At 44.5% G+C, this 72,089-nt stretch overlaps 1 protein-coding gene across 1 annotated transcript; it reads left to right on the forward strand.

Moving 5' to 3' along the window:
* The first annotated feature begins 24,587 nt into the window (after positions 1-24,587).
* On the forward strand, positions 24,588-28,468 carry CYP7A1 (cytochrome P450 family 7 subfamily A member 1). Its single transcript, XM_075826212.1, has 6 exons — positions 24,588-24,784; positions 25,197-25,437; positions 26,132-26,736; positions 26,846-26,976; positions 27,070-27,248; positions 27,446-28,468. The coding sequence occupies exons 1-6, from the start codon at positions 24,705-24,707 to the stop codon at positions 27,743-27,745; spliced, it is 1,536 nt and encodes a 511-aa protein (XP_075682327.1). The 5' UTR covers positions 24,588-24,704; the 3' UTR covers positions 27,746-28,468.
* The last annotated feature ends 43,621 nt before the right edge of the window (positions 28,469-72,089 follow it).

Here is a 72,089-nt window from a genome sequence, read left to right on the forward strand (position 1 = left end):
ACAGCCCATTGTGGGTAGTGCCACACAGCCCCTTGTAGGTAGCGCCAGACAGCCCCTTGTAGGTAGCGCCACACAGCCCCTTGTGGGTAGCGCCACACAGCCCCCTTGTGGGTAGCACCACATAGCCCCTTGTGGGTAGCGCCAGACAGCAACCTTGTAGGTAGCGCCAGCCAGCCCCCTTGTAGGTAGCGCCAGACAGCCCCCTTGTAGGTAGCGCCACACAGCCTCCTTGTAGGTAGCACCACACAGCCCCCTTGTAGATAGCGCCACACAGCCCCCTTGTAGATAGCGCCACACAGCAAAGACCCCTGGTAGGGAGTGCCACACAGCCCACAGCCCCTGGTTGGTAGTACCCCACAGCCCCCTGGTTGGTAGTGCCCCACAGCCCCCTGGTTGGTAGTGCCCCACAGCCCCCTGGTTGGTAGTGCCCCACAGCCCCCTTACTGGTAGTGCCCCAAAGCCCCCTGGTTGGTAGTGCCACACAGCCCACAGCCCCCTGGTTGGTAGTGCCACACAGCCCACTGCCCCCTGGTTGGTAGTGCCACACAGCCCACTGCCCCCTGGTTGGTAGAGCCACACAGCCCTCTGGTAGGAAGTGCCACACAGCACCCTGGTTGGTAGTGCCACACAGCCCACAGCCCCCTGGTTGGTAGTGCCACACAGCCCACATGTAAAGGATCTGCCAGGCACAACTTCTGTGTATACCCCCATAGGTAATCAGTCTGCACCTGAGTCTATGTCTCTGAGACTGACTCCATCTTCCACCACTCAGGATGGCAGGCTTCGGAGTGGGAGAGCCTATCGCAGCCTGGCCGGATGGAGCTAGCTCCCGCCCTCTGTCTATTTATACCTGCCTTTCCTGTTCCTCCTTTGCTTGTGATTCTTCTCGTGTGGTTTCCTGGCCCAGCTACAGCTTCTAACTATTTGATCCTGCTCCATACTGACCCTGGCTTTCTGACTACTCTCCTGCTCTGAGTTTGGTACCTCGTTCACTCCTGGTTTGACTCGGCTCGTTCACCACTCTTGTTGCTCACGGTGTTGCCGTGGGCAACTGCCCCATTTCCCTTTGCTTTGTGTACCCTTGTCTGTTTGTCTCGTGCACTTACTGAGCGTAGGGACCGCCGCCCAGTTGTACCCCGTCGCCTAGGGCGGGTCGTTGCAAGTAGGCAGGGACAGAGTGGCGGGTAGATTAGGGCTCACTTGTCCGTTTCCCTACCCCCATCACTACACCACAGCTGCCTGGTTGGTAGTGCCACACAGCCCACAGCCCCCTGGTTGGTAGTAACACACAGCCCACAGCCCCTGGTTGGTAGTGCCACACAGCCCACAGCCCCCTGGTAGGTAGTGCCACACTGCCCACAGCCCCCTTGTGGGTAGAGCAAGGACTACGAAATGACCCTGATAGCTGGCGGGCAATAGACATTCAAAAAAGGACAATTGTGCAGGAGCACACAAAATACCCAGCTTTCCCAGCTACAGTGGCGCTAGTAGACAGAAGAGCAGGGAGATACCTCCCTGCTCTGCTATAGTGCCCCCTGTAGATAGCAACCCCACCCCCTTCCAGTATAGATAGCGCCACTGTAACTCCCTGAAGGAGCGGAATCCCCGTGTGGCCGGGGATTCCACTCCTGGATTCCACGCTAGAGCGCTGCTTGATGCCTCTGTCCATATATGGACAGAAACATCAAGCTGCTTGATGTTTCTGTCCATATATGGACAGTGACATCAAGCAGCGCTCCAGGAGCGGAATCCCCGGTCACACGGGGATTCCACTCCTTCAGGGAGCTACAATGGCACTAGTAGACAGCAGAGCAGGGAGATACCTCCCTGCTTTGCTATAGTACCCCCCTATAGATAGTGCTACTGTAGCTCCCTGAAGGAGCGGAATCCCCGTGTGGCCGGGGATTCCGCTCCTGGAGCGCTGCTTGATGTCACTGTCCATATATGGACAGAAACATCAAGCAGCGCTCCGGGAGCGGAATTCCCGGCCACACAGGGATTCCTCTCCTTCAGGGAGCTACAGTGGCGCTAGTAGACAGCAGAGCAGGGAGATATCTCCCTGCTCTGCTATAGTGCCGTCGCGGCTGCTAGCGGCGCCACCGCCCTCATGCTCGGTGTTACCGCTAGCAGCCGCTATGGCTGCTACAGCGGTAGCGACGGCCACTAAGTGAAGAAGCGCCCAGGTGGAAAGGCGACTGCAGTTAGTGTGTGTATCCCCGCTGGTAGTTGCAACGGCGCGGGGATACACACACCCGCTGGCGCCCCTCTTGCCGTGTGGCGGCTGGCGCCCTGTGCGACCGCACTGGTCGAACATAGCTAAGGCCGGCCATGTCCCTTACCCACAACATGACATCATCACTGGGGACATCATCAAGGTAGTAATCAGAGTCATCACCCACAATTGAGCCCTACGGCATGTATTATTCCTGTTCCTGTTGCTCAATTTATAGGATTGGCACCCACTGTAGGTCAGCACTATCACACTTCCACCTGTGACATTATCATGTGTGATATCACTATTCATTCTCGGGCTTTAAAGTGGATCTGTCAACTTTCCTTTACTTTGCTGTTTTACTTCTATTCCCATAAACTCCCCATTGTGATGTTCATCTGTTATTCTTCCTGAAAAAATAGAAATAAATTGATAGCTGGGCGCTCTCCTTGTCAATGGGTTATGTCCCGACATAGTCTGAAAATGTAAGCACTGATTAGTGTGAACATAGCCTAACATTGAAGGACGCAGGGACAAGTACATATTTTTTGCTATATATTTTTGACAGCTTGCTAAAATGCAAAAGGTCAAACATTGGCCCTATTAGCCCCCTCACCCTTCAATGTCGCCTGTACTGGTATAAAAAATAAAAGAGCTGTTACAAGAACAAATTGCGGACACAAATAAATAGGGGGGGGGGGGGCAGCAATGTGAATGGAGCCCCTTACAATTCAGTTCCTCAAAGCTAATTATGTCACATACTTGTCAATCAAGTCTAAATGGTCTGATATTGGATTGAGTATCAGTTCGCATCTTCTTAATTGTTCTGTGTTCCTAAATTCAATCCAAGATTTCTCCACCGTTAGTAAAGTTTACTATACATATTTACCTTTATTTTATTTGCGGCCTTGATTGATTATGTTGAAACCTACAAAATGTTCAGTTGCATAAATCCTTTGTATTTTGCTACCATAGTACTAATATTTTTTATTTTTTTTAAAATAAATAAAGAATTTATTATATCACATGAAATTCCTTCTGGTCTTGAAGTTCTTCAGCACTCTAAGGCCTCATGTACACTTCCGTTGGCCGTCGTACGGCCGCTAAAGACGCATCCGTGAAACACAGACCACACATGGATGGCTTCCGTGTGCAGTCTGTTTTTTCAACGGACCAAATTAATGAAATGACCGCGACTGTTTTGACAAAAACGGACAGGAGTAGTACCTGTCCAATTTTTGTCGAAACTGCCACACGGTTCAGTTAAAACAATGGAAGTGTGCATGGCCCCAGAGAAATTAATGTGTCAGTGTGGTATCCGTTAAAAAAACGAATAGTACACTGAAGAAAATAACTGAAGTGGGCATGGGGCCTAATAATGTCTAATGAGTGAGAGTTCTGCACCTGACCAGAAGATGGCAGTAGCAGCTGGGAGTAGGAAGCCATATATTTCTGCAACCAAGTACAGTTATAAAACATGCTGGATAAATATTTGCAATTAACTAGAACAGGTAATTAAAGGTGTTTTCTTGTCCTATATAACTTTCCCTAACTAAACCAAAACCCTGAAAATAACATCTGATAGGAACAATTAAGCAGCTGAACTTTTTACTAATATAGCAATATGCAGAATGGTAATTTTTAGGTTAGTATAAATTAACCATTTATTGATACTGCTGTGTCCGCTGACAGGGATTACATCTGTTCACATAACATTCTGTTTATTTCATTATGTAAACATGCACCATTGTATATGATAAACCACCTTATCTGGACCCCATTGTATATGATACAACTTTGTGTAATGCAAACATATTCTATTGTATGCTAATTCTCTTGGTGTACATGTTACACATACGTCCTATTGGCTATATAAATGGCTGTAATTAATAATGATGTCAGTTCTGAATAGGAATTCAGAGCTCTGTGTACACAATAAACCTAAGAAGCAGCATGTGAGATCCTATGGAGATTGAGAAGTTTTTTACACTGCAGTAACATTTGGTGTTTCTGCCCGACTCTTCGGGACGGGAGCCAGGGGTGGTGCTGACTGAGACAGTGGATTCATTCTTGGGCCCAAACAGGTGGGCACTTCTTGCCTGTGACTCCGCTTTGTCAGCCAGTATACACTGAGGCTGGGTTCACACGACCTATTTTCAGACGTAAACGAGGCGTATTATGCCTCGTTTTACGCCTGAAAATAGGGCTCCAATACGTCGACAAACATCTACCCATTCATTTGAATGGGTTTGCCGACGTACTGTGCAGACGACCTGTCATTTACGCGTCGTCGTTTGACAGCTGTCAAACGACGACGCGTAAATTGACTGCCCTGGCAAAGAAGTGCAGGACACTTCTTTGCAACGTAATTTGATCCGTTCTTCATTGAAATCAATGAAGAGCAGCTCAAGATTTTCAGACGTAAAAGACAGTTCACGTGTACACATACCCTTATTCTGTCTTTGAGTCGTCTGAAGGTACCATTTTATTTAATGATTTGTTGTCCAATCTCCATAGATTGTGAAATATGTGTAATATTGTTATGCTAACTGCATGTTTGCTGAATGAATAGGGCGGGATTCACACGACCGGGTCGTTCCCGAGCCCGAGTGCCGGCCGGTAAAATCGGCCATTCTGCCCGGCCGGTTTGTATAAAGTTATGCATCCGTGCCGGGCCGGGCAGATCCGGACAGTGACATCAGCGGCAGCTCCTGAACGGGAATCCCCATGAGTTCGGGGATTCCGCTTCAGGAGTTTCCCCTGATGTCACTGCCCAGATATGGACAGAGACATCAAGCGCTCTGTCCAGGAGCGGAATCCCCGAACACACGGGGATTCCGCTCCTTTAAGGAGCTTAAGTGCGGCTAGCACATAGCAGAGCGGGGAGATACCTCCCTGCTCTGCTATAGTGGCGTCGCTGCAGTAGTAGCAGCCGCAGCAGCAGCAGCTGCTGCTACTAGCGGCGCCATCGAAGGTGTCGCCGAGCCAGGGTGCTTTTAACAAGCAGGGGAAGGGAGCCAGCGCAGCGCTCCCTCCACCTGCTGTACACCCCGGCCCTGCAACACAGTGTACAGCGATGCCATTCGTCAGAATGGCATCAACTCCTCCTCCTCACATGCACTCTGCACTGTGAGGAGGAGGAGATAGAGCGCAAGCTCCGGAAAACCCGGCCATCACTCGGAACACATTCCGGTGATGGCCGTGTAATACCCGGCCCCATAGACTTCTATGGGAGCCGGGCGGCCGGGTGCCCGGGCAAAGATAGAGCATGTCCTATTTTTGACGGCCGGATTTCCCGGCCGTCAAAAAATCGGTCGTGTGAATAGCCCCATTAGGGGTCTATCATTCCTAATGCAGCCGGGTGCCGGCCGATTTATGAACGGCCGGCACCCGGCCGGGAAACCCTGCCGTGTGAATGAGGCCTTACAGAAGTACCTTGGAGGTGTATTTTGATGAACAAAAGGAGGGAATTTAAAGAGCAGGACAAACCGCCATTTTGTATTCATCAAAAAGAACATTTCTGTTTTTTGTAAATGGTTAAATTTTTCTTTACCTAGAACCACACCCATGCAGGTGAATGTAAAATCCTGTTTATGTGGCATAGATTAATCAGTAAACAAGTACCCACGCCCTTAGCAGTGAGCCGGCCTTTGTCTATATGTTAAAGGAAAGGTGTCATGAAATGTGACTTTTTTTTATCATATTGCTTTTAATATGATAATAACATAAATTTTATTTATTTGTGTTCTTGTGTTCTACTTTTTACTTTTTTCTTATTTTTACTTCTCTATGGGGGCTGCCATTTTTTTTCATCTCTGTATGTGTCGATTAACGACACATACAGACATGGAATACGGCACATACAACCCCATAGAGAATGCGAATGGGAGCCATTCCATTCTCTGCAGCGTACGCCGTCTGTGTGGGAACGGCGCATGCCGCGCATGCGCTTCTCCCACACAGACCAAAACGAAGCTCGTTCGCAGGGCGAAATCCGGTGCCATTTTCATGTGGACCGGAAGCCGCGGCCGGACAGTAAGATGACGACTTCCGGCCGCGGCTTCCGGCCATATGTTCAAGGAAGCGAAGGCGCAAGGACTAGGAGCCGAGGCGGTAGCGTAAGCAGGAGCAGGTAAGTTATGTTCGTGTATGTGATATGTGTATTATGTTCGTGTATGTTTGTGTTATACTGTCTGCTGAGCACTGTATCTAATCCTCCTACACTGTGCAGTCGCTCAGAAAATGGCGGCACACAGTGTAGGAGGTTTTGAAGATTCAAACCCCTCCTTCTACTGGCACTAGCCAGAATAAGGGAGGGGGGATTGTGTGAGGACACTAGAGAGATTGTGTCTACCCCAAATTTGCAGCATAAAGCAATGAGGTTGCTTTACCACAATGACCATGCTGCAATTTTGGGAACTGCTCCCTCTAGTGGCCAGCACATGGAAATGTTATAAATTAGAATCTAATTTATAATATTTCCTGACTTGTGAAAAAATTAAAACAATGTGTAATCACTTAAATAATAATTGTTTAACTAAAAAAAAATAAAAATATTTCTAGCGACACATTCCCTTTAAAGATGAGTTATACTCCTGTTATTGGATGAGAGAGCACATGTGACCATATAAGGTATATACCATTTACTTCCTTGTTCTAAGGCTTTATAAACCCTGAATGCGGAGACAATAAAGCAGAACCAGCTTGATTTACATACATAGACTTGTGTCTGATTCTCTCAAGAGCTCTTGATAATTAGGACTTTATACGAGGACTAGGCCCGATAGCCGTTGCCTATCAACCCAAAAAGATGAATTAAGGAAATTACTCTCACATCTTTGGACCTGTACTTCTTTTTTTTCTTCTTTCCCCCGCTCTGCCAGTCGGTAACGTGACGCCCATCTTTGCACTTTCAGTGCTTCCCCTGATGTGACGACACACTCATTATTCCCTTCTGGTCCCAGTGGACGCCTACGTCACTTCTGATGTGCGCTCCACAGCCATGATGGTGGGCTGGGCCTCCTCCTTCTCTGGCGCTGTACTTCCGGCGCCGCTTGATTTTGGACGGGCCTCACAATTCTGACTGGATGGGCCCTGATCTCTTTGGGGCAGGCAGTGTACGGTGACGTCATTTGTGACGTCTGATATACTGCCGGACTGTGGGCAGGGCTAAAAACTCCTGGCTGTTCCGTAGCAGGCGTGGTTGTAAGGCTGGGTTCACACAACCTATTTTCAGACGTAAACGAGGCGTATTATGCCTCGTTTTACGTCTGAAAATAGGGCTACAATACGTCGGCAAACATCTGCCCATTCATTTGAATGGGTTTGCCGACGTACTGTGCAGACAACCTGTCATTTACGCGTCGTCGTTTGACAGCTGTCAATCGACGACGCGTAAAAATACAGCCTCGTCAAAAGAAGTGCAGGACACTTCTTTGGACGTTTTTGGAGCCGTTTTCTCATAGACTCCAATGAAAACAGCTCCAAAAACGGACGTAAAAAACGCTGCGAAAACGGCGCGAAAAACGCAGCGAAAAACGCGAGTTGCTCAAAAAACGTCTGAAAATCAGGGGCTGTTTTCCCTTGAAAACAGCTCTGTATTTTCAGAAGTTTTCGGTCACTACGTGTGCACATACCCTAAGGGCACTAAGATTATACCACGCATGCTTAGCGCTCAGCCTCCGATGCAGCACAGAAAGTGCTGTTTACAAGAAGTGCTGGATGTAAACAATGCCCCAGGCTGCCTGCAGAGCCAACAGAAGGACAAAAAGCGGAAAAAGATTCTTGTGGGATATTAGGGTAACCAAGGAAAGTGGTTAGGATGTTTTTTAAAAATTTACTTTGGCACCAGAAAACTCATTTAAATTGTAATTCTTCAAGGCATCATGCCAGTAAGCCAATGACTATATATATATATATATATATATATATATATATATATATATATAATCCAAAAATGGTGACAGCACTCTGCGAACACTAGTGCCTCCTAAACACTATAAATAAATAAATATGCATTGATGCTAAATCTACTTACAATAGTGAGTTTCTTAGTTCACATTTTGATCAAATTGTGTGAGCCCACCTGCCACGATAAGGTGACCTCTATAAGGTGGGTACCAACACTGCTCATACACCCAGAACTGGGACTCAGCCTACACATACCTAGGGATGGTAGGAACCAGCATTAAATAATTAAAATCGCCCAGGGCAGAATGGGAGGTGTGCAAGATCAATAATGGAGGCAGTCACTAACCCCACATATATGCAATACATAAGATACAACAAAATTTGATCAGCACATTCCAACAAAATGAAACAATACGTGTATACAGGTACAAGAACTCCTGTGACTGCAAAACAATACAATATCCAAAAATGGCGACTGCGCTATTGATTCCGTCAAAACAATGGAATCCTGTCACAACGGTGACAAATGGAAACCATTAGCAAAGTTTCCGTCACCATTGAGTGATGCAAACAGAAGCTAAGGTTTCCGTTTGCCTTTCTGTTGAGGGGTTCCCCCGACGGAAACTTCAGATGGAACCCCTCAACGGAAGGACAACGCTGATGTGAACAAGCCTTAGCCCTGGTCTTAGTTCTCTAACAGGATCCTATATTCTAATTTTGTCCAAGGAGCAGGTGTTCTGAGTCTCACCAGTAGATGGCAGTAGACGCTGCGAGTAGGAGGCAGGAGTCACTGCATATTTTCTGTACCAGGAGCACTTATTATAGGGGCTAGGTAAATATTGTGCCAAATTACCACAAGCCCAAAAATTACTCTTCTTCAAGGCATTTTACCAGTGAACCAATGACTGGTGTTAGACCCACTTCACATCACATTTGTTATATCCATTGAAGTCGTGTACGTCAGGAAAAGCTCCTGAAGTACACACTAGATGTGTCCATAGGGTGACACTAGCCTGACAGAGGCTAAACGAGTGTACTTTTGGCCTCCGTCTGGCCTGTATGCATCAGTACACCACCAAAAAAAAGTATGTAATAGTGTAGTAGACTATAAAAAACGGGTACGTTTAACTGAAGCTGTGACGACTGTCATATGTTGTGTAGCTCCAGTGACATAACTGTCCATCAGGGCCTGTTCACATCACCGTTCATTTCCGTTCCGGGGTTCCGTCGGGTGAACCCCGCAACAGAAAGTAAAAGTTAAACCACAGCTTCCATTTCAGTCACCATTGATATCAATGGTGACAGAAACATCGCTAATGGTTTCCGTTCGTCACCATTCCGGCAGGTTTCCGGTTTTCCGACGGAATCAATAGCGGAGTCGACTACGGAACGGAAATGAACGGTGATGTGAACAGGCCCTAAGACTGTTTGGACCCCTCGGACACCAGGGCCTGGGCGGCTTCTACCTCTGCCCTCCGCTGTAGCTACGCTTCTAGTGAGACGCTCTACATGTGTCAACAATCACATAATACATGTCTACTTCAATGATAAACTTGTAGCTAATATTTACATATCTTATTACTCCAGACATAAAGGGTATATCTGACCGTTATTGACTTCCAGAATGGTATTAGGAGTGAACATTCCCACAAAGTGGGGAGTAATGTTTGGATTTGTTCACGTCTCTGGCATATTTATACAGGGACCATACTTTTTATATAAAAAATAAATTGCATTATTTGGTTCAGACAACCCCACGTAAGATCTTTTAGAACTCATAGAAAGGGTCCCCCGATTGTGACCCAGGCTCACGACGTCACCTCTTTTCCATAGAACTCGTTACTCTCACAGGTACTTGGCTGGCGACGGGACATGTGATAGCTTTTAACTCAATAAACCAGCATAATATTTCAATAAGAGAGGCGGATAAGTGGCTACTAGACACCTCTGGTGCTGCTTATGTCAGAGAAGTTGAAATTCAACTTGTCAGATCCTTGTCTCTCATGGTGGGACACATCAGGGGACCAGCATTAAGCTCCTATACGTTAGGCTTTCAGCCAGGGCAATTATTCCGTTTTGTGCCCCTAACCCACGAAGCAATACACGCAAATACCTGTTGACATATATCTGGGTTTGTAGACATCGGCCTGCCTTGCTCTGATACTGCTTCGTGTTGGGCCTGCTCTCCGCCAAATCGAATTTTCTCCCAGAATGGTTTGTATTCTCATTCTTATTACATTTTTATTATTAAATCTTTACAGAGAGAACTAATTAGCAATGAGCAGGCAGTTCAGAAAGTTTAGTCAGGCAATCTGGGTCAGCAATAGAGAAAGTATAGCAAAATATCAGACGAGGATGTTCACATGTCAGGCACAAGTTCAGCAGCAGAGGTCAGTACAGACGTTCGCAGAGCAGGCAAATGGGTTGTGAAGGTCAAGGCTGGACTACAACAACGAGGCAACTACTAAACAGAGATGGCAAAAGAATAGTCCAATAATCAAATCACCATCAAAACGCAAGGAGCAAGTGTTCGCAATAAAAGCTCTTAGGCGGGATTCACACGACAGGGTTTCCCGGCCGGGTGCCGGCCGTTCATAAATTGGCCGGTACCCGGCTGCATTAGGAATAATAGACCCCTAATGGGGCTATTCACACGACCGATTTTTTGACGGGCCGGGAAAACCGGCCGTCAAAAAATGGGACATGCCCTATTTTCGGCCATGTACCCGGCCGCCCGGCTCCCATAGAAGTCTATGGGGCCGGGCAATACACGGCCATCACCGGAATGTGTCCCGAGTGATGGCCGGGTCTACCGTCGCTCGTGCACTCTCTCCTCCTCCTCACAGCGCAGAGTGCATGTGTGGAGGAGGAATTGATGCCATTCGGACGAATGGCTACGCTGGTGATACTGTGTGGCAGGGCCGGGGTTTACAGCAGGTGGAAGGGAGAGCTGCGCTGGCTCCCTTCCCCTGCTTGTTACGGTTCCCGACCGCTGGCTGTGTTTTTACGGCCAGCGGTCAGGGACGGGTCCTTAAAACCCGAGCCATAGACTTTTTACGGCTCTGGTTTTAACTTGCTGCCCGCGCGATAGGGCAGCAGAATGTCGGGTCTCCGGCTGTCAGTGACTGCCGGGGACCCTGAGGAGAGGATAGAAGCAGCTTTCGCTGCTTCTGTCTTCTCCGATGTCTTTTTACACGCTGTGTATAGCGTGTCTCTATTCCTCCGGCGATCATGTGACTGGTCACATGATCGCCAGGTGCCGTTAGTGACAGACTGCTGCTGGGTCTTACTAGACCCAGCACAGCCCTATTAGTGACAATCGTCACTATGAGAGGGCTGATTTCCCCTGTTACAGGGGAAAAGCCTGGTGTAAAAGAAAGAGAAAAAATATTAAAAGTTCCAAAAAGGTATTTTTTGACCTTTGAGGGACAGACCATAATAATAAAAAAATAAGTAAAGTGCAAAAAATTCATCCGATTAAAAAACGGTCAGGGAAAAAACCGAATGCAAATCGGGTCCAAATCGGCCGGTAAAAACGGCAACACGGCCCGGAAGAGATGCAAACCGGCCGGGAAAATCGGCCAAAAACGGCCGATTTTCCTGGCCGACACTCGGACCCTGTCGTGTGAATGAGGCCTTACAGGTACAATAGCAGCTCTGCTAATAAACCTCAGTGTAGGGTAAACCAGAACATATGTTTTAACATCTTTAGGACGCAGCCATTTTTGGCCTTGAGGATGCAGCTACGGTATTTTTGGCCGAGAGGACGTGGCTATTTTTTGGTTTTCTCATCCCTGCTTTCCGAGAGTTTACATTTTTCTGACGTAGCCAGGGCTTGTTTTTTGCGGAACGAGTTGTATTTTTTAATGTTCTCGTTGTGGGGTATATATGAGTCCAAAAACTTTTATGTGCTTTTTTTCTTGGGGGGTGGAATGAAAAAAAAAAAACAACTCTGCTATTTTTTGGGTTTTGTTTTTACAGAGTTCACTCAGCTGTAAATATGACATGTTAGCTTTATTCTGTGGGTTGTTAGGATTACAGCGATACCAAACTTATAAAGTTTTTTTTTATGTTATGCTATTTTTGCAAATTAAGGGCACGTTCAGACGTGGCAGAGTTTTTCCGCTGCAAATGTTGGTGCAGATTTGGGGCAATTACGCAACGAATCTGCACCAACATTTGCATATTTGACAGGTAATTCAGGCGTTGCAGATATCACAGCGGACTTGCCACAGATTTCAGTTTTTGCATTGCAAAGGCTGAAATCCGCAGTGAAATTCCGCTTCTTCTCCGCAAACAGACAGTGCATGCTGCGGAGGGAAAATTCTGCACCGCAGCCTATGGTCCGCAGCGGAGTTTTATCGAAGTAGTGTCAACCGCTGACTCTCTGACGTGTCTTTTTTTATATTTTACTACTTTTGCCCAATAATAGCACATTTAATGGAAAAATAATTGTTTTCATGTCACTGCATTTCAAGAGCCATAACTTTTTAGCTTTTACATCAATGTAGCTGTATGTGGGCTTGTTTTTTGCAGAACAGGCAATATTTTTAAATAGAAGCATTTTTGGTTACATATAATTTATTTATTAATTTTTATGACTTTTTTTAGGGAGGGTGGAAAAAAATGCAATTCCGCTGTTGCCTGTTCATTGTGTGGTTTAAATAATGTATTAACTTTATTATACGAGTCGTTACAATTGCGGCGATACCCTATATGTGTAATTATTTTTTTTTTTTTAGATTGGGACAACCACCTTTTAACGAATGTTAAGCTTATATGGGGGTTACACGGACTAGGGATCCTCCATTCATATTAGCTAGAGCTGAGAGGCGCAACCAGAATGACTCTTGACAAAATTGGTGTCTACAGAAAGCAATGGAGGTCTATAGATTTTAGTGGACATTAGGTCCTTCTCTATTACACAATGAGCAATTACACTGACCCTACACCACAATAACACCTGATCGAGATGACAACCTTCTCCCCACTACTCTAATCACCTCCACACATTCTCACATATGACACTTCTCTTATACCTCTCTGCTCCCTCTCTCATTCCATCTGACACTTTGCATCCCTCCAAACCTTTAGGCCCTGTTTGCGCACAGTGATCTAATATTATGTCATGGGAATAACCGCCATTCCGCCCCCCTCCCGTCACATCTATGAGCTGTGACAACTGCTGTCATGTACAACAGTTGTCACCGCTCCTTCCCCAGGGACCAATCGCGGTGGTCCCCACCAATTAACCCCTTAGAAGCCGCATTTTATAGCGATCGCGGCTTCTAAGGGGTTAGAACACGATCGACGACCCCGCGACGTGATCACGGGCTGCCGATGATTGCCATGGCAGCCTAACAATGGCCTCCAGGTCTGCTATCTACGGAAGTCTAGTAGGTCCTGCCAAAGGCAAGACCCACTAGGCTTGCTGTCAGTGAGTAACGGACAACTCTAATACACTGCACTATGCATTTAGTGCAGTGTATTAGTATAGCGATCAGAGATTAATGCCTTCAAGTCCTCTAGTGGGGAAAAAAAAAAAATTATTAAAAAAAAAAAGTTTTAAAGTAATACACGTAAAAATCTGCCTTTTTCCCTTATCAAGTCCTTTTATTATTAAATAAATGAATAAAAAAAAAGTCTACCCAAGAATGGTACTAATCAAAACTACAGTTCGTTTTCACACGGTGTTGGTGTTTTTTTTCTCCTTTATGACTTGTTTTGACGGTTGTATTTTTTTGGAGTATTTCCTTTGTTAAGGCACCACAAGACCTCTTCAAACATAACGGTACCTAAAATATATTGTAATAAAAAGGGGGCCCAAAAATCCTCTAGGTGCTCCTTTGGATCTGAGGTCTGTGTTTCAGTCCATTAGCACACTAGAGCCACATGTGGGATATTTATCTGGGCAATAAATATTGAGTTGCGTTTCTCCGGTAAAACCTTCTGTGTTACAAAAAAAAAAATGGAATAAAAGGGATTTTCTGCAAAAAAAATTACATTTGTAAATTTCACCTCCACTTTGCTTTAATTCCTGTGAAACGCCTAAAGGGTAAAGAAAGCCCCCTAGTGGGACTAAAAAAATAAGTAAGTAATGTGAAATAAAAATTATTAACAAAGATTACAGTAAAAAAAATAAAAAATAGAAACATTTTTTTTTCATAAAAAGTGGTTTTATTTAGTAAAAGTGTAAAAAATAAAAAAAAGTACATATATATGGTATTGCCGCATCCGTAATGACTCAAACAATAAAGTTAATATGTAATTTAAACCGCAAGGTGAACACCGTCAAAAAACAGCAAAAAAACAATGGTGAAATTGCTATTTTTTTCTATTGCCCCCCAAAAAAGTCATAATAAAAGTTAATCAATAAGTTCCATGTACCCCAAAGCTATACCAATCAAAACTACGTCTCGTCCCGCAAAAAACAAGCCCAAAAAAACACTATATTGACGGAAAAATAAAAAATTACGGCTCTTGGAAAGCGACGATGCAAAAACAAATAATTTTAGTTCAAAAGAGTTTTTATTGTGCAAAAGTCGTAAAAAAACATAAAAAACCTCTACATATGTGGTATCGCCGTAATCGTACCGACCCATACAATAAAGGTAACGTGTTATTTAAAAACACATAGAAAAATGGTGGAATTTTAAGGTTTTTTTCTATTGCCCCCAAAAAAAGTTAATAAAAAAATGATATGTACCCCAAAATGGTGTACTAATTATTATTTTTATTTATATAGCACCATTAATGGTGCTATATAAATAAAAAAAAATAATCTTAGCTAGGGCTGCCCAAACTCGAATCCTTTTAGTGTGAATGGCAATTATTTGAATTTTATTAATATGTAATGTGTACTTTGCAATCTTTCATTCTATTTCAATGTTCAACTATGTAACAGAATTCCATGGTTTGTTACAGTTTGTCATTCTTCCACGTGTATCTTTTTATGGCCAGTCATATTCATTTTAGAGCTACACATTCTGCATCTTTATCACATCAGATAACAGGTACAACTATGACCAGAGGCAACTGGAAGCCAATTCTCAGCTCTGACCTGTTCCTTTACAGTATTTCCTATTATAAGACATCTGGACAACCCCTCCTGAAATCAAAGCAGTTCCACAAACAGCAGATTGCAGTACATCCGGCTGCGGAAGCCCCAACAATCAGCTGATACTGCCTGGAAAAGCTGCAGTAGTCACACATTTTCACATATATAAAAAAGTTTGTCCCATTTAACAGTTTTATTTTTTACTCATTATCTCCTAATGCCAACAAATTCTTCTGAGTTGTACAAAGTGCGCACTCTTAGCGGAATCTGTCTCCAATATGGGTTACAATCTGATTTCCTGGTTTGAAGCTTGCACGCAAACTAGATATTATTGAAAGCCATGCGGGAGTTAACCAGAGTACCCAGAAAAAACCCAGGCAAAGATGGGAAAAAATTACAAACCTCACGCAGATGTTACTTGGTCGGATTTAAATCAATGATCCTAGTCCCGCTAGGCAGCTGTGCTAACCAATGCCACATATCATAGATAATTAGATACGGTATCCCTTTAAGGATATTTGTCATATAAAGTCCTTATGCCCCTTTAGCAATAAGCAACAGTCAGCATAAACTTTTTGCATTTTATTCTAAATGTGGCCATACACATTAGACTAACCTTAGCCAAGCCGAGCGTGCATGTGTGCGGGGAGGATGGGAGGAATAGCTGTCGGTCAAACGAGCGTTCATCTGACAGCTAATAAAGGTGTATGGCGCCTTAATGCTGGCCGTGGACATAAGATAATCAATGGGAAACACTTGTTCAGCTGACTGCTTTTTGTCAGGGCTCCCCCATACCTATTCAGCTTAGATGAATGGGTATATTATTTCTTTGGAGGGAGATAAGCAGCTGCCAGACATCTTCTTTTTGGGGAGAGCCCACTTCGCATTGCACTTTTGGAAGACCCCCTTTATGCTTACAGAAATGCCTACATTTGTGGTTTTATATGTTTGCTACTTTACGCTGTTTGAAAAATTGTTCTTTCTTTACTCTTAAAATAAATACATTTTTGAATTAAAAAAAACAAACAAAAAAACCATCTTGGCTGTCCCAAAGAACAAAGAAACATTTTTCTATTGCAGTACAAAGACAACCTGAACAGGTGCTTGAATTCAGGGGTCGTAGCTTGAAGCTCCTGGGCCACAATGCAAAAGATGTAATGGGGCCCCCCACCTGCCATTTAAAATACTGCTTACTTAGGTGGCAGAGAGAGATTTGGGCCCTCTTCGGCACTTGGGCCTGTGTGCGACTGCTACCTCTGCAGCCCATAAAGCTACGGTACGCCCCTGCTTGAATTGTTACAACGGGCACTGCACGATATGCATCATAGAAGTCCAGCATTTCTCTGTTGCAGCCCAGCAGGTCTATTTAATTGCAGCAGAGAATAATGCTTATCTATCGGAAGAACAGAGACCCGACTATTACCAAAGTGTTTTACAGGGTCGATAGGGCTTTCCCTAGCCTGCAAAATGAGGGTCTAATTTGTCTTACTTTTGGGTTTTGTAAATAATGATCCTTCTTCCACAATAACAGCAGCATTAGCAATCAAGTGAGGTGGAAAGTGCCAGAGGGTAATGCCACCCTTGTCTCTGACAAATAACCCGAACATGGTGGGTGAAGGATCAATATCCAGTAAGTTATTATTTCCCGGGACATTGGGATGGAATGGAATGAAGTAGCAGGGTGGCACATTTTAATTTTTACTATGGGGTTCCTTCTCTTCTGTTTTCCCCTGCTCTCCTAGATACTTAACCCGTTAGTGACCGGCCCATCGTGTTTCTACGTCGGTCACTAACGGGCCTTATTCCGATGCCATAGACTTTTTACGTCGCGGCATCGGAATAAGTAAACAGAGCAGGGAGCTGTCAATTCTCCCTGCTCTCAGCTGCCAGAGGCAGCTGAGGGCTAGGAGCGTCCCTGCTCTGCCGGGTGAGATCGATATTAGTATCGATCTCACCCGTTTAACCCCTCAGATGCGGTGCTCAATAGCGAGCACCGCATCTGAGTGGTTTTGGAGAGTGGGAGGGAGCTCCAATCTCCCCCACCGACACCCGGCGATACGATCGCCGAGTGTCTGTGTCTCCAATGGCAGCCGGGGGCCTAATAAAGGCCCCCAGGTCTGCCTGGAGCGAATGCCTGCTAGATCATGCCGGAGGCATGACCTAGCAGATGCCTGTCCGTTTTAAACGGACAGGCATAATACACTGCAATACAGAAGTATTGCAGTGTATTATAATAGCGATCGCAGAATCGCATATTATAGTCCCCTAGTGGGACTAGTAAAAAAGTAAAAAAAAAAAGTTTAAGAAAGTTAATAAAAAAAAAATGTGAAAAAAAAAATGAAAAACCCACTTTTTCCCCTTACAAACTGCTTTACTATTAAAAAACCAAAATAAAGTAAAAAAGTTACACATATTTGGTATCGCCGCGTCCATAACGACCCCAACTATAAAGCTATTACATTACTTAACCCGCACGGTGAACGCTGTAAAAAATTAAATAAAAAAACGACAGAAAAATTGCTGTTTTCTGTGAATCCTGACTTTAAAAAAATGTGATTAAAAAGTGATGAAAAAGTCGCATCTACTCCAAAATGGTACCGATAAAAACTACAAGTCGTCCCGCAAAAAAAAAGCCCTCAGACAACTGCATCGGCGAAAAAATAAAAACGTTACGGCTCTTCAAATATGGAGACACAAAAACAAATAATTTAGAAAAAAAGCGTTTTTACTGTGTAAAAGTAGTAAAACATACAAAAACTATACAAATTTGGTATCGTTGCAATCGTAACAACCCGCTGAATAAAGTTATTGTGTTATTTATACCACACGGTAAACGGCGTAGATTTAAGACGCAAAAAATTGTGGCGAAATTTCAGATTTTTTTCTATTCCCCCCAAAAAAAAGTTAATAAAAGTTAATCAATAAATAATATGTCCCCCAAAATGGTGCTATTAAAAAATACAACTTGTCCCGCAAAAAACAAGACCTTATACAGCTATGTCGACGCAAAAATAAAAGGGTTATAGCTCTTGGAATGCGACGATTGAAAACCGTAAAAAATAGCCTGGTCATTAAGGTCTAAAATAGGCTGGTCATTAAGGTCCAAAATAGGCTGGTCATTAAGGGGTTAAAGTGAACTTGTCATATTGAAAATGCTGTTTAATCCATTCTTGGCTAAAGCTGGTCATACACATCATACACATAGAACTTTGATGAAATGCAGATGATCAATCGTCCATGGGGTCATTCGCATTAACAATTGGATCTGTAACATAACTGTCACGTTGGGTGCGTGGACCCTCTGGGCCGTACAGCCTTAACGGTTTGGCAGATGGCCAAACAGGACACATGTCAAAGTCTATAGTTCAAATAGGTGTACCTGTGGCAACTTCGGACAGCAGCAAGACAGGCTTGGATGAGACTTTGGCAGCAGGCAGACACCAGGCATGGTGTAACAGGACAGGCGTAGTACTTAGCGCAGCTCGACTCCAACTCAATACGGCACTTGGTTCTGGATAGCACGGGACACAGGATACAGGTTGCAGGAATGGGGACACTGGGAACTAGGAAACACTAAGGGATCATTTGCAGAGACAAACATAGGTAAACGACAACAACCATCAGGCAATGCAGGAAGGGGCTGGGCCCCTCTTATAGTACACGGTGCTCATGGGCTAATTGGGTCTTTAATTCAGGTACACGCGCTTGCCCTTTAAGTGCGGGCACAAGCGAGTGAAGTGGAAGTGAGCACTGGTCTTTACTGAGGAGGTGATGGGGACCAGCGCTCACTGACCCATGGCTGCGGCCGTCAGGAAGTAATAAACCTGGAGGCCCGCGGCCATGGGCATTACAATAACAGAGTGAACTGCATGATCAGGGAATCCGTTTTTTTTTTAAAAAAAAACTGATTCTCTAAGGCCAGTGCAAAGTGGCAGATGATCTGCCATTTGTGCCATATACAGGTAATTTTGGCTGACAGTTCTTGTGCCCGCAACTTTCGGGAAGGCAAATTAAACGTACACATATCCAAATATGTGAAGGGGTTAAGAAGGGCAGTTAATTTGCTGAAAGCTACTTTGAATTTTAATCAGCAAGTGTTCCTGAATACGGAAATACAACATATGTGTGTGCTCTGTCCAATTCAATGTCACATTCTAAATGTGTCCCAGCAAGTCTACATTAGGACATGGCAGACAAAGAACCTGTTTGCTAAAAATGTTGTCCAGGAGTTAAAGAGGCTCTGTCACCACATTATATAGTTACATAGTTACATAGTTACATAGTTACATAGTTAGTACGGCTGAAAAAAGACACATGTCCATCAAGTTCAACCAAGGGAAGGGAAAAGGGAAGGAAAAATTTCTACACATAGGAGCTAATATTTTTTTGTTCTAGGAAATTATCTAACCCTTTTTTAAAGCCATCTACTGTCCCTGCTGCGACCAGCTCCTGCGGTAGGCTATTTCATAGATTCACAGTTCTCACGGTAAAGAAGGCTTGTCGCCTCTGCAGCTTGAACCTTTTTTTCTCCAGACGGAGTGAGTGCCCCCTTGTTTTTTGAGCGGGTTTTACAAGGAACAGGATTTCACCATATTTTTTGTATGTGCCATTAATATATTTATATAAGTTAATCATGTCCCCCCTTAGTCGTCTTTTTTCAAGGCTAAATAGGTTTAAGGCCTGATGCACACGACCGTGTTCGGTCCGTGATATACGGTCCGCATGTCGGCCGCTTGTCCCGGACCGTACAAAGTACAGGGAGCCGGGCTCCTAGCATCATACTTATCTATGACGCTAGGTGTCACTGCCTATCCACGTAACTACTGTCACACACTAAAACATGATTACAGTACGGGACAGTAGTTCCGCGGACAGGCAGTGACCCCTATCGTCATAGATAAGTGTGATGCTAGGAGCCCGACTCCCTGCACTGTGTTCGGTCCGGGACATGCAGCCGACATGCGGACCGTATATCACGGACCGAACACGGTCGTGTGCATCAGGCCTAATTCTTTCAATCTTTCCTCATAACTTAAATTCTCCATGCCCCTAATTAGCTTCGTTGCTCTTCTTTGTATTTTTTCCAACTCCAGGGCATCCTTTCTATGAACTGGAGCCCAGAACTGAACTGCATATTCTAGATGTGCCCTATCTCCTACATAAGGAGATGGGCGCTGTAATGTAGGTGACAGTAATGCTTTTTATTTAAAAAACCGATCGTTTTTCACAACGTTAGGAGCGATTTTAGTTTATGCTAATGAGCTTTCTTAATGCCCAACTGGGCGTACTTTTACTTTCGACCAAGTGGGCGTTGTACAGAGGAGTGCATGACGCTGACCAATCTGCATCATGCACTCCTCTCCATTCATTTACACTGCACTAGCGATATAGTTATATCGCTATATGCAGCCTCATACACAAGCCCTAACATTACTACAGTGTCCTGATAATGAATACACATGAAATCCAGCCTGGACGTCATGTGTATTCAGAATCCTGACACTTCTGACTCTTTTCTGTGAGATTTACAGCAACGGATACGAAATCTCGTTTACCTCATAATCTCGCGAGATTTCGTATCCGTTGCTGGAATCTCACAGAAAAGAGTCAGAAGTGTCAGGATTCTGAGTACACATGACGTCCAGGCTGGATGGTCATGTGTATTCATTATCAGGACACTGTAGTAATGTTAGGGTTTGTGTATGTGGCTGCACATAGTGATATAACTATATCGCTAGTGCAGTGTAAATGAATGGAGAGGAGTGCATGATGCCGATTGGTCACTGATTGGTCAGCGTCATACACTCCTCTGTACAACGCCCACTTGGTCGAAAGTAAAAATACGCCCACTTGGACATTAAGAAAGATCATTAGCATAAACTAAAATCGCTCCTAACGTTGTGAAAAAAAGATCGTTTTTTTAAATAAAAAGCATTACTGTCACCTACATTACAGCGCCGATCTCCTTATGTAGGAGATAGGGCCCTTATAATGTGGTGACAGAGCCTCTTTAAAAGAAAAATAAATCTGCCTGCAGAATGTTTAAAAATGGCAAAACAGACAATAGTCCCCTATTAAACCTCCCGTGTCAATGCTTCTGTGGTCCCCCTCCGGTCCGGTGTCTTTTTACATGGCAGCAGTAACGATGCACTGTACGCGCACGTGACCACTTTCGTTTTTTATTTATTTTCTGTATATTATTATGTCTCAATAAGGTCTTAGAGGTGAAACATAATAGAAAACGTTATCAAACTTTCCTAAGAGATCCCAGGGCGGTGCAAAGAAAAGAGAACACTCAGAAGAATATGGACACATTGGAGCAAACTGGCCTGGTAAAAAAAATATGGTAGTAACTGGTTGTAGCAAACAGTAATGTTTTTTTTTATATAAGCTACCACAATTTGTTTGCAGAATTTATTATTCAACATGGGTCATCTTTGTAAATTTGGTGATTATTTTGTCAAAATTCATGCCTCTCTCTGTGTCATTTTTACCACATTATTGATTGCTGTACTAGGTGGTTGGATATCCTGCAAGGGAGTTTGGTATAAAGATGTTGTCTGTTGTTAAATAAGGATATTTCCTTTAGTGGGACAGTATTGGCTTCATGACGAAACAGTAATTTTGGCAACAGACATAGATGTCCTTTTTTAGATTAGAGAATAAATGGATGATTTTTGGCTCTCCTCGGAGAGAAGAGCAGAGCAGTCTATAGGCTATATAAAGTACGAGTAAGCTGAAAAATGTTGATGGGAGTTTAAAGAGGATCTGTCACCACATTCTCAAATCCCTATCTCCTATTGCATGCGATCGGCGCTGCAATGTAGATAACAGTAACGTTTTTTGTTTTTTTTTTAACTTTCATTTTTGGCCAAGTTATGAGCTATTTTATATATATGCAAATGAGCTTTGAAATGGACAATTGGGCGTTTTTTTTTTCGTGATGTCCAACTGGGCGTGTATTGTGTTTTTAACTGGGCGTGTTTACGTGTATGACGCTGACCAATCAGTGACCAGTCAGCGTCATACACTCTTCTCCATTCATTTACACAGCAGCGATGTGCAGCCACATACACAGAGATTAACGTTAAAAACACAATACACGCCCACTTGGACATAACGAAAAAAAAAAAAAACGCCCAATTGTCCATTTCAAAGCTCATTTGCATATATAAAATAGCTCATAACTTGGCCAAAAATGAACGTTTTTAAAAAAAACAAAAAACACGTTACTGTTATCTACATTGCAGCGCCGATCACATGCAATAGGAGATAAGGATTTGAGAATCTGGTGACAGAGCCTCTTTAAGAGTCACAGTGCTCTAAGGAGCACTTCTGCCTCATTCATTCTAACAATTGGTGGGGTCTCAGCAATCAGTCCAATTCACATATAAACATTTGACATGTCATATTAAGCAAGTAAGACTACATTGGCATGCATGTTACCTTTGTATCCCACAGGGATGGTAATACCTTCACTGAGGTCGCATTATCCAGGTCGGTCAGCAGAGGGTGGTAGCACACTGTTCAAAAGTGCTGGAGAAGCAGAGAAGACCCGAGTAGGAAGTGGTGTGCACCGTTAGTTCCTTGGTTCGGGAGAATTAAAAGGAAGTCTGGCAGAAAGAGTGGGTTCTTGTTATAAAGTATTGAAAGAGAAAAATATGGCTGTGTTCTACATCGTTGAACGGTGCTCGTTTGCTCATGTCACACTGAGCTATGGGTGTTGACGAACGGTCGTTACTCCGATCGCTCTTCCCCATCCATTACCATTATGTCGTCAGCGGGTCTCCCTGTTTACACACCAAGATGTGCTGCCGACAACAATAATATTTTACTTTTTAAGATGATATGACCAGCAGATAATCCAGCATTTGCTCGTTCATCTGCTGTCCGCTGCCCTGTTTACACAGGGCAATTATGAGCAATGAGCATTCTAAGAACACTGGTCTGCCCGATAGTTGCCCAGTGTAAAACCCCCTATAGTGCCTCTCATGGAGCCCCCTGTATATAGTGCTCCCCGTAGTATCCTCTGTAGATAGTGCTCGCCGTGGTGCCCTCTGTAGATAGTAGCGTTCCCTGTAGATAGGGCCCCCTGTGGCATTATTATTATTATAATTGTTCCCTATAGATAATGCCCCCTGTGGCATCCTCTGTAGATAGGGCCTCACTGTGGCGTCCCCTGAAGTTAGTGCCCCCTATATAATCCTCCCCTGTAGTTAGTGCCCCCTATATAGTCCACCCCTGTAGTTAGTGCCCCCTATATAGTGCTCTCCTGTAGTTATTGTCCCCTATATAGTCCAACCGTGTAGTTAGTGACACCTATTCAGTCCTCCCCTTTTAGTTTGTGCCCCCTATATAGTCCTCCCCTGTAGTTAGTGTCCCCTATATAGTCCTCCCCTGCCGTTATTGTGCTCTATATAGTCCTCCGCTGTAGTTATTGTCCTCTATAGTTAAGGCCCCCAACACTGCCCACAATAAAAGGAAAAAAACATTATACGCTTACCAGTCCCGTTGCCGCTCCATCCTCCAGCGTCACAGTCCTCCTCCAGTGAAACGACGCACCAGCGCGATGACATCATTGCGCTGACTGCATCGTCACTAAAGTGCCCAATGGGAAGCGCTAGTGAACGCAATTGTATCTGCGTCCTAAGGACGCGAATACAATTGAGTGCAGGGGACCAGTTCCGGTTTCCCGCTTCACCCTGGTTCTGTGAACCGGCTGTAATTCTAACAACCAGTTTGATGGAACTGGGGCAAACCGGCCGGATCCCACCCCTGCCAGTGTGGGATGGAAACGCTGTATTAAGTAAGCTGAAATACATAAGATGGCATTTTCCACTTATTCTGGAAGTGCTGCAAGAATTTCTTTCTACTACCGTATGTATGTATATATATATATATATATATATATATACTTACATATATATACATACACATATATATCTATATGTGTATATATATATATATACACACACACACACACATACACACGAACGAACGAACGAACGAACGAACGAACGAACGAACGAACGAACGTGGACACTTAACCACTCAGACACACACACAGAAAAAAAAACACAATAGACATGCATGCCTTTAAATTTGATCTACAGTAACCACTAGACTTGAACTATAGTCAGCATCTAGTAAACTTGCATGAGAGTTTAAGCACACACCCCAAAGACCTTCAGATTATCTACTATTACAACTCTTTGCTTACACTGGAACCTCATCTCATACCTATGGACTACGGTCAAGGCCATTTCTGCAATGGTCTAGGTTGATTTTTTTTTTTTTTTTCATTTCATTTTTACAGATACCTGTAAGGGCTAAAAAAGCAAGCTACCCATTGGCCGAGAGGTTAATTAATACCTTTTCATGGCTACTAGAGTTTATTAGTTAAACAGCCGCCTTTAGTTCTAGGTGTATATAAGTGGTGGCCACTTTCCTGAGGCAGTAGTGCTCTTGGCTATTTGCTTAAGAGTGCTCCATATACCAGTCCCTTTCAAGGCTACACCTGAAAAGATGCTGACTATTTCGCTGATATGGGGATTGGTTGTGGCTTTGTGCTGTTTCTTTTGGCTTATCGTTGGCATTAGAAGGCGGTAAGAATCATATTTTTGTTTATTATTATTATTAATACATTTTATTTTTATTTCTAATATTATATACCTATAGCTGGTGATTAAATGTGTTTTACCAGATGCATGGATATAAAATGCCACTACTGCCATCTGTGTGTTTCAAAATGCAAAACAAATAAAAAAAAATAATTATTTTAAAGTTTTGAAAACATAGTAAAAAAAAAAGTAATTAAATGTGCCAAAAACTGTCCCAAGCCACCTTTATCAAATATTTGACTTCAGTTGTTTATTTGACCTGCTATGTAATGGTCAGTACAGCATGTATTTGGCAAAAAAAGGAACATGTAACCCAGCAATATGAACATATTCTATAGGGCAACAATGTAACATTGAGCTAATATATGCACCTGTATATTTGCTTCTACCATTTTAGGCAGCCAGGAGAGCCACCTCTGACAAATGGCCTCATTCCCTATCTTGGATGTGCCTTGCAGTTTGGTGCCAATCCTCTAGAGTTTCTCAGATCAAGGCAGAAAAAATATGGAGATGTCTTCACCTGCAAAATTGCTGGACAATTTGTCCATTTCGTCACAGATCCATTTTCATTTAATGCAGTAATGCGTCATGGGCGACACTTCGATTGGCAGAAATTCCACTTTGCAACATCTGCCAAGGTAAAGCATAAGATAATCACTTATTTTACAGTGGAATTCTCCAGTAGTCTTTCAATATTATCTTAATGGGCCGTGTAGTTAGATTGTAAAACTACATTGGTTGTAAATACTAAACTTTCGTGTAGTTATAGAGATTAGAATAATTTATCAGTTATAAATAAATATTTGATTATTTACTAAATGCATTAGTTAATAAATAAGTCTGAATATTCGTCTGAACTGGAGTCTGTAGTTCTAAAGTTCTATTCAAAAATGTTTTCAATAGTAGATTGTTGACATTTCTGCAACTTCTTCGTAGTCTGCTTAGGGCTCATGCACACTGTCTTATTACAGATCTGTGTTGTATGGATCTATAATATTATGCTCGTAGACTGCCATTGGCCCATTCTGTACCTCTGGGTGCCTCTTATTGATACAGCTATCCTCCCAAAGAAGCATTTCTTCTAAGGTAGAGTAAAATATTTCATGGAGGCACCAAATGGGGAGCACAGAGGGCCGACAGGTAAGCAGACTCATAGGGACTCTGGCATGAGCCCTTATTGTAAGTCATTAGTGACCTTATATTGTGCCTATAGATTTTCTTTTAAATATAATACATATTGTAGGATGGTTTCTGAGTTTTTTTTTTTGCTTTGTTTCTATAGTCATCCTTGTTTTATATTAATTAGAATAAATTGTGTTGTTTTTTGGTCAGGCATTTGGACACAGCAGCATGAATCCTAATGATGGCAGAACCACCGAAAATATACATGAAACATTTAACAAGACAATGCAGGGAGACGCACTGGACCCTCTCATCACTGCTATGATGGAGAACCTTCAACACACAATGTTGCAGCCCATTGCATCCAAAGCAAATGAATGGATAAATGATGGTCTCTATGCCTTCTGCTACCGAGTGATGTTTGAGTCTGGTTACTTGACTCTTTTTGGCAAAGAGTTGAACGCTAAAAATGACCAGAGTTTAGCTAGACAGGAAGCACAACGAGCACTCATCTTTAACGCCATTGAAAACTTCAAGGAATTTGACAAGATTTTCCCCGCACTAGTAGCAGGTCTACCAATACATGTCTTCAAATCCGCTCATAGTGCCAGGGAGAACCTTGCGAAGGATCTGCTGCATGAGAAACTCAGGGAAAGAATTAACCTCTCAGATATTGTCAGTCTCAGGATGTTCTTGAATGACACTATTTCCACTCTAAATGATACAGACAAGGCAAAGACCCACTTGGCACTCCTTTGGGCATCTCAAGCGAACACCCTGCCTGCAACGTTTTGGAGTGTCTACTACCTCCTTAGGTATGACAAAACTTCTATAACTCTTCAGCTTACCTTGTTCTATCCATGTAATTTATAATATATGACTCATTTATGAATAAAATAATCATGTTGAATTATAATTGAACAGATGCCCAAAAGCAATGAAGGCAGCCACTGAGGAAATCAACCAGATTTTGGAAAATGCTTCTCAGAAAGTGACCTATGATGACAAGTATATTTTTCTGAATCGCCATCACCTGGATGATATGCCAGTTTTAGGTATGTCTTTCAAAGTGATAGGTAATCCATATTTGCTCAGTTTGTGCGATCACAATCCCTAAATGATATTTGTTCTGGTCTTTTATTTCACAGATAGCATCATTAAAGAGGCAATGAGGCTATCCAGTGCATCTCTCAACATTAGAGTGGCCAAGGAGAATTTTACTTTAAAACTTGAAGAAAAAGGGGCATTTGCCATCCGTAAAGATGACATTGTCGCCCTCTATCCCCAGACCATTCATCTGGATCCTGAAGTTTATGAGGACCCTTTGGTGAGTATTACATTGCGTTTTCCAAGACCTTGATGTGCCCAGTTTACCATGAAACTCACAATTTACCATTGAATATCTGTAGCAAATACAGTCATCTTTGGCCTTTGTTCTACGTAGAAAGTATAAAGACGAATTACGTCACTATTTATGAATATCAGATCTGTACTTATGTGTCTGTATCTTTCTTTATTTTTCAGGCATTCAAATATGATCGGTACCTGGATGAGAATTGCAAAGAAAAGACAGATTTTTACCTTAAAGGGAAGAAACTAAAATATTACTACATGCCATTTGGGTCTGGGAAGACCAAGTGTCCTGGACGTCAGTTTGCAGTGCATGAGATCAAACTGTTACTTACTTTGTTGATTTCTTACTTTGAGATGGAACTTGTTGATAAAAATGCTAAATCCCCACCCCTAGATCAGTCCCGTGCAGGCCTAGGCATTTTGCAGCCAACATATGATGTTGATTTCAGGTACAGACTAAAAGCCCATTAAATAAAACTACCCAAAGTAGTTATATTATACAGTATACACCAAGGTGCCAATTCACTGCCATTCCTGCTCAAGACTATTCACTGCAGATACATCCCATGTATCTTCCAAAATAATGGTACTCAGGGTTTTACCAATTCATTCTCATAAATTAAATAGGTATGTACTGAACATGTTTCCCATATATGATGTGCATTGTATAGACACACCGTGTTGAGATTGAGATAATATAAAATTGTATGTTCATCATAAAATGAAGGGTTGAGTTAAATTGGAACATAAGAAATACTCGCAGAGGAGCTGTAAAAGGTTCTGTTCACATTACCATCTTGGCTTCCGCCTTTATTGGGGTCATGACATAGATGACGGATCCGTTTTCAAACAGGTCCTGACTGAACCCATCGACTTACAATGGGTCTGTCAGGTTTCAGTGTTTTATGGCATGAATAGCACCGCAGATTATGCCATTCTTGCGATAAAAAAACCAGAAACCTGACAGAACAGAGAAGATGGCAATGTGGACAGAGCCTTACAGAGTTATTAGAAATGTTGTATATTTTGTAGTTATTTTGACAATTGTGTATTGTAGGACATGATATCTAGTAAACATTTATAGTGTTTTAACTATAAATCACTTTGTAAATATTATTTGTTGATTACTTATATCATAGACCCCGAAAGTGTTAACCTTCTACAAGGAGTTTAATTAAAGTATATAAATGATTACATCTGTTGTATTATACTGTATGTTTGCTGCATTTCAATGACCATTACACAACACTGTATTATAAAGAATTAACATTTGTATATAAAACATGTCTGTTATTTACAACTTTTCCATAAGAGAACCTTAAACGTTGGATGTGTGTCTGTTCTGTAAGACAAATACTTGTAAATAAACTAATTGTTGTTTTTCATACGTGCATTTTTAATTGGAATTGTTGTATATTAGTTGAGCTACGAGCTGCATCTTACATGAAAATAAAAACTGAACACTTCATAAAGTGCATACTGCATAATGCATACCGATAAAAAGATATTCCTTTTATTATAAGACCTGAATCAGGGGTCTAGATATAGGAGATGCAGAGATAGCAGTAGCCCCCTGGCTCTGGAGCCTAAGAGAGCCCAAAGGCCACTCTGCCACATAAGTGTATTATAAATGACACATAGTAAGTGAGAGACCCTGCTACAGATTTTGCATTAGGGTTCAATTCTCTGCAAGATGTAGCTGCTATCATACCAGTCTTCTGACATGGGTGTCGCTATAGGGGGCACAATGGTAGTAGTTGTTCCTGGGCCCTGGTGCCTGGGAGGGCCAAAGTCACATGGTAGGTGTTCTTTGTTTTTTTTGGAACCTGGAATATAGTTAGAGTTCAAACGTGCCCAAATAACGGTGTCATACAGTCTCCCAAAGAACACTATAAAGTACCCAAAATCATACTTCTGTACAATACCCAAGTAACAGTACCATAAAGTGCCCAAATAGTGCCAACCAGTTCCTAAATAGAATTGCCATACATTCTTCATATGATACCATCATACAGTTCCCAAATAACTGCCTGCATTATTGCACTATATTGTGGCCAAATATTTTGCCATACAGAGCACAAATAATACTGTAATATGTCATATAATACTACTAGCTATATTTACATTCATAAATAGTAGAGCATACCATATAAATGTACAAGTATTAGTGCCAGCCATATCAATTCCAATATAATATTGACTGCCATAATGCCAATGCAGTGAATGTCACGGTGTCCATATAATACTACCTCCTATAGTAAGTATCTCTCAGTAAAGAGAGATGTCAGCACATTTAAACAATTGAAGCCTAATAGGGTGTGAATGTTCTGTCATTAGATGTGTTGACCTTCAAATCCAAGATGTCAGACATATTCAAATGTCTGAGCCACAGAGACCTTTGAGTATTCAGTTGTTAATGAGGTATCTTCAGTAAGGTCAGTAAAGTGGCACTGCATAAAAATAAAATTGGCGCTGTGCTGCCCAAAGTTGGAGGGCATGATAAAAGGGCTGAACAAGCTTTTCTTTTCCTGATAAACCAACTCCATCACCTTTTTTTTACATATTTTATTACAATGAAAATATATGAACAGTGATGTCTGGGGCTTTCAACTACAGAGTCCCTAGCCAGAGCATCAGTAGCGCTCTGGCCCGGGGAGTTCGGGTGATGTATTCAAATGTATGCCTATAAAGTGAAGCATGTCACTATTTTCCATCGGTGGACTCCTTCCAACGTATATCTCCCACGGTAGACAAAAACGAGATGTCAACAGGCCCTTAATGCAAATTATAGAAGCTTTAAACAAATAACATTGTTTATGACAAATGTCACAGTTTCGTGTATAATGATGTGGAATACTTTCTGAAAGAAACATTTGTAACTTACCATTCTTTGTAGTAACATCCAAGCCCAAGAATATGTGTAAGAAGAATGGCTTCTCTGTTGTTCAAAAGATTCTGAAGTTCATTCTTGGGCTGACTATTGGACAGAAGACACCCCTGAGGTCAAAAACACTTCACTTTAAAGGACTCTGGAAGTTTATTTCAGTTATAACACTTCAAGAGAAATTTGTAACACGCACAGGCATTCCTGCATCCTCCAAAATGTCAAAATGTTAGGTCCATTTGAAAATTTTCATAAATATTTTACTGGCTTGGACATCATTACATTAAATTACTGTATACTTTCAGTAATAGGTGAAAGTGAAGTCACAGAAAGGTTACTTAAAGGGGTTGTCTAAAAATGATAAACCAGGGCCGTAACTAGAGAGTGCTTGGCCTTATGCCACCATTTTGAATGCCCCCCCCAGCATGGACCCCCTACTGCATGGCTTTCCCCAGCCTGGAACCCGCAACATGGACCTCCCAGTACAAACCCAGTGATCAGCTGACATTGCCGGGGAATGATGTGGCCGTTGCCCATGGTCAACCATGGCAACTCTATAATACATGGCCAAGGCAAGTCCACTAGAACGGGAAGCATGCTTCTTTAGCAACTACCAGCTCTGGCTACTACGGTCCCTCTCTATAACCTCTATATGCCCCAATAGCCCCAACTGTCTTGTTCAGACAACCCCTGTAAGCTATGTAGTTGTATGTATGTATGTATGTATATATGTATATATATATATATATATATATATATATATATATATATATATATATATATATATAATTAGCCCTTCCTTTCTACAATATAGGATCACAGGCTTCCTGTTGTTTGCGCTGTACGTAAAGTAAAAACTGCAGGAATGGTGACAGAGCACACACGTGGGAGCTTTACTTTATGGCTCATATTATAAAAATGTATTTATTAAATCGGTAAGGAATTCCAAACTCCTTATTTTATTTTTATTTTTTTTCAGGACAATGAGGTGAAAATTACAAACAGCTACGTTTTAAGGACAAATTGAACCCTTTAAGGATCAGCCTATTTAGGATTTCAGAACGGGGAAATCACCGTCTCCGTTTACTCTGTCAAACATTTTATCCATCACTGGTCATTAAATAAACAAAAATCAAAAATAAACCGAAGAAATAATATATTTCATTTACAAGACAAAATACTAACAGAAGCAGCGTTTACCGTGAACTGTAATATGATTATCACAATAACCGCACACCATCACAATAATAAGTTCTTTATTGCTAGAGATTTTCCATGAAATTATGGACTGTTGGCAAACCTGGTGGCAAAGGGTGCTGTACTGAACTACCTACTAAAATGAAGACATTAAGAAAATAAAAGATAAACTGCTGAAAGTCACTTATTATTTGTTCTTCATGGACATGCCTAGGGGGAGTGTAGGGGGTCATTGTTTATTTACACAAATCATATGCTTCAGTTTGTTGCCAACGGACACTTTGTTTTGCTAGCAAAAGTCACATTTGTAGTAAATAAACTACACGAAACGCAATGAACAAATGTAACCTCTAGAAATAGACACTGATGGTAACCTCAGGTTTATGTCCAAATAGAAAGGTAACTTTAGTACATTTGTAGCAGGGAAATGCTTTCTTTACTGTCTTTATTGTTTTTTGTTTTTTTTATTCTAAAATTGTGCCCATTTCATTTCCTTATACAAATGTGCTCATTTTATCCGCTTATGCAATTTTACAAAGTTCAATCTCATATACAACTATGGCCATTTCCTTCCCTTAAACAAATGTGCCCATTTCATTCCCTTATACAGCTGTGCAAATTTCATTCCCTTATACAATCGTTCCCATTTTATTCTCTTATGCATTCCTTTGTACATGAATATGAATTAGTTTGCTGCGAATTAGCTTTATTTGTCACTGGACCCCCATTTGTACTGTGCTTGTATAAGGAAAGGTTGTGAAGTAGACTAAATTCTGTACAGAGTCCCACAAGAGTGAGGAGCAATGACGCCATACAACGAAGAGTTTTTTTTTTATATAAGTAGCGGAGGACTTACAGACCTCTGGTTTTGTGGGCAAAGTAACTAAGCAGAGGCGTAGCTAGGTTCCCCAGCACCCAGGGCAAAGATTCAGTTTGCCACCCCCCCCCAACCTCTTTCCTGACATTTCCTTCCTCCTCGCCATGTTTGTTTTCTGCACCAATCAATCAGGTGTCATTTTTTTTTCTCATTACATATATACAGCACCAGAACAAGCTCACTACATATATACAGCACCAGAACAAAGCTCAGTACATATTTACAGCACCAGTATAAAGCTCAATATATATACAGCACCAGAACCAAGCTCAATATGTATATACTGCACCAGAACCAAGCTCAATATATATATATATATATATATACAGCACCAGAACAAAGCTCAATATATACAGCACCAGAACCAAGCTCAATATATATACAGCACTAGAACCAAGCTAAATATATATATACAGCACCAGAACAAAGCTCAATATATATATATACAGCACCAGAACAAAGCTCAATATATGTATCTACTGCACTAGAGCCAAGCTCAATATATATACAGCACCAGAACCATGCTCCATATATATTCAGCACCAGAACAAAGCTCAATATATATACAGCACCAGAACCAAGCTCATACATATATACAGCACCAGAACAAAGCTAAATATATATATATTTATGGCATGTGGTGGAACGGGTGGACAAATTGCTGGGAGGGGCTGGTGATGATCCAGCTGTCATGGTCCATGTCGGTACCAACGACAGAATAAATGGTAGGTGGAGGAGCCTTAAGAATAATTTTAAAGAACTAGGCTACAAGCTGAAGGGAAGGACCTCCAAGGTTGTATTCTCAGGAATACTGCCTGTGCCATGCGCATCACAGGAAAGACAGCGGGAGCTCAGGGAGTTAAATGCATGGCTTAAGTCTTGGTGTAGAGGAGAAGGATTTGGGTTCCTAGAGCACTGGGCTGACTTTTCATTGGGGTACAAACTGTATTCTGCAGATGATTTGCACCTAAATGGAAGGGGGTCCGCTGTGCTGGGGGAGAGAATTCTAGCTGGGGTGGCGGAGTATTTAAACTAGGGCTGAGGAGGGAGGTCAATGTAGAAAAAAAAGGGGTAGCCAGGTTAGAGAGGGGTCAGACTATATTGGTGGGGGGAGAAACAGAATGTGGGGAGAGGACTAGACAACAAGATAAGGAGATCCTTTCGTTACAAAACATCAGTGTAAATAAAAAGGCCCGATTAATGTCAAATCACATTTCTGATAATAAAAGTGAAAAACTGACAGGCAAGTTAAAGTGTATGTTCACAAATGCCAGAAGTCTAGCAAGCAAAATGGGGGAGCTGGAGGCCTTGATACTGGAAGAAAATATAGATATAGTTGGTGTTGCTGAAACATGGCTGGACTCTTCACATGACTGGGCTGTCAAAGACAAAGATCCCGTAGAGACGGATCGAAACGTTGCCTGCCTGGGGTGAATAAACACACCACTTTTTTTCACCAATTTCCTTGGAGTGCTGCCTCTTCATTTTTTTGGAATTTCATTAACAAGGGTTCCTAGCCTCAACCTAGGAGGCCTGCACCCACTGCTGTTGCTGTGCTGCTTTACTCTTTTTCTCATTATATATACACACACCACCGTTCAAAAGTTTGGGGTCACCCAGACAATTTTGTGTTATCCATGAAAACTCACACTTATATTTATCAAATGAGTTGCAAAATGACTAGAAAATATATTCAAGACATTGACAAGGTTAGAAATAATGATTTTTATTTCAAATAATAATTTTCTACTTCAAGCTTTGCTTTCGTCAAAGAATGCTCCATTTGCAGCAATTACAGCATTGCAGACCTTTTGCATTCTAGCTGTTAATTTGCTGAGGTAATCGGGAGAAATTTCACCCCATGCTTCCAGAAGCCCCTCCCACAAGTTGGATTGGGTTGATGGGCACTTCTTGCGTACCATACGGTCAAGCTGCTCCCACAACAGCTCTATGGGGTTGAGATCTGGTGACTGCGCTGGCCACTCCATTACAGATAGAATACAGCTGCCTGCTTCTTCCCTAAATAGTTCTTGCATAATTTGAAGGTGTGCTTTGGGTGATTGTCCTGTTGTAGGATGAAATTGGCTCCAATCAAGCGCTGTCCACAGGGTATAGCATGGCGTTGAAAAATGGAGTGATAGCCGCCTTCCTTATTCAAAATCCCTTTTACCTTGTACAAATCTCCCACTTTACCAGCACCAAAGCAACCCCAGACCATCACATTACCTCCACCATGCTTGACAGATGGTGTCAGGCACTCTTCCAGCATTTTTCAGTTGTTCTGCGTCTCACAAATGTTCTTCTGTGTGATCCAAACACCTCAAACTGCGATTCGTCTGTCCATAACACTTTTTTCCAATCTTCCTCTGTCCAATGTCTGTGTGCTTTTGCCCATATTAATCTTTTCCTTTTGTTAGCCAGTCTCAGATATGGCTTTTTCTTTGCCACTCTGCCCTGAAGGCCAGCATCCCGGAGTTGCCTCTTCACTGTAGACGTTGACACTGGCGTTTTGCGGGTACTATTTAATGAAGCTGCCAGTTGAGGACCTGTGAGGCGTCTATTTCTCAAACTAGAGACTGTAATGTGCTTGTATTGTTGCTCAGTTGTGCAGCGGGGCCTCCCACTTCTCTCTCTACTCTGGTTAGAGTCTGTTTGTGCTGTCCTCTGAAGGGAGTAGTACACACCGTTGTAGGAAATCTTCAGTTTCTTGGCAATTTCTCGCTTGGAATAGCCTTCATTTCTAAGAACAAGAATAGACTGTCGAGTTTCACATGAAAGCTCTCTTTTTCTAGCCATTTTGAGAGTTTAATCGAACCCACAAATGTAATGCTCCAGATTCTCTACTAGCTCAAAGGAAGGTCAGTTTTATAGCTCCTCTAAACACAAAACTGTTTACAGTGGTGCTAACATAATTGCACAAGGGTTTTCAAGTGTTTTCTAATCATCCATTAGCCTTCTAACACAGTTAGCAAACACAATGTACCATTAGAACTCTGGAGTGATGGTTGCTGGAAATGGGCCTCTATACACCTATGTAGATATTGCATTAAAAACCAGACGTTTGCAGCTAGAATAGTCATTTACCACATTAACAATGTATAGAGTGTATTTCTGATTAATTTAATGTTATCTTCATTGAAAAAAACTGTGCTTTTCTTGCAAAAATAAGGAAATTTCTAAGTGACCCTAAACTTTTGAACGGTAGTGTATGTTTTTTTTCAGATGCAGCAAAATCTTTAAAATCAACTTTTAAAACGGCACACACTATATGCTAATTACTCATTAAAGGGTCATGGGGCGGTGCCGCTATGCTGAAGAGTCACATAGTCCTGCCTCCAAACCCACCTTTCCATGTTTGATTGACATCCCCCTGGTTAATATTTTCTTGGATGCGCAATTGCATTGTACTACTTGGGGGCACAATATACATGGGGGGGGGGCTGTGTGGCACTATACAGAAAGGGGGCTATGTGGCACTATACACAAGGAGGAGCTTCGTGGCACTATACACATGGGGAGCTGTGTGGCACTATATACAAGGGGCTGTGTTGCACTACTAAGAAGGGGCTGTATGGCACTATCTACTAGGGGGGCTGTATGGCACTATTCAAAACGGGGAGGGCTGTGGCTCAATCTACACAGGGCTGTGTGTGGCGCAATCTACAGGGATCTGTGTGTGCCACTATCTAGTAAGGGGAGGATGTGTGGCACTATGTACTAAGGGGGGCTGTGTGGCTCTATATACAAGGGAGGGGGGCTGTGTGGCACTATATAAAGTGGGAGCTGCATAGCGCTATATATAGGGGGGCTTTATGGCGATATTTACAGGGGGCTGTATGGCACTATCTACAAGTGGGAGGTGGGGGGCGCTATCTGCAAGTGGGGTGTCACTGTCTACAGACGGGGCTGTATAGCACTGTCTACAGGGGGGCTGTATGGCACAATCTACAGGGGGCACTATCTATAACGGGGCTGCGTGTGGCACCTGGGGGGCCAGTCAAGAGTTTGCTATGGGGCCCAGACTTTCCTAGTTACGCTCCTGGGTGGTGCCGATGGTTGTCATGGCAGCCTGAGATTCTGCCATGGCCCCTGGTTCTGCCATGTACGGAAGCCTATCAGGACTAGCCTCCGGCTTGTCGTGATAGGCTTCCTGTTAGAGTGACTGTCAGCGTCACAATGACAGTTGTAATACATTACACTACATAGGTAGTGTAATGTATTATAGCAGCGATCAGTGCTGCAGGTCTTCAAGTCCCTTAGTGGGACAAAAAAAAAGGAAAAAAGTTTTCTAAAAGTGTAAAACTAAAAGTTATAGGTTAAAACAAAAAAAACTGCTTTTTTTCCTATAAGGCTTTTATTATAGGAAAATAATTAAAACGTTAAAAAAAGTACACATATTTGGTATCACCGAGTTTGTAACGATCCAAACGATAAAGCTATAATGTTATTTTTCCCACATGGTGAACCCTGAAAAATAAATAAATAAATAAGAAACTATGACAGAATCACAATTTTTTGGTCACCACCCCAGCCAAAATATAGAATAAAAAGTGGTCAAAAAGTCACATGTACGCCAAAATAGTACCAATAAAAAGTACAACCTGTCCCTTATAAAAAAAACAAGCCCTTACACAGCTATGACTGAAAAATAAAATAATTATAAAAAAATAAATATTTTTTTTTAAAAAGTTATTATATTGTGCAATCACTGCAAAACATGAGAAGCTATATAGATTTGGTATCGCCATAATTGTATCGAACCGCAGAATAAAGTAAAATGTAATTTATAGTGAAACCCGTAAAACATAAAGAATTTAAACGCCAAAATCGCTGTCTTTTGGTAACCTTAGCTCTCAAATAAATGTAATAAAAAGTTATAAAAAAGTTGTATGTACCAAAAAATTTTACCAATAAAAACCACAGCTTGTCCCGCCAAAAATAAAGCAAAATGGGGTCACTTTTGGGGGGTTTCTACTGTTTTGGTCCCTCCAGAGCGTTGCAAACACGACATGGCACCGAAAACCATTCCAGCAAAATCTGTGCTTCAAAATCCAAATGGTGCTCCTCCTGTCCCTGCCGTGGGTCCAAACAGCAGGTTTTTTTTTTACCACATATGAGGTATTGCCGTAATCGGGAGAAATTGCGTTGGGGTGTTTTTCCTGCTTTATTCCTAGTAAAAATTTTACATTTCTACGTTTTTTTTCCGAAAAAAAGTTTCATTTTCACAGACTAATTCCAATACATTTGGCAAAAAACCCATTGGGTCAAAATGTTCACTATACCCCACAAAACTTCTTCAAACCGGACATGGTGCCTAAAAAAACAGAGGCCCCAAAATCCACTAGGTGCTCCTTTGCTTCGGAGGCCGGTGCTTCAGTCCATTACCACACTAGGGCCACATGTGTGATATTTCTAAAACCTTCAGAATCTGGGCAATAAAATATTGAGTTGCGTTTCTCGGGTAAAACCTTCTGTGTTACAGAAAAAAAAATTTATTACAAATGAATTTCGGCAAAAAGAATGAAATTTGTCAATTTCAACCGTACATTGCTTTAATTCCTGTGAAACGCCTAAAGGGTTATTAAACTTTCTGAATGCTGTTTTTAATACTTTGTGCAGTGCAGTTTATAAAATGGGGTGATTTATGGGGGCTTTCTAATATATACGGCCCTCAAAGCCACTTCAGAAACGAACTGGTCCATGAAAAAATTGCCTTTTGAAATTCTCTTGAAAATGTGAGAAATTGCTGCTAAAGTTCTAAGTCACAAGGGCAAAACAGGCTGCGTCATCAAGGGGTTAAGGAATTCTTCTAGAGGTGTAGTGAACGCTTTTTTTTTTTTTAAATCAATACTATTTTATTGAAAACGTTTTCTTTCAAAAATACAAAAAGCACTGTGTGACACGGTAGAAAGAGAGATTTATGGTATAAAATACAGAATACAAAATACAAAGAAGCATGGTAGCACATACTGGAGTAAGATAAAGGTAATAGAAGCCATAAATGCCCTTCTTGTGGATTGGTCGGCTGTGTGCAATCATCTAGCAACATAAACGTTATTAAAGTAGAAGCATGCGACCATCAACCTATGCAAATCTAGGGACTCGGAGGGTGCGACCTGCCAAAGGCCCAGTACATCGGTTCAGGATAAACACCATCTATCTATCTATCTATCTATCTATCTATCTATCTATCTATCTATCTATCTATCTATCTATCTATCTATCTATCTATCTATCTATCTATCTATCTATCTATCTATCTATCTATCATCTATCTATCTAGTTACCAGCAAGAAAACTCTGCTAAAGGAAACAAGGTAAATGACAAGTGCTAGATGAGAGTGTAAGCCGAGGTATTGGTAAGGCAGGGAGGTCTTGTTCACACAGATGACGACCCAGATACAATGCAGATAATGGTTCTTTTACTAGGCCAGTTGTCTCCCACACTCGGCCACAAGGGGGTGTAAACAACTTCTCAGGCTGAGAGACACAGTCTCTTTGAATGTTACACAAATACACCTGCAGCAATTAAGCCTGTGGAGTCAGAGATGGTGTCGTGGAATTGGGGGTTAGTTTTGGGTGGAGTCGCAGTCAGTAGAAATGTACCGACTCCAACTCCAGATTCAAAATATTAAATATTATATGTTATCACTGCTGCACTATGCATCTTTATTTATATGCATAGCTTGTTGCATATTCACTTTCATAGAAATTTAGGAAAGTTTAGATATTTTAATTATATAAATACATGTTATGTTCGAGAAATCGAAGGCCCCTATTTAAAAAACCCCAGTGATAACTAAGATGTTCTAGCGGCGAAACAAAATCAGTTATCATCTCTCTATTGTTGTCTCCTTTCCCTTAGATTACGTATCTTCATACTGCTGCTCCAAGGCCCTTAATTAAAATGTCTCAATCTGTGCTGCACATGCTCAGTAGTGAAGTTACTTCTCTGATAACCAGGGGGGAAGGAAGTTCACTACTTGGCGTAGGGCCGTTTTACAGCTTAGGTGGGCCCCATTGCTAAAGTCTCATGAGTGGGCCCCCCTTCTGACCAGACTGGAGTGCTGAGGGTTAATATTGTCTTTGTTCTCATTTATTGGGCTGCATTGAGGGCTGTCAGTACCATTGTAGTGTCCTGCACTTATCACGACGTCTCCTGCTTTGCTGCGCATCCCTCCTCCCTGATCCTATATCCCCTCTCTTCTAGGCACCCAGCCAATTCCCTAAGCTGGAAGTGGTGACACTAAGCCACGTCAGCGGTGGGCTCAGAACGAGCTGGCACTGCGCTCCTACCTCATAGTCTGGCCAATGGGGAGACTTTGTCTCCCTGACAACCAGAGTGTTCAGTGGCGCTGCAGCACAGCGGATATTGAGGATGGGATTAATAGCACTATTTCTATATTTGCAGATGACGCCAAGCTATGTAGTATTGTTCAGTCTATAAAAGATGTTCATACATTGCAAGCTGATTTGGACACACTAAGTGTTTGGGCGTCCACTTGGCAAATGAGGTTTAATGTAGATAAATATAAAGTTATGCATCTAGGCAGGGCCGGCCCTAGGATAGATGGTGCCCTGTGCGAAATGATCTTTCGGCGCCCCACCCCATTATTAAAAAAAAAAGGCCCATAAAAAAATTATAATGCCCCTTTAGTGCCCCCATACAGTATAATAATAATATAAATATAAAAAATAATATATTACAACCCCTTCAAGGACACAGTATTTTGTCCTCTAATTGTGCCCACAGTATTATGCCATCTATAGTACCCCTACACAGTATAATGTCCGCTTAGTGGCCCCCACACAGTATAGTGCCCCCCTGTAGATTTTGGCATATAGCCTCCCTGTAGACAGTGTCATAATTCCCCACCTCCTTTTTGTAGATCGTGCCATACAGTCCCCCACCTCCCCCTTGTAGACAGTGCCATACAGTCCCCCACCTCCCCCTTGTAGATAGTGCCATGCAGTCCCTGCACCTCCCCTTTGTAGACAGTGCCCCCGAACAAAAACAAAAATTTTACTCACCTAGGCCCCATTCCCATGACGAACTGAGCTGCTCCATGACGGGACCCCGTAGCCTAGTACAGAATTTCCCAACCTTTTCGGACTCGAGGCAGCACTGGAAAACAAAATTTCCTTAGGGCCCCCCTACCAAAAATTGTTTTGAGAAAGACAGAAAATGGCTAAGAACAAGCACTACACTCGTAGGGTATGTTCACACAAGTTTTTTGTAAGGCAAAAAAAATGTGCCTCAAAATTCCTTCAGCAACTGACAGCGTTGTGTGACATTTTTTTTGTGTTTTTTCTTAAGCTGTTGAAGCAAATGCAAAAGACGCAGGGAAAAAAAAGCTCCAAACGGGCGCCGCAGGTATTTTCTGCCTCCTATTAATTTCAATTGGAGGTCAGAGGTGGAAACCACTTGAAGACCATCAGCCCCCCCCCACCCACAGTAAAATGACCATCAGCCCACCACTCACAGTAAAATGACCATCAGCCCCCCTCACAGATTCCCCTGTAGGTAGCGCCACACAGCCCCTTGTAGGTAGCGCCACACAGCCAATTGTGGGTAGCACCACACAGCCCCTTGTAGGTAGCGCCAGACAGTCCCCTTGTAGGTAGCGCCACACAGCCCCTTGTGGGTAGCGCCACACAGCCACCTTGTGGGTAGCACCACATAGCCCCTTGTAGATAGCACCATACAGCTCCCTTGTGGGTAGCGACAGACAGCCCCCTTGTAGGTAGCGCCACACAGCCCCCTTGTAGGTAGCGCCACACAGCCCCCTTGTAAATAGCGCCACACAGCCCCCCTGTAGATAGCGCCACACAGCCCCCTTGTAGATAGCGCCACACAGCCCCCTGTTGGGAGGGCCACACAGCCCCCTGTAGGGAGTGCCGCACAGCCCCCTGGTAGGAAGTGATGCAAAGACCCCTAGTAGGGAGTGCCACACAGCCCACAGCCCCTGGTAGGGAGTGCCACACAGCCCCCTTGTTGGTAGTGCCCCACTTCCCCCTGGTTGGTAGTGCCCCACAGCCCCCTGGTTGGTATTGCCACACAGCCCCCTGGTTGGTAGTGCCACACAGCCCACTGGTTGGTAGTGCCCCACAGCCCCCTTATTGGTAGTGCCCCAAAGCCCCCTTGTTGGTAGTGCCACACAGACCACAGCCCCCTGGTTGGTAGTGCCACACAGCCCACAGCCCCCTGGTTGGTAGTGCCACACAGCCCCCTGGTTGGTAGAGCCACACAGCCCCCTGGTAGGTAGTGCCACACAGCCCCCTGGTTGGTAGTGCCACACAGCCCACAGCCCCCTGGTTGGTAGTGCCACACAGGCCACAGCCCCCTGGTTGGTAGTGCCACACAGCCCACAGCCCCATGGTAGGTAGTGCCACACTGCCGACAGCCCCCTTGTAGGTAGTGCAAGGACTACGAAATTACCCTGAGAGCTGGCGGGCAATAGACATTCAAAAAAGGACAACTGTGCAGGAGCACGCAAAACACCCAGATTTCCCCAGCTATCAAATAAATGTGTGGAAATAAACTAAGATATAACTTTTATTTAGTCTGAGTAAAGGATTAATCCTTTTAGCTAGATTAAATAAAAGTTATATCTTAGTTTATTTCCACACTTTTTTTTTTGATACCGGGAAAGCTGGGTATTTTGTGTGCTCCTGCACAGTTGTCCTTTGTAGGTAGTGCCACACAGCCCACAGCCCCCCTGTAGATAGCAACTCCCCTCCCCTTCCAGTAAAGATAGTGCCACTGTAGCTCCCTGAAGGAGCGGAATCCCTGTGTGGCCGGGGATTCCGCTCCTGGAGCGCTGCTTGATGCCTCTGTCCATATATGAACAGTGACATCAGGGAAAACTCCTGAGGCGGAATCCCCGTCCACAGCGTTGCAGACGCTATGACCGTCGATTCCACTCCGGGAGAAGCTCCTGTCGTCTGTGTCCATGACGTCATTGGCTTCTCCTGGAGTGGAATCCCCGGTCATAGAGTCTGCAAGGTTGTGACCGGGGATTCCGCTTCTGGAGTTTCCCCTGATGTCACTGTCCATATATGGACAAAGACATCAAGCTTCCGCTCCTTCAGGGAGCTACAGTGGCGCTAGTAGACAGCAGAGCAGGGAGATATCTCCCTGCTCTGCTATAGTGCCGTCGCTACCGCTATAGCAGCCGCAGCGGCTGCTAGCGGCGCCACCGCCCTCATGCCCAGTGTCACCGCTAGCAGCCGCTATGGCTGCTACAGCGGTAGCGACGGCCACTAAGTGAAGAAGCGCCCGGGTGGAAAGACGACTGCAGTTAGTGTGTGTATCCCTGCTGGTAGTTGCAACGGTATGGGGATACACACACCCGCTGGCGCCCCTCTTGCCGTGTGGCGGCTGGCGCCCTGTGCGATTGCACAGGTCGAACATAGCTAAGGCCGGCCATGCATCTAGTTACCAACCATCTGCATGCATAATATGTCCTAGGGGGAGCTACACTGGGGGAGTCACTTGTTGAGAAGGATCTGTGTCTACTTGTAGATCAAAAACTAAATAACAGCATGCAATGTCAATCAGCTGCTTCAAGGGCCAGCAAGATATTGTCGTGTATTAAAAGAGGCATGGACTGGCAGGACAGGGATGTAATATTACCACTTTACAAAGCATTAGTGAGGCCTCATCTAGAATATGCAGTTCAGTTCTGGGCTCCAGTTCATACAAAGGATGCCCTGGAGTTGGAAAATTACAAAGAAAAGCAACGAAGCTAATAAGGGTCATGGAGAATCTAAGTTATGAGGAAAGATTAAAAGAATTAAACCTATTTAGCCTTGAAAATAGACGACTAAGGTGGGACATGATTAATTTATATAAATATATTAATGACACATACAAAAAATATGGTGAAATCCTGTTCCATGTAAAACCCCCTCAAAAAAACAAGGGGGCATTCCCTCCGTCTGCAGAAAAAAAGGTTCAACCTGCAGAGGTGACAAGCCTTCTTTACTGTGAGAACTGTGAATCTATGGAATAGTCTACCGCAGGAGTTGGTCACAGCAGGGACAGTAGATGTCTTTAAAAAAGGCTTAGATAATTTCCTAGAACAAAAAAATATCAGCTCCTATGTCATACCTCCCAACCGTCCCGGATCCGGCTGGACAGTCCCAGTTTCTCACCGCTGTCCCGCCGCCCCGGGCTGTCTGCAAAACAGCTGAAGAAGAAGGCAGGAGTCTTGCGGCGGTGTTCTCACTGGGATCGATGCAGGCACGGGAGTGGACCAGTACAGTCACCTGACCTGTCATCTGACCTCACCGGTCAGGTGACTGGACTGGTTCACTCCCGGGCCAGCATCGACACCAGTGAGAACGCCGCAGCAAGACTCCTGCCTTCTTCTGATGGTGAGTGAGGTCAAAGCAGAGCGGAGAGTGGCAGCAGTAGGGCCGGCTACCTCTACCGCTCTCCGCTCTAGCTGCATTGTGGCACAAAGTATAAGGGGGTTGTGTTGCGCTACCTACTGGGGGGCTGTGTGTGGAGCTATGTACAGGGGGCTGTGTGTGGCGCTATCTACAGGGGGATGTGTGTCTGGAGATATCTACAGGGGTGTAGCGCCCATGGCCGCGGGCCGTCGGGTTCACTCACCTCCCGACGCCCGCAGCCATGGATCTGTGAGCGCTGGCCTCCGTCTCCCTCCTAGGAGATGCCAGCGCTCACTTCCGCTCCGTCCGGCTGGGTCCCGTAGGGTGCGCGCGCACGCTCGCCCCCGCTCTTAAAGGGCCAGCGCGCGCACATGAAAACAATGTTCATTAACCCACATGATTTCCTGCTCTATAAGAATGCCCCAGCCCTTCTGATCCTTGCCTGAGCGTTGTTAGTCTTTCCCAGTCTGTCCCGCGAATGGTCCCTTAGTGTCTCCCGTTCCCGCTGTTACCCGTGCCCTGTTACCGTTCCTGTATTCCGCATTGTTCCTGTGCCTACCCGTGTTCAAGTGCCATCTGCCACGTCAAGTGCCATCTGCCACGTCAAGTGTCTTCTGCCGCGTCAAGTGTCATCTGCCACGTCAAGTGTCTTCTGCCACGTCAAGTGCCATCTGCTCATCGGATACTGCCCGCCACGTCTGGCGCCACTTTCCGCACCTGCCTCCTTCCGTGCTGAAGCCACAGCCACCACCCGGACTATTTCAGGTACCTAAGCATTACTGTCTGCCATCTTACTTTCACATAGACTGTGACCTGGTCAGCTGCCTCCCCGCTACGGCGGAGCGGCCTAGTGGGTCCACAAACCCAGTGTCGGTGACAGTACGCTCAGGCCATGGAACCCGCTGGCCAGCCCAAGACCCCAGTACAGAAGATTCAGACAGAGATGCATGACCTACGCACTCATCAGGATAAACTCCTTGAGGCGGTGAATTCTATTCTGGTCCGCCTGGATCTACTCGCTGTTCCACCCCCGGTTCTTCCTCCAGAGGCTGTTGCCGTGCCACTGCCTGTTGCTCCCCCTGTTTGTTCTGGATCCTCAGTTCCTCTGCCTCTTCCTCCTCGCTACGACGGTGACCCCAGAGCATGCAGAGGAATTCTTAATCAATGCACGGTGCATTTTAGGCTACGGCCTCATCTCTTCCCCTCCGAGGAGGCTAAAGTAGCGTTCATTATCTCCCTCCTCGCTGGCAAGGCCCTCGCATGAGCGAACCCAATCTTGGAGCAACAGGGACCTGTATCCTCGGACCTAGCCTTGTTCCTGCAGTCCTTTCGTGCAGTGTTCGAGGAGCCGGGTCGAACATCCTCTGCCGCAGCCACTCTGTTGACCCTCAAGCAAGAAGGCTCCACAGTAGGGGAGTATGCGATCTCCTTCCGTACCCTAGCAGCCGAGCAGGCATGGAACAATGAGGCACTGGTGGCGACCTTCTGGCAGGGACTGTCCTCTCACATCAAGGACGAACTGGCAGCCCGCGACCTTCCTTCTACCTTGGATGTCCTCATCCTGTTAGCCACCCGGGTTGATATGAGAATCCGGGAGCGCTCTCAAGAGGTTCGTCAGGAGAGCCGGGCCCACAGACCAGCACCCCCTGCCCAGAGACCACTATTGCCCACTCCTAGTGCGCTACCTGAGGAACCCATGCAGGTAGACAGAGTCCGGTTATCTGAACAGGAGAAGCAGCGCAGACGCTCCTCTGGACTTTGCATGTATTGCGGCCTCAAGGGTCATTTTGTGCGTCAATGCCCACAGAAACCGGGAAACTCCAGTACATAGGGTTGGTTAGAGAGGCAACTCTAGGTGGAACGTCTCCAAACGTTAAAACCTCTTCCAAATTATCGATACCTGTGGCCATCGTCACCGGACAGACTTCACATCCTTCATCCGCCTATCTTGACTCTGGAGCGGCTGCTAATTTTATCCACCAAGATCTAGTGGATCGGTTTCAACTACCCACAGTCCGTCTGGAGAGACCCCTGGCAGTTGTCTCTGTGAATGGTCTACCGCTGCCTGATCCAATCATGCTCATCACTGAGCCGGTGACATTACGGGTCGGAGCTCTTCACTCAGAACAGATCTCCTTCCTGGTACTACCCAAGGCTATCAATCCTATCCTGGTGGGTCTGCCATGGCTCCGTCTACACGCCCCGACACTCGACTGGAGTTCTGGAGAGGTTCTTCAATGGGGCTCCAGATGCCATAGCCATTGCCTGTCACAAGTCCGTCCTGTTGTGCCCCCTCTGCCTCAGTCACTCTCCGATCTACCTTCTCAGTATGCCAGTTTTGCGGATGTCTTCTGCAAACGAGAGGCTGAGACGTTGCCTCCACATCGGAATTATGACTGTCCCATTGAACTGGTTCCCAATGCTTCTCTTCCCCGCGGACGAGTATATCCTCTCTCCTTGCCAGAGACTTTATCGATGTCAGCCTATATCAAGGAGAACTTGGAGAGGGGTTTTATTGGAAAATCTTCCTCCCCGGCCGGGGCAGGATTCTTCTTCGTTAAAAAAAAAGATGGATCTCTCCGACCCTGCATTGACTACCGTGGTCTCAATCAGATCACGGTCAAGAACAAATCCCCGTTGCCACTCATTTCCGAGCTGTTTGATCGCATACGAGGAGCCAAAAATTTTTCCAAGCTAGATCTGCGAGGGGCCTATAATCTAATCCGGATTCGCCGGGGTGACGAATGGAAGACGGCATTTAACACCTGCGATGGGCACTACGAATACCGAGTGATGCCCTTCGGACTGTGTAATGCTCCAGCAGTATTTCAGGAGTTCGTTAATGACATCTTCCGAGATCTCCTCTATACGTGTGTTGTAGTTTATCTCGATGATATTCTAATCTTCTCCCCAGATCTGATGACCCATCGGAGGCACGTTCGTCAAATTCTTCTGCGACTAAGAGAGAATAGCTTGTATGCCAAGTTAGAGAAATGCACCTTTGAAAAGAGGTCTCTGCCCTTCCTGGGCTATGTCATCTTGGATCAAGGCCTTAAGATGGACCCTGAGAAGTTAAAGTCTGTCCTGGAATGGCCACGTTCTCAAGGCCTAAGGGCCATACAGCGGTTCCTGGGTTTCGCAAATTTCTACCGTTTATTCCGAACTTTTCTTCTCTGACGGCCCCCATCTCTACCCTTACCAAGAAGGGTGTGAACGCCAAGGTGTGGACTCCGGAGGCAGAGTCCGCATTCATTAGCCTCAAGAAAGCCTTCACTTCAGCTTCGATCCTCCATCACCCTGACATATTTCGGCAGTTCTCACTGGAAGTGGACGCTTCCTCTGTTGGTGCAGGCGCACTTCTGTTCCAGAGGAGCTCCAAAGGAAAGGCAGTAGTGTGTGGCTACTACTCAAGACTGTTTTCCTCTGCTAAGCGCAATTATTCCATTGGAGATCGGGAGCTACTGGCTATCAAATTGGCCCTGGAGGAGTGGAGACATCTTCTGGAGGGCGCTGCTCACCCCATCCTGATCTTCACCGACCACAAGAATCTCACTTACCTTCAGTCCGCTCAAAGACTGAATCCTCGTCAAGCCAGGTGGTCACTGTTCTTCACCCGTTTCCAATTTCTGCTCCACTACCGTCCCGCTGACAACAACGTGAGGGCCGATGCCCTGTCCAGATCATTCGAAACGGAAGACACGGTGGAGTCCCTTCAGACGATCATAGACCCATCCTGCGTTGTCACCGCCAATCCTCTGCAGCTTAGAAATATCCCTCCAGGGAGAACTTTTGTTCGGTTGGCAGACAGAAAAAGAATTCTCCGCTGGGGACACAGTTCTAAACTAGCTGGGCACGCCGGTGTCCGTAAGACCCAAGACCTGATCGCTCGTCACTTCTGGTGGCCCACGCTACCTAAGGACGTTCTGGACTTTGTCTCTGCTTGCAAGGTGTGTGCCTCTAACAAGGTGGCTCACAGCAAGCCTGCCGGCCTGCTTCAAGCCCTGCCTGTACCCAGTGCCCCCTGGCAGCACATCACTATGGACTTCGTCACGGACCTTCCTCTCTCAGCAGGATGCAACACCATCTGGGTGGTGGTGGACCGGTTCTCTAAGATGGCACATTTTATCCCGCTGACCGGCCTACCCTCTGCTCCTCGACTGGCAAGCTTCTTCATTCAGCACATCTTCCGCTTGCATGGCTTGCCTCTTCACATTGTGTCCGACCGGGGGGGTTCAGTTTACCTCCAAGTTATGGAGAGCCCTCAGTAAACTCCTGGATGTGAGTTTGGACTTTTCCTCTGCCTATCACCCCCAATCCAATGGACAGGTTGAGAGGATCAACCAGATCATGGAAAATTATCTCCACCACTTCATCTCTTCACAGCACGATAACTGGGTACAGCTTCTACCATGGGCGGAGTTTTCTTATAATAACCACACAAGTGAGTCCACCACCTCCACTCTGTTTCACATCGTGTACAGTCAACATCCCAGAGTTCCTCTTCCAGTGTCGACTTCATCTCAGGTACCCGCTGCTGACTCTGCATATGGGGACTTCCTGCAAATCTGGCAACAGACCCGGTCCTCTATTTTGCAGGCGGTAGATTGCATGAAGCGTAAGGCAGATACCAAAAGAAGAGAGCCGCTGTTATGGCCGGAAGAAGGGGAAGGGGATAAGTGAGCCCTAATCTACCCACCGCCCTGTTCCTGCCTACTTGCAACGACCCGCCCTAGGCGACGGGGTACAACTGGGCGGCGGTCCCTACGCTGACTAAGTGCAAGGGAATACAAACAGGGAACAAGCAAGGGAAGGGGCAGTAGCCCACGGAACACCGTGAGGAAACCAGAGTGGTCAACGAGCCAGTCAGAATCAGGATGACACGAAGAATACGAACGCAGGGCCAGGAGCAGAAAGCAAGCCAGGGTCAGAGCGAAGCAGGATAAGCGGAAGCTGTAGCAAGGCTGAAGCAAGGCAGTAGCAGGCTGGAGCGAGGCTGTAGCAAGGCCAGGAAACCAGGAAGAATCACAAGCAATGAGGAAGAGAAAACGGCAGGAGTAAATGGACAGGGGGCGGAGCTAACTCCGACTGACCAGGCCGCGATAGGCTCTCCCACTCCTGAGCCTGCCACCCTGATTGGTGGGAGCCGGCGTCAGTCTAAGAGGTCCGGCCTCAGGTGTAGATTGATTAATCCTGGGAGAATCCACAGAAGTAGTGCCTGGCAGATCCTTTACAGCCGCCTCAGTATCTTCCTGGAACTATAGTCTGGCTGTCCTCTCGAAACATTCGCTTGAGGGTGCCTTCATACAAGTTTGCTCCCAGGTTCCTTGGTCCCTTCGAGATCCTGCAACAAATTAACCCTGTTTCCTATAAGCTGCGGCTGCCCCCTACCCTCAGAATAGCTAACTCCTTCCATGTGTCCCTCCTGAAACCAGTGGTCCTGAACCGCTATAGCAAGACCTCTAGTTCCACAGTTGCTTCCAGCGGTCCTTCTGATGTATTCGAGGTAAAGGAGATACTGGACCGCAAGAGGGTAGGAGGAAGGACTTTCTATCTGGTGGACTGGAGAGGGTTTGGTCCTGAGGAGAGGTCCTGGGAGCCAGAAGAGAACCTCAGCGCCCCTACTCTTATTAAAAAGTTCCTCTCTCACTCTGGTCCCAAGAAGAGGTGGCGTAAGAGGGGGGATACTGTAGCGCCCATGGCCGCGGGCCGTCGGGTTCACTCACCTCCCGACGCCCGCAGCCATGTATCTGTGAGCGCTGGCCTCCGTCTCCCTCACTTCCGCTCCGTCCGGCTGGGTCCCGTAGGGTGCGCGCGCACGCTCGCGCCCGCTCTTAAAGGGCCAGCGCACGCACATGAAAACAATGTTCATTAACCCACATGATTTCCTGCTCTATAAGAATACCCCAGCCCTTCTGATCCTTGCCTGAGCGTTGTTAGTCTTTCCCAGTCTGTCCCGCGAATGGTCCCTTAGTGTCTCCCTTCCAGCTGTTACCCGTGCCCTGTTACCGTTCCTGTATTCCGCATTGTTCCTGTGCCTACCCGTGTTCAAGTGCCATCTGCCACGTCAAGTGCCATCTGCCACGTCAAGTGCCATCTGCCACGTCAAGTGCCATCTGCCACGTCAAGTGTCTTCTGCCACGTTAAGTGCCATCTGCTCATCGGATACAGCCCGCCACGTCTGGCGCCACTTTCCGCACCTGCCTCCATCCGTGCTGAAGCCACAGCCACCGCCCGGACTATTTCAGGTACCTAAGCATTACTGTCTGCCATCTTACTTTCACATAGACTGTGACCTGGTCAGCTGCCTCCCCGCTACGGCGGAGCGCCTAGTGCAGGGGTCTCATACTCGGCCGGGTAAGTGGGCCGCATATAGAAAAAATGGGAAGTTGACGGGCCGCATTACTTTCAAATTTGATACAATACAAAATTATTGTTAATCAATTAGTTATTTGAACTACTATAACACTATATTACTAGAATAATAATACTACATTAATGTAATAATAGCTCTAGGTTTAAAATTTGAGATATTTCTCCACGTGCTTATTTCAACAATCCAGCTTTCCAGTTTAAGTGTCGCTAAATGCAGTCCGGCGGCTCAGTTAGCACACATGTCAAGATTGGGCAGCCCCTTTTTAGATAGTGCCGCTGTGCCCTCTGTGGATGCTGCCGCAGTGCCCTCTGTGGATGCTGCCGCAGTGCCCTCTGTGGATGCTGCCGCAGTGCCCTCTGTGGATAATGCAACACACCCCTAGATAAGGCCACAGTGCCCTCTATAGATAAGGCCACAGTGCCCTCTGTATATAAGGCCACAGTGCCCTCTGTAGATAAGGCCACAGTGCCCTCTGTAGATAAGGCCACAGTGCCCGCTGTAGATAAGGCCACAGTGCCCACTGTAGATAAGGCCACATTGCCCTTTGTAGATAATGCAACACACCCCTAGATAATGCCAGTGTCCTCTTCAGATACTGTCACACACCCACTTGTAGATAACGCCACAGTGCCCTCTGTAGAGGCTGCCACAGTGCCCACTGTAGAGGCTGCCACAGTGCCCTCTGTAGAGGCTGCCACAGTGCCCTCTGTAGAGGCTGCCACAGTGCCCTCTGTAGAGGCTGCCAAAGTGCCCTCTGTAGAGGATGCCCCAGTGCCCTCTGTAGAGGCTGCCCCAGTGCCCTCTGTAGAGGCTGCCCCAGTCCCCTCTGTAGAGGCTGCCCCAGTGCCCTCTGTAGAGGCTGCCCCAGTGATGTCAGGGGCTTGCCCAGAGCTGGAGTCCCAGGCAGAGTGCTAGTAGGCTCTTCCTGGGACTCCAGCTGTGCTCCTGACATCACTGGGACTCCTGCTCTGGGGAAGCCCCTGACATCATTGTCGATGTATGGACAGCGATGTCAGAGGCTTCCCCAGAGTCCCGGAGCAGAGCCGATAATAGCGCTCTGCCCGGGACTCCGCTCTGGGGAAGACCCTGACACACTGTCCATATATGGGCAGCGATGTTCAGGGAATTCCACAGAGTCCCGGAGCAGAGCCGACACCAGCGCTCTGCTCGGGACTCCGGCTCTGGGGAAGCCCCAGACATCGCTGTTCATATGTGGACAGCGATGTCAGGGAATTCCATAGAGTCCAGGAGCAGAGCTGACACCAGCGCTCTGCTCCGCTCTGGGCAAGACCCTGACACACTGTCCATATATGGGCAGCGATGTCAGGGAATTCCACAGAGTCCCGGAGCAGAGCCGACACCAGAGCTCTGCTCGGGACTCCGGCTCTGGGGAAGCCCCAGACATCGCTGTTCATATGTGGACAGCAATGTCAGGGAATTCCACAGAGTCCAGGAGCAGAGCCGACACCAGCGCTCTGCTCCGCTCTGGGCAAGACCCTGACACACTGTCCATATATGGGCAGCGATGTCAGGGAATTCCACAGAGTCCCGGAGCAGAGCCGACACCAGCGCTCTGCTCGGGAGTCCGGCTCTGGGGAAGCCCCAGACATCGCTGTTCATATGTGGACAGCGATGTCAGGGAATTCCAGAGTCTCGGAGCAGAGCCGATACTAGCGGCTCTGTGTCCCGCGGGCCGCAGATGACAGCCCCAGGGGCCGCATGCGGCCCGCGGGCTGCGTGCTTGAGACCCCTGGCCTAGTGGGTCCACAAAGCCAGTGTCCGTGACAAGGGGTGTGTGGCGCTATCTACAGGGGGGGCTGTATGTGGAGCTATCTACAGGGGGGCTGTGTGTGGAGTTATGTACAGGGGGGCTGTATCTGGCGCTATGTACAGTGGGCTGTGTCTGGAGCTATCTACAGGGGGGCTGTGTGTAGTAGGGATGCACGATGCATTGAAACTTCGATACTGTTTCGATACTTTGCATCCCCAAACGGTTCAATACCGTTGTTTCATATATTTCGATACTTAGCTGCGCAGCCGCACAGCTCAGTATTGTAATACATGAATGTATGAGAGCGAGGCTGTGCCTGTGTAATACAGTCATTGCCCCACTCCTGAGTCCTGATAACAAGTGCGCGCCGTCAGCATGAGGTGATGCGGCCGGCGCTGCACTAATGAGCGGCGGCACTGAAAACAACATGGCGGGCGCACTACAAAACACCCCCGTGTTCTGTCTTCAGTGTCTGAACTGCCGCTCATTAGTGCAGCGCCGGCCGCATCACCTCATGCTGACCGCGCATGCACTTCCTGTCAGGAGCGGGGCAATGGCTGTATTACACAGCAACAGCCCCACTGGCGGAGATCAGAGAAACCTCTCATCTCCGCCGTTATTCTCCTGAATGCTGCGATCACAACTGACTGCAGCATTCAGGGGAAAATGAGAAGGGGGATGCCCCTTGGATCGCGTCACAGGTAATTCCTGTGACGCGATTGAGGGACATACCATATATGGGCAGACAGCCCAGGGTCCATTGAAGGACCTCAGAGCTGTCTGACCATATTTCCTGTTGTTAGGGCATACTTAGGTATGTCCTAACAACTGCCTGTGTACTATCCGTACACAGGATAATGTACTGTAATATAGATATATGCCAGTACATTAAAGTTTAAAAAATAAAGTAAAGACAAAGTAATGTTAAATTAAAAAAAATACACAAACACCTTTTTTACAATAAGCATTAAAATAAGTCTCAATACATAAAATATACATATATTCAATATTGGTGCGGCCGTAATAACCTGCGCAACAATTTTTTTTCATCATTTATGATGTGTACACTGTAAAAAAATAAAATAAAAACTGCTTTCTATCACTTATTGTGGGGCACAAGGTGTGAATAATTTAACCTCCATATGCCTCACATTAATAGTAATTAACCCCATCATGTACCTTACGCATTAACCCATTATGACTGAGAAACATGATGGGGTTAATTACTATTAATTTGAGGCACGTTGAGGTTAAATTCATGATCACACCTCGCGCCTCACATCAGAAAATGGAAGAACTTTTTTTTTATTACTGTTGGCAAAGTATCGAAATGGTATCGAAATCGCAATACTAAACGAAGTATCGGTATCGAAGTCCAAATTCTGGTATCGTGACATCACTAGTGTGTAGAGCTATCTACAGGGGGGCTGTGTGTGGAGCTATCTACTGGGGGGCTGCGTATGGAGCTATCTACAGGGGGCTGTGTGCGGAGCTATGTACAGGGGGGCTGTGTGTGGCGCTATGTACAGGGGGGCTGTATCTGGCGCTATGTACAGGGGGGTTGTGTGTGGCGCTATCTACAGAGGGGCTGTGTGTGGCGCTATCTACAGGGGGCTGTATCTGACCCTATGTACAGGGGGGCTGTGTCTGGAGCTATCTACAGGTGGCTGTATCTGGAGCTATCTACAGGGGGGCTGTGCCTGACGCTATCTACAGGGGGCTGTGTGTGGCGCTATCTACAGGGGGCTGTATCTGACGCTATGTACAGGGGGGCTGTGTCTGGAGCTATCTACAGGGGGGATGTGTCTGACGCTATCTACAGGGGGATGTGTGTAGAGTGATCTACAAGGGGCCTCGGGTGGATGATTTTTCCATTGACCGGTAACAGAGTTACACAACTGGAAAATAAAAATCCCCATCATGTAACTCTGCTACCTGTCAATTGAAAAGTCATCAACCACAGGGTCTCCCTCTTGACTTTCATTTTTCTCAGCCTTTTGGTTTGTCCTGCAGCTGCTGCCGCCGTGATGAGCAAATGTTATACCCAAGATAGGAAAAGTAACATAAAGACGACATAACCGGATCCATAATATCTGTGATATTCAGACAGTCTAGAGATCCGCAGTGAGAATTTGCGCGTGTTATTTGCAGAAGGATCTGGTCGTGATTTGATGTGTTTATGCGGGATATTTGGCGTGCTTAGGGGCGTGGCTTAAAATGTCCCTCTTTTCCGAATTCAAAAGTTGGGCGGTGTGCCTATGTCAATGTGTAGAAATTTTTCACTTCCCTTTTCCCATCCCTTGGTTGAACTTGATGTACATGTGTCTTTTTTCAACCGTACTAACTATGTAACTATGTAACACTGCTGTAGAAATATAACCCCAGCACACACAAAGGTACACAAGAGATCCAGATGCAAACTAAATTTAAGTTTTATTGCAACAAGAGTCATAGTATCGAAGTAGTAAGCGACTTGGTAGGACGTTTCGGCCGTCCCACGGCCTTTGTCACTGTCGCTTATTATAGGTATTACTGTTGTGGGATGTCCGTCGGACACAGGGCAGATCCGGCGGACATCCCACAACAGTAATACCTATAATCAGCGACAGTGACAAAGGCCGTGGGACGGCCGAAACGTCCTACCAAGTTGCTTACTACTTCGATACTATCACTCTTGTTGCAATAAAATTTAAATTTAGTTTGCATCTGGATCTCTTGTGTACTTTTGTGTGTGCTGGGGTTATATTTCTACATATTGTGGGATTTTCGTCCCTACCCTACTAGCACCACACCAACAAATTGAGGAGTGCATCCCAATATTTATTCTTGATTATGTAACACTGCTGAACAGAACTACAGGACAACCAATGAAGGTGAAGTACGCAATGGAAAACCGAGGACAAATAGACAGGGAAAAAGACACAACAAGGCCGCTCTCCCCCCTGTTATTCCTGGGTGTCCACCTCCAAACTACCCTATTAAGTTTTCAACTGTGTCTGCGTCCAGAGAATTTTCAGGATATATACTGTACATATATAGCTGCATAAAGTTCTCTCTTTTCTTACAACATTACCATCTACACACACATTTATACACAGTGAGCAGATAACCGGGCCTATTATACATGAGACATCTATGAAGGAGTTGGAGCTGGAGTTGAACAGTGGAAAAATAGAGGAGTTAGAGTTCGAAGTTAGGCTTACCGACTCCACCACAGTGGCGGCAATTGGTGGCTAACTAACTTCACTTCCAGACAGAGCTTTCAACTCCTCCCTGATTCAAGGATAACAACCTCTTATCTCCAGGCCCTTTCTCTGTCTGGCCTTTAGCAGCCTCTCTTGCGGAGAGGCTTTCTTGCAACTCCAACCGCCGAATCACTCTCAGCTTTTGCGGCACTGAACCCATTAGCCGGGAACATCTGCCTTTTAGTCATACGGGGTTGCGTCCTCACACATTTTTTGGGCGCAGTAAAATATACCAGAATATGGTGTCCAGGACAGTTCTCCCAGCGCCTATTCAATATATAGAGTGAGCCACCATTCCATGCAAACGAAATCACAAACAATAACAATAAGCTACCCACTACAATTTAATAAATCAATACCACTGTATACATATATAATATCTCCGAAGTCCTTCTCATAATCTAGACATGTAGGAAAGAAAACAGCTAAACATGCATAAATCAAAGCATCTTTTCTGGGAAGAGACCTGTCACAGGCCCATGGACAATAAAACTGTCACAGGGCCTACAGATGATGGTGTCAGGGGCGTAACTAGGAAAGACTGGGCCCCATAGCAAACTTTTGACTGGGGCCCCCCCTCCCCTGGGTGTCACACAAGCCCCCCTTGTAGATAGTGCCTTTTTTACAGCCCCCCCCCTTGTAGATAACGCCATACAGCCTCCCTGTTGATAACGCCATACAGCCCCCCCTGTAGATAGCGCCATACATCCCCCTGTAGATAACGCCATACAGCCCCCTTTGTAGATATCTACAGAGTGGTCTGTATGGCGTTATCTACAAAGGGGGATGTATGGTGTTATCTACAAAGGGGGCTGTATGGCATTATCTACAAATGGGGCTGTATGGCGTTATCTACAGGGGGGACTCTGTATGGAGTTCTCTACAGAGGGGGCTGTATGGAGTTCTCTACAGTGGGGGCTGTATGGCGTTATCTACAGGGGAATGTATGGCGCTATCTACAGAGGGGGCTGTATGGCGTTATCTACAGGGGGCTGTATGGCGTTCTCTACAGGGGGGCTGTATGGCATTATCTACAGGGGGGCTGTATGGCGTTCTCTACAGAGGGGGCTGTACACGCCATACAGCCCCCCCTGTAGAGAACGCCATACAGCCCCCCCTGTAAAGACCACCATACAGCCCCCCCAGTAGAGAACGCCATACAGCCCACCCTGTAGGGAACGCCATACAGCCCCCCTGTAGGGAACGCCATACAGCCCCCCTGTAGGGAACGCCATACAGCCCCCCCTGTATGGAACGCCATACAGCCCCCCCTGTAGGGAACGCCATACAGCCCCCCCTGCAGGGAACGCCTTACAGCCCCCCCTGTAGGGAACGCCATACAGCCCCCCCTGTAGGGAACGCCATACAGCCCCCCCGTGTAGGGAACGCCATACAGCCCCCCCCTGTAGGGAACGCCATACAGCCCCCCCTGTAGGGAACGCCATACAGCTCCCCCCCTGTAGGGAACGCCATACAGCCCCCCCCCCTGTAGGAAACGCCATACAGCGTCCCCCCTCCCAAAAAATTGCGACCTACAGTATGTCCTACAAAAGACATGTATCCCCTCTCCACAGGAGAGGGGATACATGTGTGATCGCTGGCAGCGATAGGGAGAACGGGACTGAAAGTCCCCCGAAGTTCTCCATGACTAACCTCTGACTTCCGGCGTCTGCGCAGCTCAATAAAAATTAAAGGAGCGCTGGTCACGCATGCGCACAAGTGCGACCGGCGCTCCATTCATTTCTACGGAGCTGCCGACACAGACCCCGGAAGTCCGAGGTTTGTGAGGAGAACTTCAGGGGACTTTCAGTCCCCCGTTCTCCCTATCAATGCCAGCGATCACACATGTATCCCCTATCCTGTGGATAGGGGATACATGTCTTTTGTTTAATGGCAGAGCGGGGAGATACCTCCCTGCTCTGCCGTAGTCGTGTTCAGTGGCGTCGCGCTGTAGCAGCTATAGCGGCTGCTAGCGGAGCCTCCGGCCATGGTGGGGGCCCATGCCGGCGGGCGACACGGGCCCCCTCATGCCGCGGGCCCCCGTAGCAGCCGCTACGGCTGCTATGGCGGTAGATACGCCACTGGATGGTGTAAACCCACTGTGTCACCAAGAGATTTGATGTGGGACTAAACTAGGGATATGGACTTCGCTGCTGGGGAACCCCAGGTTGCTACCCCCAGACTAGACGTGCACTCATGGTTGATAGTGCGAAATGTTAGGGCAGGCAGCAGATGTTCATCACAGGTAACAAGCCAGAGGTCAGGGCAGGCGGCAGGCAAGGATAGTCAAAGGTAAAGGCAGAGTCAAACAAAGCAATTCCAAATAAACAAGGGGGAACCTAATGGTGGACAGGGGGATGTCCCTTTTATACCCTGGAAAAGCTGGGTATTAGACACGCGCTGGCCCTTTAAGACTGGGATAGTCAGTGCGAATGCACTAGAACAGCATAGAGTGAGGCAGGAAGGCGGTGTTGGCCAGGAGCCAGAGGACGCCGTGAAGAGGTAACAATACGGCGGTGAGGAGACAAATATCCTGTAGATATGCTATAAATGTCTGAGATGAAAAGCACTCTGCGATTAAAGAGATCGGGCTGACACTCCTGAAGTGACAGAGACAGGGTGGTGAAGCAAAAAAATGCAAAAAAGGCTTAACGTACCTCTTAAAGGGTAACAAAACGTTTGACAAACAAGTTTTGATTGGTGGGGGTCTGAGCACTGAGACCCCCACCAATCGTTAAAATGAAGCGGCCGAAGCGCTCGTGTGAGCGCTCAGTCGCTTCGCGTCTGTTCGTCTTTTTCCAGAAATCAATGTATTGGAGTACGGGCTCAATAGAAAGTGGCTTAACAGAAAAAAAATTGCCGCATAGGTTATCCCTCTTTGTGATACTTGAAAGTTGGGAGGTATAATCTAATGGCGGGTACACATCAGGTCATTACTATCTGGGAGGACGCAGATCATGTTATCCCAGATTCCTTTAAACACAGGTAAAAAAAATTATTACATTAATTACATAATAAAAAATAAAGACAAATGAAAAGAATAAAAAAAAGAAACAAAAAAGTTTATGAAATAAATAAAAATTCTGACCTATTGATAACACAAAATATACAGTGAAGGAAATAAGTATTTGATCCCTTGCTGATTTTGTAAGTTTGCCCACTGTCAAAGAAATGAACAGTCTAGAATTTTTAGGCTAGGTTAATTTTACCAGTGAGAGATAGATTATATAAAAAAAAAAAGAAAAAAAAAGAAAATCACATAGTCAAAATTCTATATATTTATTTGCATTGTGCACAGAGAAATAAGTATTTGATCCCCTACCAACCATTAAGAGTTCAGCCTCCTCCAGACCAGTTACACGCTCCAAATCAACTTGGTGCCTGCATTAAAGACAGCTGTCTGTTAGTATAATGCCTCATGCACACAACAGTGTGCGCTGACCGAGTCCCGTCAGTGATCTGTGGAAAGATGGGACATGTCCTATCCTTCCTTCACGAACCCGATTCACCCGGTAAAGTGTATGCGTCCGTGAAGACTATCGGGTTCCACTCAGATGCCGTTAAAAACGGCCCGAGTGGCACATCGGTCATATGCAACTGGCATAAGCATTGAACCTACACGGGAGAAAAGGCTGGGTAAAAAAGAAAAAAAATATATACCTTCCCACTCTCCACTTTATACCTGCCCTTGTGTTATGGAGGTAATTGGAAATAATTTTTAGCATGGAGAACAGTTATTAGCTCAGTAATATTAATGGCATAATATGAAATTGGTAATGTTATTTCAAAAAAAGTCCTAATAAAGTTTACGTTTTAAGCCTTTCAGACTTTTTGAAGAAAAGTAATGCAAAACTCCCATTTAATTGATCACCAGAGTATGAAAATATAGTACTGGAAATGAATTGGCTCCAGTGACAGACTGTGACAAGGCTCCACCATTGTGTCCTAAAATCTGAATAAATCGAAAAGGGGCCTATGAGCCCATGACACCTATGTATATACAGGAAAAATTATTGGGAGGGGGAGAACTTATAGGAAAATCAAATACACACCCTAAACAGAAGTGTGGAGGAGATAGCAGAAATGCAAGGCTTGGGCAGCAAAACAGACTTTTATCAGAGCCTGTGTATTCCCTGATATGTGTATTGTCTCAGAATAATGAAGAATATTTCCCCGCTCTGCCATTAAAGGGGTTGTTCCTGCAAAAGACATGTATCCCCTATCCACAGGATAGGGGATACATGTGTGATTGCTTGCAGCGATAGGGAGAACGGGGGACCGAAAGTCCCCTGAAGTTCTCCATCACAAACCTCGGACTTCCGGTGTCTGTGTCTGCAGCTCCGTAGAAATGAATGGAGCGCCGGTTGCTCTTGTGCGCATGCGTGACCAGCCCTCCTTTCATTTTTATTGAGCTGCGCAGACGCCGGAAGTCAGAGGTTAGTCATGGAGAACTTCGGGGGACTTTCGGTCCCCTGTTCTCCCTATCATTGCCAGCGATCACACATGTATCCTGTGGATAGGGGATACATGTCTTTTGTAGGACACACTATAGGTAGGATTTTTTTGGGGGGTTGGGGCTGTATGGCGTTACCTAAAGGGGGGGCTGTATAGCGTTACCTACAGGGGGGCTGTATAGCGTTACCTACAGGTGGGGGCTGTATAGCGTTACCTACAGGGGGGGCTGTATGGCGTTACCCACAGGGGGGGCTGTATAGCGTTACCTACAGGGGGGCTGTATGGCGTTACCTACAGGGGGGCTGTATAGCGTTACCTACAGGGGGGCTGTATGGTGCTATTTACAGGGGGCTGTATGGCATTATCTACAGGGGGGGCTGTATGGCGTTATCTACAGGAGGGGCTGTATGGCGTTTTCCATAGAGGGGGTGTATGGCGTTATCTACAGGGGGTTGTATGGCGTTATCTACAGGGGGGCTGTATGGCGTTATCTACAGGGGGGCTGTATGGCGTTATCTACAGGGGGGCTGTATGGCGTTATCTACAGGGGGGCTGTATGGCGTTATCTACCGGGGGGCTGTATGGCGTTATCTACAGAGGGGCTGTATGGCGTTATCTACAGAGGGGGCTGTATGGTGTTATCTACAGAGGGGGCTGTATGGCGTTATCTACAGGGGGCTGTATGGCGTTCTCTACGTGGGGGCTGTATGGCGTTATCTACAGAGGGGATGTATGGCGTTATCTACAGGGGGGCTGTATGGCGTTATCTACAGGGGGGCTGTATGGCGTTATCTACAGAGGGGGTGTATGGCGTTATCTACAGAGGGGGCTGTATGGTGTTATCTACAGAGGGGGCTGTATGGCGTTATCTACAGGGGGCTGTATGGCGTTCTCTGCGTGGGGGCTGTATGGCGTTATCTACAGAGGGAATGTATGGCGTTATCTACAGGGGGCTGTATGGCGTTATCTACAGGGAGTCTGTATGGCACTATCTACAGGGGGGGCTGTAAAAAAGGCACTATCTACAAGGGGGTGTTGTGTGACACCCAGGGGAGGGGGGCCCCAGTCAAAAGTTTGCTATGGGGCCCAGTCTTTCCTAGTTACGCCCCTGGCCTGTTTGCTAGGGTTTGGGAATTAATCAGTTCATCATTATAAAAGCGACTTCTAATATAAGACTCAGCATTCATATGAGATCCCATACACTGCTCAATATGCAGACATACATTATCAACTCAATGCTCAGGAGAGGATATAAACAATGCCGAATAATAGTTCAAGTATGTTTGACAAGAAAGAATGTTTCATCCAACTAACTGATATCAATCCATCAGAAGTATAAAGTTCAGAGATATATAGTTAACCGCTCCTATGCTGCACTGTTGTCAGTGATAAGTGTATTGTGCCATAAAATCTACATGGGGAGGAATACATTACACAGCATTTAGGGATTCAGCATACTGGGAAAGGCCCACCATTGCAACCAATATATTAAAGAGGCTCTGTCACCACATTATAAGGTGCCTATATTGTACATGATGTGATCGGCGCTGTAATGTAGATTACAGCAGTGTTTTTAATTTAGAAAAACAATCATTTTTGACGGAGTTATGACCTATATTAGATTTATGCTAATGACTTTCTTAATGGACAACTGGGCGTGTTTTACTTTTCGACCAAGTGGGCGTTGTACAGAGGAGTGTATGACGCTGACCAATCAGTGACCAATCAGTCAGGATTCTGAATACACATCACGTTTTGGCTGGAGGTAATGTATATTCATTGTCAGGATGCTGCAGTAATGTTATAGTGTGTTTATGTGGCTGCACATAGCGATATAAATTAATGGAGAGAAGTGAATTACGCTGATTGGTCAGCGTCATACACTCCTCTTTACAACGCCCACTTGGCAATATAGTAAAACACGCCCAGTTGTCCATTGAGAAACTCATTAGCATAAAGCTAATATAGGTCATAACTCTGTCAAAAATTATCGTTTTTCTAAATAAAAAGCACTGCTGTAATCTACATTACAGCGCCGATCACATCATGTACAATATAGGCCACTTATAATGTGGTGACAGAGCTTCTTTAAATTGTTCCAATGCATCTAAAATGAAACATTAGACAATTTTTCAAATAATCCTAATTAAAATAATTTTTAGACTGCAGCTCTTATGGAGACCCATATGACTCCATAGTTACAGACTACAAACAAGCACACTTTATTGATAAGGAAATTATATATTTCGTGGAGGAATAATAGAAATAGGGAACAATGCAGATTTCTAAGAAAAGGTGTTTATTTTATGAGAATTACAAGAATTTACTAAAACACAAATGCCAGGAGAGCTGACAGATCCCGTTTAACACCTTAGCACTTCCTTCCATACATGTACGGCAGATATGCGCTCTAACAATATGGCGCAGGCTCAGGAGCTGAGCCCATATCATACTTGCCTGCATTGGCCAAGATCGGAGATAATTCCAATCTTGGCCGTTTCACCCCTCAGATGCCGCGGTAATAGCGATTGTGTTGTCTGAGCAGTTAGACTAAGGGTAGCTTGTAACCCAGGGAGGAAAAAAAACGAAAATGAGAAAAGGAAAACTGGCTGAGGTGCCAAGTGGTTAAAGGGCCAATCAACATGCAAAATGCCTAAAAAAATAAGTATCCTAGCAATTTCTTCCTTAATCTGCTTTTCTTTGATTCTCTTACATTAGTCATATTAGTCTCATATTGAAATTGATACTGAGAAATATGCAAAGAATTTCATATGTGTTCCAGGAGATCCGAAATTTAATCTCCCCTCCTTTTACTCCTGCTCAAAATCCTGTGCCTGGCTGTAAGACAACCGGCTGCAGCAGGAGACCCCCCTGTCCTGTCAGCAGTAGGACACCCAGATTGTTCAGCTCCACCCTCAGCCATTCATCAGACAAAAATAGAAAAGATCAGCAGGAAATTAACCCCTGTGTTCTTTGCAGGATTTTGTCAAAACGTTTGTTTCAGGAAGAGGCAGAAAATCCTGGAGACTGACAGTGTGAGCAAGTTTCTCTAGTTTGTTTTTATCATTCACTTCTAAGCGTAGTGTACCTTTAAGTGAAATTAAAATCATCCAATAAGAACTGTTCAGAAAAAGTGTTTGAAAAAAAGGGGCTTAGGGCCTGTTTAGATGAGTATGCAGTATAGATGAGGGACATTATGAAAGGAAATATGCAAAATAAAACAGGCAATAGCACCCATTCACTTTTTAACCCCTTCCCGTCGTAAGCAACTTTCAGATTTTAATTTTCGCTTTTTCCTCACCCACATTCCAAAAGCCATAACTTTTTTATTTTTCTGTCGATATATTCCTATGATGGCTTGATTTTTGCGGGACAAGTTGTAGTTTTTCGAGGCACCATTTATTATGGCATATAATATACTAGGAAACGGGGAAAAAATTATTTGTGTGGTAGAAAATGAAAAAAAACTGATTCCTCCATTGTTTTTTGCGCTTCGTTTTTACGGAATTCACTGTGCATTTAAAACAACATGTTAACTTTGTTCTGCGGGTCAATACGATTACGGCGATACCAAATATATATAGTTTTTTCTATATTTTACTACTTTAACAAGTAAAAAACGAAGTGTACAATTTTTTATTTATTTTGTGTCGCCAAATTCTGAGAGCCATAAGTTTTTTATTCTTCCGTCGAATAAGTGGTATGAGGGCTTATTTTTTGCGGGATAAGCTGTCGTTTTTAATGATATCATTTTGGGGTTCATGCAACATTTTTATCACTTTTTATTCCATTTTTTGTGGGAGATGGGGTGACCAAAAAATAGCGATTCTGGCATTTACAATTAATTTTTTTTACGGCGTATACTGCGCGGGTTCAATAATGATATATTGTAATAGTTAAGACTTTTACGGATGCGGCGATACCAATTATGTTTATTTATTTATTTTTTTAGTATGCTCTAGAGGGAAATTGGGAAAAGGTTTTTTTTTTTAACTTGAACTATACATACACTGAGGCCGGCAAGATCTCAGCGTCCTTCCCAACCCTATACACTAGGATGTGCTGGGATGTTTTGGGGATCAAATCCCCTTTCTCAAGCATGAAAGACTTGCTCTACTACAGGTAGACTAGAAGGGGGCTTCCTATGACCAATGCCATATTTATAGTGTCCATAGCAGTGCATCATTAGTTACTTAGAAGGATTCAACCTAACAGGGCTGGGTTTTCCTGTTAATGTGTCAATGCCCTTTAATAACCCTTTTGTGGCCTATATCTTCAGCATAGTAACATATCGTACCTAATTAGAGAGGCTAAAGAAGACAAAGGTTCATGTATGTTAAACTTTGCATACAGTATGTAGTAAAAGTACAATTTATAATGTGGTCTGAATGCCAATGACATTTTATTTACTTTAATCAACCAACTTTTACTGCTGTTGTACTTGGTAACAATAAGGCTGGATTCACACGAGGTCATTACGTCCGTAATTGACGGACGTATTTCGGCCGCAAGTACCGGACCGAACACAGTGCAGGTAGCCGGGCTCCTAGCATCATACTTATGTACGACGCTAGGAGTCCCTGCCTCGCTGCCGGACAACTGTCCCGTACTGAAAACATGATTACAGTACGGGACAGTTGTCCGGCAGCGAGGCAGGGACTCCTAGCATTGTACATAAGTATGATGCTAGGAGCCCGGCTCCCTGCAGTGTGTTCGGCCCGGGACTTGCGGACAAAATACGTCCGTCAATTACGGAGGTAATGACCTCGTGTGAATCCAGCCTAACAGAGGGTTCTAGTGATCATTTACTTACATAACTTAAATGGGGTTCTGTACTTTAAAACACTGAGGGCATATGACTAGCTATACTATCAATATTTTTTACGACCATGAGTGTTGCAGTTCTTTAGGAGTTTTGCCGTACAGTCTGCATTATCTTATGTTTGGTATTACAGCTCGTTCCCATGTAATGTACAAGAGCGATGCTATGTTCCCTAAAACTATGTTGTTCTTGTGGTTGGTGGGGTCCCAGCAGTTGTACCCCCACTGATCATAAATTGATGGAATATTTATCTTATTGTTAATATTCCAGGGTAGTTGCAACAGTAGTTAGGTTAGATGCACACCACATTCAGCAAGAAAAGTTTGGTGGGACCACTTAAAATGGTCCCGCTAAAGGTTTGCTCCACACATATGCAGCTGTAAGCTGGTAAAGTGACATACGTCTGCCATTGATGCCCACTAAAAATGTTTGCCATGAATTGTCATTTTGTTTTTTACAAGTGTATTGAAAGTAAAGTTGACTACTCTTTATAATACAAATGTGGCTGTGATATCCTGGCGTATACTGGCCAAACATATGGCAAAAAGACAAAGGTCCATAGGCGTAGAAGATTTTTCCAGTGTATATGCTGAACTTGCACCACAGATTAGTTGCGATATCACTGTCCTGGTTGGATGTACATTTGCTAATATTAATAGTAATAATATTAATGTAAAAAAAATCGAAATATGTCTCATCTAATAAAAGTGGTTCTGACATCATTTCACTTTATAGGCGCGGCATAGCAGGATGTTCATACGAGAGAGCAGAGGGGATTACATTCTTCTGCATAAAGCCCTCTTGCTTCTCTTAAGAACAAAGTTGTAATGCAGCCTAGAAAACCATTGTCATACACCATATTAGGGAATTCTGAGTTAATAGAGGGATCCTCATCTCTTGGCCAAAGTGGAGAGCAGTTACAAAGAGCGTCTCTTGCGTCTACTTAGGCTGGGTTCACACTACCTATTTTCAGGCGTAATGGAGGCGTTTTACGCCTCGAATTACGCCTGAAAAGACGGCTCCAATACGTCGGCAAACATCTGCCCATTGCTTTCAATGGGTTTGCCAATGTACTGTGCCGACGACCTGTCATTTTACGCGTTTTTGGATCCGTTTTCTCATAGACTCTATTGAACACAGCTCCAAAAACGGCCGAAAAAACGCAGCAAAAAACGTGAGTTGCTAAAAAAACGTCTGAAAATCAGGTGCTGTTTTCCCTTGAAAACAGCACCGTATTTTCAGACGTTTTTGGCTCAGCATGTGAACATACCCTTATGATTTCCTTTCCCTGTGGTGTCGCTGCAGGGAAATGAAATACAGCCAGGTTCCCCCACAAATTACAGCTGATCGCTGGGGGTCCCAGCAGGGGGATACTTTTGGATCTGCTTCCTGTCAAGAAACACTTACAAAACGTAGGGATCTTTCAAAGTGGAGAAACCCTTTAATCTGATTGCTGTTTACATAACCACAACCTTTATTTGCATGACCGTACCCACAAATATTACACAACGTGGACAGCACCTTTGCTCACTATGTCATTATAGCCTTGGCACTTATTATTTTTTTATTACATCCCCGCATTTCCTACCTCTCATGGTCAAATAATTCTAAAGTGGAAGCACAAAGGATTTTTTTCACACAGGGCACCAATTCAGATTAATAACCATCTGCAGAGACATAGCTAGGCTTTCCTACACCCAGGGCAAATATTCAGTTTGATTCCCTTCCCTGTATCTAAATACCCTGACCAAACCAAAATGTGCTTGTTGGCACCGAAAGGGTAGGATCATTGGTACTCATTGAGCTCCAGTTCCAGGCCCCACTCTCCCGTTGGCTTTGGGGGCCTCAGGCATATTTTTCCATTTTGCAGCGATTTTAAGCAGTTTGCAGCAAGAAACGCAACTACAAGAGGTGCAGGACCTTTAGTGACATCATAGTCACATGACAGAGATCCTGCACCGCAGAGGTGGAGGAAACAGGCAGCTTCATCATGGGAGCTTTTTTACGAGTTTTTTGACTCAGAGACCGCGCCGCAAAACGTGCCAAAAAATGGCCGAAAATGCCTCCCATTGATTTCAACAGGAGGTGGAGGCGTTTTTTTCTTGCGAGCGGAGAAACCTGCTCGCGGGAAAGAGAAGGGACATGCCCTATCTTCGGGCGTTTACGCCTCTGACCTCCCATTGCCCTCGGCTCTCAATGGCCACAGGTGAAAAACGCCGCGAAAATCAGCATGCAGGCAGAGGAAAATCAGCCTCAAAATTCCAAATGGAAATTTGAGGCAGATTTTCCTCCAGCAAAAAAAACTCTGTGTGAACCCAGCCTAATACAGCTATGTGAGCTAACACTGTGGTGAAAGATAATGAGGGGACTGAGAAGGAGAGGTGGCAGTCTGTGTGAGAGAGGGTAGAGCCATGGGAAGCAGTCTATTAGAAGGCAGCATGGGGTGCAGTTAGTATGAGAAAGAGGGTGGCATGGGGGAGCCATCTGTGTGAGAAAGGTCGTCATGCACTATTGTATCTGAAGTATAGTATTTGGGAGAATTGGGTTGCACTCTCGGTACAGTAATGGGGGGCATATGGGGGAGCAGCAGGCACAGTATTGGTGGTAGCAGCAGGTTGGCAGTGTTAATAACTTGATATAGAGGCTGGGGATAAGCTGTGGAATGAGGAGCCAAAGATCTTTCAGCAGCAAACTCTATGGGAGAAATTGTTATAATGCTTCGGGCTGGAGGGAGAAGAAAAGGAAAGAGAACATCTACAATAAGAGGAGATTGTGTTATGTATTATATTATGAGTGTGATCAGTTCAGAACTTAGACCGGTCTAACATGGCCATAATACAGATGCATTTTAGGGTCTGTATTATTTCACACAGTTCTACTGAATTTATTATAGATCACCATACATTTTAGATTAGCAGGAATTAATTTTGGTTGTCCTGCATACCCATTTTTTTGTATAAAATATACATCACTCAGACTGATACAATAGTGTGTTATACAGCCGTCATAAGAAGTCAGATGCAGGCAGATGTCCGTATTTAAATGAAGCTACGCTCCTGCTTACATATATCAGTACTTTTCTGTATGGTGTCTTATTTTAGCAGATGGGCACATTGCTATGGACTGGCTGTACCACTACATGCATGAGTGCAAAAGGTTCTGTGTATCTTGAAGCAAATTGATTCATAGTTTTTCAGGTATAAATAATTCCTGAAATGGTCAATGTACAACATGGCTAGAAATAATAATCCATACAGAAACGTTTATGGTAGCAAATCTGGTTGTTTTGGCAGTGATCCATTTTATGGAATCTTTTGCCAACTGGAACATTTTCAATACTAATAAAAAATGTTTGTAAACTATTTATTGATAGTAGATTATAGTGTCTGCTAGCAGTACAATCTTTGAAGTGACCCTCAATCTGCTATTTGTATTTCTGTATTTAACTTTATGGGTAGAGACTAATCTGAAATTGTCGATCAATTTGTGACGTTTTATTCAGCCTTGCATGAAGCCTTGGGCTCATGTAAACTTTTTCAAGGACGATGAACCAGATTAGATATGAGCAAACAAAATAGAAACCACATGCTCCTATGACTGAGAAGCTTCTCTCAATGATAACTGTCATTTTACAAAACCATTATCTTCTTATATACCTTTATAATACAAGACATTAATGGGGTTTTCACATGATAGGTGCTAAATGCTAAGTCACTGGAGACCCAGCAATAGGACCACCACCGATCACTAATACAAGAGTCCCAAGATTCCTGTTGTTCTCATGCTCACTAACTCGACAGCGGTGAGGAGCATGCCCACTCCATCTTCATACAACTCTATGGGATTTACAAACACAGCTGAGTGAGAGTTCTGTGTAATATTAAAATAAATACTAAAAATTACTTTCTTTACCACAGGGATACCTTTTGCAAATTGGATATGGAAAAGGGCATGGATGTGGGGGGCAAGAGTAGATGAGGGGATAAAAGCACACACAACAGAGATGGCAGTCAAACATATGGTTGTTTAGGAATATTAACAATAGTATTCTTGTCATACTCCTGGAGGTTTAGAGTGGTATAGCGGTTAATATCTAATTTCTCTCGTGGTCTAAGGTGATAATATTCATATATATTATACATGGTGGTCTAGGGTGGTATATAATATACCTAAAGGTTTAAGTAGTTTAGTGGTTAACAATTATTACTATAAATAAAATAATTAGTGATACTCTTTGGATTATTATTTTGTTGGTGGGCTTGGGCAGGAAAGTGTACCTATAATTTAATTGTAGCTAATCTAAATAGGTACAGAATTCTTTAGAGGGTTCAGAGCTCCAGATTTCTGATACAAAGTTCCAAATTCCCTGCTTGCCTTCACACAATTATAAGTAACATGATAAAATTCTGTCTACCTACAGTTGCCACTAGACGGAGCTCACTATAGAGCTCCCGACAAACTTTATAATAAGTTCAAATGCGGTGAGCTCCATCTAGTGGCATCAGAAATAGTTTTAGCTTTTCACTATATGTTTTCTCTTGAATTGCTCAAAGGAGTTTCCAGATACAAGAAACACCCCCTCCCTAGACATAAGATTCATTTAGGTCACTGTGTGGGTTTAGAATTTATTCATACATACTTAATCAGCAAGAAAGAATTCCTAGTGCTGCTATGTCTTCATTTAAGTCCTTCTATGCTGATGATGAAACCTTCTTTCCTCTAGACCAGGGATGTACAACCTTTAATGATCTGAGGGCCACATTGTCATATAGTTCTAATTCAAGGGGCCACAATAAAACTTTTGCTTCAAAGCTCCAACAGGAATAATAATTTAATAGCACCATTTTGGGTACATATATTTTTAATTTAACTTTTAGCATTTATTTTGGGGGTAACGCAAAAAAAAACATCAAAATAGCTGAAAATGTTTTTTGCATTATTTTTACGCTGTTTACTTGTGGGGATTGGCGATGAGAGGATGAAGGGTAGCAGGGCTCTTTGGGTGAGCAAGGGTGATGGTACACCACAAGGTGGCTGGACTCTTTGGGTGGGCAGGGGCACACGAGGTGGCAGGGACTCTTTGTGCGTATGTGTGTGGGGGGGGGGGGGGGGAGAGTCCACAAGGTGGAAGGAGTTTTGTGGGGTGGGTAAGAAAATCACAAGGGGGCAATGGATCTGTGGGAGGGGGCAGAGGGACAAAAGGGTCTCTTTTAGTCAGGGAGGAGGCAAGTGTCAGGGCTCTATGAAGGGTTTGCCTAGAGCTTAAGATGCCAGGGACAATAAAAAAAAAAACAAGCATTAAACTGTGCTTTCCACTGTCCCTAAGGTGAACTCTGCTGATGGGCACCCTCTTTTTCGGCAAGGAGCGTCTGCACTAGGGAGTACTGCACCCGAGTAATGGGTGGGATAAGGTTAGGATCCCAGTTCAGTTCATAGGCGGTGACCAAGAAAAGTCTGGCAGCTTGCAGTATTAGGCTATGTTTTACATGTAGCGGATTTGCTGCAGGATTTTACGTCCGGATTTGTGGACGGAAATTATGCAGCGAAATACAGTAGTTGCAAAGTGGAGGATATTTTAACAAATCACATCCACATGCTGCAGGTATTTTCCATGCCGAAATTGATCAACTGTGCGAATTTTTACGGCCACATGTCTACATGTCAATTTCTGCGGTGAAAAGTTTTTGTGGATTCTCCCTATGGAATTCAATAGGAAAGTAGAAATCCACAATCAAAACTTATTTTTGTGTATTATCTGCATATCTACAGCAAAATCCACAAGTAAAAAAACAAAACACTATAATGAAAGTATAAAATAACAAAAAACACTGAACTCACCTCCCCCGGCGCTCACGTACACAGTACTCCTTGCGTGCTCTTTTCAGGTGATTCCACAACATCTTGATAGGGTTAAGGCCAGGACTCTGATTTGGTCATTCAAAATCACAAATCTTCTTTTTGAACCATTCTTTAGTTGATTTACTTGTGTGCTTTGGGTCATTGTCTTGTTGCATCAACCATCATCTCTTCCGCTTGAGGTCATGGACTCCTGCTCTTAAATTCTCCTGTAAGTTTTTTTTATACACCTTTGAATTAATTGTTTCCTCAATAATTGCAAGGTGTCCGGGCCCTGAAGCAGAAAAGCAGCCCCAAACCATGTATATTTGTTCTAAAAAGTTCTATTTTGTCTCATCTGTCCATAGAACATTTTCCCAGAAGCATTGTGGAACATCCAGGTGGTCTCAGGAAAAGTTGAGACGGGCCGCAATGTTTTTTTTGGTGCAGCTTCTTTTGCACTGTCCTTCCATGAACACTATTCTTGTTCAGTGTTTTTCTAATAGTAGACACATGAACAGAGGTTTTTGCAGTTTCATGGTCCAGTGAACATGGACTGATGTATACCCAGATCTTTAGGAATGCTTTTGTAGTCTTATCCAGATTCATGCATCACTAAAACATGTCTTCTGAAAGTTGTTTGCCTGCAGGCATGGTTCACACTTACCAATCTTTCTTGAGAAGAACAGATTTGTCAGTAACCAGGCTTTGTGTGCCTTTCTTTAATGGGCAAAGCACCTGTGGAACCCACACTTCCAATCTTATTTCCTTAAATTAAACATATTTTGCCATTTTGCTCTTGGAGAAGTCATTAACACAGCGGTTCATTTACCTTTTCTCCCTGCACTCTGGATGTTTAATAATTGTGCTTGATAAAAGACATGAACATTCCAACTGTGTGCGCGTGTGTGTGTGTGTGTGTGTGTGTGTGTGTGTGTGTGTGTGTGTGTGTGTGTTATTAGTTTAGATTGTGTTTGTCTATAATTGTGACTTTAATTACAATCAGACCACATTTTATTAGTAATCAATGCAGAAATCTAGGTCATTTGCTTACTTCTTTCAACTGTAGTTATTAGGTCACGCTTATCTTTTTTCAAAACTAAATAATCCCAATTTTGATAAGCTCTCTGGGTACTGCAGTCCTCCTGCTTTGGTTGCCCATTTCTGAACCCCTTCCTGCTCTGCTATATCTTTTATAGACATTCTCTACAATAACTCATTAGGATATTTAATGCTATTTTGACCCAATATTCTGGTGCATTTGGGAAGTGTTTAGCTGGTGCAGGTCCACTCACAATTTTATTGTTATTAGGAAATGATGTTGAAAATCCCCAAAAAGTTGTAAGATGTCTTAATTTAAAGGGTATGTCCTAATGACAGGTTCCTTTTAGTGTACAAATGCTTTACATACTTTATTTCACATAATTTTTGTCTAGTTTCTAGTGTTCTTGCAGGAAAAATGAAGCTGAAAATGTGCTGAATAGCATAGGCACCTGTCTACAGTCTATATTGGTTTTATTGCCCAATATTCCACGTAAGCAGTGGAGTTTGAGTTTGCAGGTTTCAGATAGCCATCTGATACGGTCAAGGCCAAATACAAGCAAGTTCAGATTACAATTTTTCCTGGTATTTCTTCTGATAATTTACACTGAGCTCAAACCTATTTTCACTCTGTTTGCAAACCTGGGCCATGGCAATATTGTTCAGTGAAGATTAATTTGCACTGATTGGAAATTTGTATCTGTACGGTATCATTTTATGTTTGCAGATTTTTTTTTTAGAATAATTGGCAAGCTTTACCGTATGGCAGTCTTGTATTGTGTGTATTGGTTTATTGATATACAGAATGTATCCAGGGACATTAAATTACCAGCAACTTATTGTATTATATAAATTAGATTCTTTCAGAACTTTGCTGCAAAAGTCTAAAAAAGACTTGCTGTTTCAGACCCACATAGG

Source organism: Rhinoderma darwinii, chromosome 5, assembly GCF_050947455.1.
Source record: "Rhinoderma darwinii isolate aRhiDar2 chromosome 5, aRhiDar2.hap1, whole genome shotgun sequence".
Classification (NCBI taxonomy): Eukaryota; Metazoa; Chordata; class Amphibia; order Anura; family Rhinodermatidae; genus Rhinoderma; species Rhinoderma darwinii.

Coding starts and splice junctions, on each gene's coding strand:
- CYP7A1 (XM_075826212.1), top strand. CDS start 24,705: ATGCTGACTATTTCGCTGATATGGGGATTGGTTGTGGCTTTGTGCTGT. Junction 24,785..25,196: donor ATCGTTGGCATTAGAAGGCG/GTAAGAATCATA, acceptor CTACCATTTTAG/GCAGCCAGGAGAGCCACCTC. Junction 25,438..26,131: donor ACTTTGCAACATCTGCCAAG/GTAAAGCATAAG, acceptor TTTTTTGGTCAG/GCATTTGGACACAGCAGCAT.